General features: G+C 44.1%; 1 protein-coding gene across 1 annotated transcript; it reads left to right on the top strand.

The window, feature by feature from the left end:
- Positions 1–12,801: 12,801 nt before the first annotated feature.
- MB21D2 (Mab-21 domain containing 2) lies at positions 12,802–69,809 on the top strand (the record flags this gene model as incomplete). Its single annotated transcript, XM_080350074.1, has 2 exons — positions 12,802–13,657; positions 68,545–69,809. Exons 1-2 carry the CDS (start codon positions 13,447–13,449, stop codon positions 69,807–69,809), a joined length of 1,476 nt encoding a protein of 491 aa, XP_080206200.1. The 5' UTR covers positions 12,802–13,446.
- Positions 69,810–72,089: the final 2,280 nt, after the last annotated feature.

Below are 72,089 nucleotides of genomic sequence, written 5' to 3'. Positions count from 1 at the left end.
GACCTGGATCAGGGTGAAATCTTGGCACTTGGCCATCACTAGGAGCTAGCAGCTAGAACTGACAGATTAAATTATTTACTATTTCTAGAGCAACAGCTCCCAGCCTCCAGCATGCATTCTCCTGTATCAGAGAGTTTCGCTATGTTCTGTATCCATTTATGTTTATTTTCTGGCATCTAGTCTGTGTGCAGGACACAGACAGTACGGTGGACCTGTGGAAGCCTGGAAAAGAGCTCACAGAGGTATTTTTAGACACCTCCATTCTTCCTCACCCTCCTGGCCTGCCTATGAGATGGTCGAAATCACCCTAGAGAGGAGGTGTGTACAACCATATGCAGGCAAGGCACATGGACAAGGTACCAGCCTTGATGTCTTCCATGAATGGGATAGGCAATTTCCTTCTTAGTTTGCAACTTCTACCCTTTCTGCTGGCATTGCCTGCTGCCTTACTGTGTTTCACTGGTGGACAAGCTTATCCCTTCCCTTCCAAACCACACCACACGACTTTAGCTGCCACTGAAGGAGAACGGACATGGACCAACCCACTGCAGACCTGCATGGGGTCTGTGCCAGGCACTGGGAGGCTTTCCCATGCTAATGTCCCATGTCATCAGCTGAGAACTTCATCTAACAAGGGATTCTTTATGTTCTAGTGCCAGGAAGTAATGTGGAAAAACACAATTAAAACTAATACTTCTCTATGTTGTGCAAGCCAACCTGGAGGGACAACACTGTAATCTTTTTGGTGTTATTGTAACGTATTGTCCATAAGGAATAACAAATATCAACTTCAAATTAGCTGTGATACACACACTGAAAGCTAAGTGGAGTGAACGAGGAGAGACCAGAGATAAAACAGGCTGCTCTCCAGATATTATTCTGAAAATTAAAGTGAGTGGATGGAAGATATACATCACAAAAATACTCTATTATGCTTGGTGTACTAGAGCAGAACTTTCACCCTTTTAAACTCTCATTAAAATGCAGCCATTTTTGTTTCAAAGGATTAATACGTTGGCTCTAAAGAGAGAAGAAAAATGTGATTCATAGCGTGCTTGGAATTAGATATTGTTAATTGAAAATAACCCTAGGCACTTACAAAGTGATTTTCAGCTCAAAATCTTGTAACAAATTCTTTTTTTCTTTGGTGGATGAAATTCATTTAAGTAAAGGGACTGCTGAAAGACTTGTGTGCAGCAAAAATCTCACCAAAAAGTACAGTGAGAGCTCTTGTACGCTTAGACTGCGCACTAAGGCAAACATCACCTTAGGGCACAAGGCTTTTGAAAATGTCACATAGGAACAAAATACCTGTCCATAAAAATAGCAGGAAAAGATTTATGATAGTTTGACTACAGCTGAATGGATATTTGCACAGATAGCTAAAAGAAGCCTCCTGGAAACTTCAGAAAAAACACACTTGTGCAGTCATGGAAAAATATTTGTTGAGAAACTAAGACTTTATAGTCATGTGCAAACTCCTAATTGAAATGAACATAGTGAAGATATTGCGAGTGGTGGTTGTTGGCCATAGCAGACTTTCTGGTGCTCTGAATCCTCTAGTTTGGCAGCAGGACTCAGGGTATCATGAAGTCCAGTGTGGTCAACAGCCACAGCAAGGTTCCCCAAAGGACTTCTGCAAGAGCTCAAAGGTAGGCAGACTGTTAAGGGACTTGATGAATTAGGGTCAGTGGCACGCAACTCACCTTGCACAGCAAACAATGTTTCTGCTTGGCAAGTGGGGAAACAGGCACACACAACTATGGTGGCTTGCCTGTCACAGAACAATTTAGTTTGGAGCACAATGAAAAATCCTTGAGTCAGGTCCTTTTCCCCACCCTCCCGGTGCCAAATGAAGAAAGAACACCGCTCATGAGTTATAGTAATTTCATAAAGCATCAGACACAAACCATTGAAATTAATAAAAGCAGCAACATCAATTCAGAGTGCTCTGCTCTTCTTTGGTCTCTGGAGTATTACAGTGACATTCTGTAGTGGTGCTGTGAGGATTTACGATTTACTTGCCTGTACAGTACTGGCATTGACATGTTGGAGTGAAGATTTAGCTTCGTAAGCCATTTGTTTTTGAACTCATTGTGGCCTACTTTAAGTTTGCTGCTAAGTGGCTGGGATTTAGACTGAATGGGACAATGATGTAACCAAAATCACACTTTGGTACACAGAGGCAAAATAGGTCATTGGTATCAATGCTAGGTTAGGAAATTTTGCAATAAATGCGCCACCAGATGAAATAAATCACTCTGGAATAAAGATGAAGAGGGCACCACGCACTGAGAGGAAGGATCTGTTTGAAGTGGAGAATGCAGAAAGTTGTTTTTCACATGGCTAATTGATGCAATAATTCCAGCAGGAAGTCTTGTTACTGATGAGTATATCCAGCACCTCTGAAAGCCCCCTGGGAAGCGGAGATAATGAACATCTTTGATAAGGCATTTTTTGCAGGCTTCCACAGCCCTCCTAGCCCCTAACAACCTTCCTATACCATCAGCTGGCATCTGCCATTTACAGCTCCTGAAAACACGAATAGCTTCCTTTCACCCTGTATCTGGGAGGCAGATAATGAGACAGGGAGACATACAGAGACAAGAAACAATGAGGACAACTAAGTCCAACATACTGTATTCTGCATCCAGCTTTGGCCCTGGCATTTTCAAGGAAGAGCCAGCTACAGACTGCACGGGAAAGGCCAGTGATATTAAAGCTCTTGGCTCTGAAAAGACCTGGGGATGAGAAATGCCACACAGAAGAAGCTATAACTGTTGTCATTTGACTGTGGGCAGTTCCCTGTCAGCACCAAAGAGAGGTAGAGGATAAGGATGGAATGGATGAGGCTGGAGGAAAAATCACTAGGAACAGCAGAGGGGGCGCTACCTGGAGTGGGATTATGATAGGGATATGGACAAATCTCTTATACCAAAAACCCAGGGAAGTCAATGAAAGAGCTCTTACAGTTGTCAGCAAGGTCAGGATTTCACAGAGGTCTGACACGCAGCTCTATGTTGTCCAAAGTACAGGTCACAGGCTCATAAGGGGAGCCCAAACAAAGGACAGCAAAGGAGTGATTTTTGCCTTTAAGCTTTTCAATATGCCACCATGGCTTTTATGACCCCTTTTTCTCTCATATGTGTGACTTCTTCCCAAGGCTCTGCAGTGAGTTACCTGCAAAGGTCATTAGTACCTCTCCTGAAGCAGCAAATGTGGAGTCAAGGGGCAAAGAAACATTTGGGTTTCATGGGAACTCAACACATCATTCTAGAAACATCATCTCTGCTTCCTGGACAAGATTCAGGTAGGCACAGAGCTGAGCTGAGCTGGTCCTCACATGGCTTTCCAAGCACATGATGGCATAATCACTGACGATGTTTTAATTAGCACTCTGCAGCTCTCCAGATATGCCACAGTCCTCAGAGCTCTGAGTTCAGCACCACACTGAGGCTCCATGTGTTCATGGCTTGGGACCTGCTGCTGTGTGCAACCCTCCCCAAAGCACATGTGCCCTGCCAGCCCAGAGGGAAGAAGCACCAAAATCACTGAAGTTGTTTGGCTCTAGCAGAAGGTGGAGTTTGATGTCCTGTTATAAAAATCACAAAAAAAATAATGGAGCCTAATCCTTGGACCCCACTGTCTGCTAAAATTAAGTAAATTTCCCACAGAAACAAAAGGAAATTTTATCAGAATAAACCTCCAGAATTTACTGGATTTACTTTGCTTAAGTAACCAAGGAGAATTTAAACTGATCATTTATTTTCCTGTGTAAAAATCCTATGAACTGTAATAGAGGAGACCCTGAAAGGCTTTTATCTTAATTACTGCAGAAAATTACAGAGAATTAGATCCTTTCTAATGGTTTTCTAAACCATCCTTTGGGATTTGATAGCAGGAATATAATTTGCTATTGAATTGTATAGGCTAGTGAAAAAACAATGCCTATAGAAAAGTGTTCACTATCTATTAATGTCTATAGAGTTTCCCTATTAAAGGTTTCTAAAAGCCTTTTATTTACAAATACTTCCAGGGGGGCTCTATTATGCTGTACACCTCTGTTTTTAATGCACACTCATTAGAGTAAGAAAAGCAAAAATAGGCAGCAGAGACCAGTGATCTGGTTTCTGTGAAAAAACGACAGCATGAAATCACAGGGGACCATCCTCATAACCCCATGAAAATGCATCACATATAGCCGAGAAAGGCAGAAAAAAGCAAAGGTTTTGATCCTGCATGGAGTTCCTGCTGGCAGACCCTTGTTCCCACCTAAACTCTGCAGCTCTGGGGCGGCACAAGGAGCTTTACTTTGGATTACAGCTTCATAGACTGACACTGTAAATTGATAATGGACTTTGATCATACCCTGGAAGCTTGCACGCAAGAAACTGTGAGTGCATGTGTAATGCAGCAATAACTGATCAATTCCTTGTTTACTTCCTTTAGCTGAGCAGTCTGGTCTTTCAACGGCAATTACAGAGCCCTCTTGAGCAGACTGTGCTGTACACAGCCTGTTTCTTTCTCCCCTAGCACTTGTCACACCGACAGATGGGGGGTCCCTGGACCGTGCTCTGCACCCTCACTCCCACCTCACAGACATCAACACTGTCATGTAACTATAAGGAGAACCAGGTCTTAGTCATGCAGTCATCTGCTACAGATCCAGCCTCACAGTTAACATCATGGTTATCTCTAATGATGGCAACTGGTTGTCCAGTTTCTGATGTAAATCCTTGACTTCCCTCCCAGCTCTGGGGAGTCTCCTCTACAGCTATCACTTCTCCTGTTTGTTGGGGGTGCTCATGGCACTCACTCCTCCAGGTCATATCCTACTGTTACAGTCTCCTTAATGACCCTGGTGCCACAGGGGATGGGGACTCTAGTGAGGAGGCAGTTTGCAATGGCATTTCTTCAGCAAAGGAGTGACAGTGACAGGAGTGCTGTACCAAGGACTAAGTCCTGGTGCAAAGATATCTCCAGCGGCATCTGCCTTGCCTAATCTTCTGGGGAATTCTTGCATTCAGAGCACAGCGGGGTGCTGTCATGCACTTGGTTTATTAAGGGGTGATGCTCAGCTCTTCTTTCAAACTCCCTGGTCAACGGGCTTTAAGTAATGGCTATGCAACATCTGCATCGTGACTTTTCCATTTCTGATGGGCATTTCTGTTCCTTTTTCTGCCTAAGCTAATTGGCTTTGCTCTATTGCTATAGATCTCTGAAGGAAAAGACCTTGCTAAGTGTAGTTGTGTGCTTTTCGATGGATTTGTTATTCCACCACCTGATGGGGACATGCTGAACCGTGCCTGACACTAGTGCTCTCTGCCACAGTTCCCCCGAGTTTCAGCAGTACAGCGAAGGTTGCCAGATGCAAGTGTTTGCAGAGCTGAGAACAACAGAAGTCACGGTAAATGTCTAGGCTTCTATCCTCATTCACCTCTTGTAAGTTCACAGCAGGGAAAATAGAAGAAAGATAACAGCAGTGTCAGGATTTGCCTGTGTCTGCAAAAGAGCTGGGCAGGGAAGAGGAAACACAGTGACTTTGTGTGACTTTCTTCCCAGGTGACAACATGCCAAGCTTTCAGAACAGGAGTCACAGAGGGATTCTAGCACGAAAGAATGTTGTGGCTTTTTTGAGAAAAATTAGATTAGGAAAATGTCATAAAGGTCCTTCTGTGGCAGGTATCCCAACATTGCATGTGCATGCATTGAAAGTCCACATGACAAAAGGTGACTGATAATCCCAGACTAAAGGATGTTTTTCATTTCCCAGTGGCCCAGATATATTTTGAGTATTTGTATGCCACCTGCTAGCACAAAAATGTTATTCAACATTATTCAAAAATGTATTCACTTAACAGTACATACAGATCATTCCAGCAAGCAGAAAACAGGATGCCCAATACTGGAAGTAGAAAATACATTATTTTAGTTATTAGATTTATAAATTGAACTAAAGCTGGAAAAACCCACTCATGCACATTGTCAAGTCCTGGCTCACTAATATCTTTCTCTTTTGAAAATCACAATTCCCTTGATTTCCTATGACTTCCCCCCTCCCATTTCTTAAAAAATATATTTTGTTTGCAATTGTCTGTCTTGGCAGAAAAACAAACCCTTTGTTCAGGACACAAACTCTTAGTCCTCATTATAGACCACTAAAACATTTCATCTGACAGACTTGCAGTCTGTCACAAGCATTACAGGAGATTTTTTTTCATTATAGATTGTTGCTGCCTTTTGTTTATCCATCTCTGGTCTTCTCTTCCTCAGATATGAACCCATCTACCAGCCAGAGCTGTGCTGAATTCTGCTTCTCAGCAACAAAAAACAAAAACAAAACAAACAAAAAAAAGCTCTTAAAAATATGTTTGCATTGGCCAGGGGTTGTTCCTTTTGCCATCAGATGCAGAAAGGTTTTTAGTGAATTGAGGCAGTTAAATACACTACAGAGCTCCTGGATTTCATTTTATGCTGATGTATTTTTATAGAAAGACACTCAGAAAGCTCTTGGATCTTCATGTTAATGAAAGGAAAATTGATATAAAAGTCAGTGGTTTGACTATCAGTTACAGATGGGAATATTCTAACAGGAAACATAATGTGGGGGAAGGCAGAGGAAAGGGACTATTGGCTGTCAATACATGACCAAGGGACTCTGTTTTCTCTTTGTGTGGATGTTACCATAGGGAACTGAAGTATTTCCTGCAAACCTCCTTTCCCCCACTGCTTTATGATGACTTGTAAGAAGTGTATTCTCTAGGGACACATGAAAGGGTCTAGGGACTGGAGCCTTTCTTGTTTTCGAATTTGGAAAAATACCCATCTTCTACAACTACAACCACTATCTAGAGGTCTGGAGAACTCAGTCACCTGTGAACTCAGTGTGGGATTTTAAATAACAAATTATGCCAGGATGGGTACATTATGAGTCTCCAAAGAATTAGCAGGCATGTCTTAATCACAAGGACAGTTGTCATTTAACAGAGACTGCATGAAAAGTGCCACATTGAAATCTTCTCATGACCTGCAGAATGTGATGTGAGGTTTAAACTGCTGCTGACAGCCACCTTGAGCAGGGGTTGTAATTGGTTCTTCTCACCCTTGATCTATACGTCACTGCAGGCACAGACCCCCTGGTAACTTTTCTAAGCTCCTGAAGAGGAAGAAAGTTGCTGAGTGAGGTCTCTGAGGATACAGTGAAATTAAACAGAAATGCTAACGACCAGTTCTTCATTATGTTTATATCTGGTTTCCAGTACAATAGCGCCGTGATTCTCATTTGTGGCTTTTGATATTACTGTAATATAAGTAATTAGATAGAAAGGAACAATAGCAATGAGTGTCCTCAAGCCATACATAATGCATGTAGATGTATAAGGGAGTGTGTCTTGCTGTTTGTATTCTCCAATCTGCCCCACCAGAATTTATTTATTATATACAGAACCAAACCCAAACACCAAAGCTGCATCTTCTCCATGTATGGGGAATTTGCACATAGATCAGGGATTTCATGTTCTGGTCATATCCCTGTACCAGGGTATTAGTTCCAGTGCAGCACTACAATGCTCAGCACCGCTCAGATCTGAATCCAAATTTTACTACGTGAGATAACACCAATTTAAAAATAAAACTAATGACAGAAAATTAGCATAAGCCTGGGAAATGAGCAGCAGAAATATTTCCAAACATTGCTTATGGAAACCCTGAGACAACCCACTTACAGACTATGAAGTTCATCAGATCAACTTCAGTGGTGTCTGTGTACAATCTAATTACACTTAACAATGAGATAAACAGATCACCAATATATTTTCACAAAAAGAAAAAAAAAAAGATACGAAGGAAAGAATAATGAATGATCTAGCTGTGGTCTTTCAATAGTTAGTGTCTGAAGCTGATTGAGAATCAGCTTACTTCAAAAGCCTTGGTGGATGTACGAGTTAGATATATTTCTAGCTTGGGATATGCACTAAGCATCTGCTATTATTTTAGAAAATGTATGGGTACTTTCAAGCTGGCTATGACAGATGCAATGCCATTGTTTCAAAGGGTTTTAATGAGCACAGCTCCACTGCCATGTGGATGGTTCGATGCTGTGTTCTGCTGACAGCTTGTAGGAGATCACAACTCTTCACAGGAGGAGGCTCTTTTTTTCAAATCTGGAGGAAAACTTTAAGTCTGTCAAGGAGACTACACACTCCTTTTTAAAACTGTCTCAAGATTGTGGTGTGTGCTGGATGATATTGGTCTATCATAATTCCTTGCACACAGAAATTGTGCCTGTAAATCACCCAGAATTTTATTTATAGACACTAACTTAGACAAAGTCTCTGGTGACTGCAGGAGGAACAAGGGCAGGCAGAGCTTCTCATGGTCTCTGGGAAACACCTGGGACATACCAGGTGTTTGGAGAGGGACAGACTTGAGTATAATCCATGCTGCTTTGGCTAGCAAATTTTGCACCTGGTACCACACATGTCCTCATGTGGAAACAGCTCAGGTGGTGAAATTAATAGCATCGATGGGCCAGAGTGGGATGGGATTTCCTCAATAAATGAGGGAAGGCAAGAGGGAGCCCTGGATACAGAGCAGAAGCCAAGTTCCTTTCCAGCTCCAGATTTCGAAGTCTGGGAGTGCTCTGCTGTGGCTTTATGTTCACCACAGTTCCTTCAAGTCTTGTTTCTTTAAAGTAAACAACTTGAATAGCAGAGTCAGGGAGAGATCATGAGTCCAAACTTAATCTGAAAGACACTCTTTGTCTTGAATCTGCACTAAACTTAGTCTTTGTTGATCCCAGCCTTGTGGAGCATGAAGACTGCTACCTGTAAGTGCTGTTTTGAAGACATTTTTGGGATGTGTGAAACAGAGGCAAAGATTCTGGCATCAGAACGAGGGGAAGCCCTGATGCGGAGAAACACAAAGAGTGCTTTGGTGATGTCATGGCATGCTGTGACATTCCAGTCCTGTCTGGGAGTCCAGAACCAGACTAAGGACTGCTAGTGGAGAGAAAGACCTGAAGAGCAGTGAAGCAACTGAAGCAAATAAGGATATCACCAGGGCAGCCTAGTCCAAGTGAGCTCCTGATAAATGTGAAAACAGTTTTGGTGCTACTCTGGGCTCCTTCCTCCTGGGTCTGTTGCAGATCTAGGAATTAAGGCCACACAGAGAAAGTGTGCAAGGAGGAGAAAAGGGAAAAGAGGGAAATCTCTGCCTGGGTTCAGTTATTGGTGGGAAGAGCAGAGTTGAGTGCAGAGCCAGTGAAGGAGAGGTAGGAGGATGGGACAGCAGGATGCTTGGTCTGCCACTGTGCAAATCCCTCCTGTTCCGTAGGTCAGGGCCAGGTTTCTGCAGCACAAGGCACAAAGTGCCCTCTAACAATTGCAATTGCAGCCACCAGATTGGAAAAATAGGGCACTTCCGCTCAATAATTTTGTTCCTGATAAAGCCCCTTGCCACATAAAACCCTGAGCTACAGCTGCTTTAGTGCTTAGTACAGAAAGGGAAGATGTTTCTTGAGTCTACTTTTAGACTCAGAAAATCAGAGTACAATTTCTATGAAATGAGGGATGAATCTAGCTCAGTCTGCATCATACTCTAATTACCAGCTGCAGTGAAATGTCCTAAGATGGGTATCTGAGGATCTATTTTATATCTGGATCTTGTTCCAGTTAATTCCCTCCATGACTTTGCAGCACCTAAATGAGATGCACTAAGCACTGGGCCCTGGGTTGTGTGGTCTTGCTCCCTTGATATCCCAAGCCAGTTGTTCTTCATAACTACTGCAGAACAGTTTTGTCAGTCTTAAGATGGTGGTATTAATACTCACCTGTTATCCAGCAGTTTTTTGAGACAGCCTATTCAAGTGTGAAAAGCATTTTGAGGTCTCAGGTCATGCTACAGAAGTGAGAACAGTTATTTCTTCTCTTTCGCTTCATTTCTCTGCGGCCTGTTCTATTTCTAAATGCTGGGAGTGGCACTGGGCAGAAAAGAGGATATCTGTTCCACAGGAGAAAAAGAGGAAGATGCTTTGAAGGGAAGAGAAAACACATGGGAGAAAGGAAGAGTGTGTGTGAGAGAGAGGGCACAGATTCCAGTGCAGGTGAGAAACAGTTCAGTAGCCAGGGTGTTCAATTCCTACCCCAAATAAGGAGAGTCTCCTCATTATTCAGTCTTGAGCTCAGTTTGGTAGAGGCCATAGGTTCCTTCAAGGCTGCAAATAATGCCCACAAGAAGAGCTTTGAGGATGCTGCAGTATTTCCACAGAGTTCCATTTCAGAAAGAAAAAATATTCAGTAGAAAAAGTCCTGGCCAGCCATACTTGCCATCTCATTCTCATTTATTTGCTCAAGTAATCCCCCGTGCTTGATTTACGTAGGACTTGAATTAACTGTGTATTTATTCAGAGATCTTAAATTGCACTGATGTGATGAGGTAAAATTGCAAGCTGATGCAGTTTCAAGGGTATTAACAAGCATATGACAGTGCAACAGATTGCACTTGTCACTGAGGGACCCAAGCCCATTCAAAGGTTTCCAGAGAAGGTTGTAAAAAAGCTCCTTCTTTTGCAAGTGCAACTGCTTTTCATGAAGGAGAATTTCTCAGTGCTGGGGTGGGAGTTAAGGCACCTGTCAGAGACTCTTGAAGAAAATTTAAACCACTTGCTCGATGCTGCTCTTGGTGAACAATGTTCATTTGAGCTCAGACCATAAATGAAGCACAATCTTTGGGTCTGAACAATTTCTGAATAATGCATGGTGCCAGGAATATAACAAACTCCAGATGAGCAAGAAGTATGGAGCCCTTAACACCCTGATCTAACAGAATCTTTCTGCAGATATGAAGGAGAGTAAAACTTCAAGCAGAGGTGCCATTAAGAAAGGCAATCAAACTGAAATCTCTGTTGCTTCTGGCATTAGCTGTCTCTGAAGCACTTTATGTTTCCAATAGGTGTGTGGTGAATTCAGGCAATCAAAGCTAGCAATGAAGCTGTTACTGAATGTGTTTCAAACATTTCAAATGAAGAGAGGGGAAAAAGGATAATGGAAGTCTGTGATTGATGTGAGTGGAGAGTCAGTGTGACCATTTGGAGACTCATGGAAAGCCAGAATTTGAGACAAAATGCTCCTGAAGGAACTACTGGAAGTCCCAGTCTTGAAATATGATGCAGCAGATTAAGATATACTTAGGAAAGAAAGCTACTCAGTGCATGAAGCCTATGGAGAACCTCAGGTTGAAAAAGATGAGGCAAGAATGTTGGGGATGAACAATGTAGCTCATGTCAAAAGATCCAGCTACTTTAACAAGGGGTGCTAGTGGGGCACACATCATAGCTGCTAGCAATTTGCACCACACAGAACGGGAACAAGGATGCCCACACAACTAGAAATGGTTATGGCAGGGACACGGGTCTTACAGATGTTCAGAGATGGGCAGTGCGAAACAGAAGGTCTTGAAGTGGTGTAGAGTTCAGCTGTGGATGTGGTGTTATCACAAGAGGGAGCTGTCCGCCTGTACGAGATTGTCACCCCAGACGAAAACACACTGTGGGGAAACAGCAACAGGGCTCCCAAGCCCTGCGAGGGGCAGGAGGTGAGAGGTGATCACAGCAGGCCAGGGTGGGAGCCCACGGGCTGAGCCGGGTTAGCAGAACTAATTCTGCTGGGCAGGCCAGCAACACCGAACACTGCTGACTGCTCTTCTACAAGTCAGATCCTGTATTATGTTAACCTTATCAGTGAATTCTTTTTATTTGTAGGCTTTGCTGGGGAGGGAAATGAAGGAAAGGTGCTTGGTCAAAGTCAAACATGGTGCTGGTGAGAGGTTCATGTGACAATGCAGATGATCACCAATGTTCAGATGGAGAATGAAGCTGATGTGTATCAGAGTCGGCTGTGAACAGTATTATTGAACACAGCAGGGTCTGTGTACCCAGCAGAGGGCATGTGCATGCACACACACACATTCCTACTTTTACCTTTGGGACATCATTTCTTAGATAATGAGCATATCAGTGCCCTCAGAGGTTGTGTGAGTTGTTACAGGACAAAGCCAGAGGCATCACCCGTTCTCCTTTGAATAGGCTGCGGTTTCTGTCACAGGGTCCAAACCTACCTTTGATTTTCCATTCTAATTTCAGATAAGGTCCCACTGCAAGAGGTGCTGAACACCCATTTTTGATCAAGATTAGTGGTCCAGAGGTTTCATGCCACATTCCTGAGTTCAGGTCTAAACACTAGCATCTGTGTTTATTACACAGCAGAGAAACCAGCCTGTAGCCTCTTCACAGTGAGCTCAGTTCCATCTTCCTGTTTTTTTTCTCTAAATGTCTAATTTTGGTAGACATATTTTACCATAGTCTGGGACTGAGCTGAAAGCTTTGTTTCCTGCCAAAAATCTTGAGGGGATAATACATATCCAAGCAGTTGCATCAATGCCACAGTATCTGAAATGCCCTGTAAAAGGCTAACATGATGTATTTGTACACTCCCTGGGCAGGAAGACAGACAGTTCTTCCAGTGGATGCCCAAAGGTAAATAATAGATTGTGCTGTAACTGTTCAATGATGGGATAAGGCACAGAAGATCAGGCTAAAGGGAGAAAAACCCTGCAAATTGAAAAGTTATAAGGCATAAAAAATACAAACAGAAGAAAAGCATGTAGTCTTGACGGTGGGGGAATGGATGGAGATTAGAAGTCCCGGCTTCTTGCCACAGGCTGCTTGACCTCAGGCAAGTCTTCCGAGATCCCATTTCCCCACCCTACCCTTTGTCTATGTAGCTCCCAGGAGCTCCTAGGCGGGGTTGGTCTCAAGTGCAGCAGTGGGGATACTCTATCTTGGTCATCGCTTCTAAAACACACGATTAAAATTAATTCCTAAATATATAAAACAATCTTCAGGATGCCTTATGGAGCAAAAAAGGAATAAACGCAGAATGCCTCGGGAACATGTGGGAAGAGCAGAGTTCCCAGCCGGTTATTAATCCGCTTGCAGGACACGGCTTTTGCTGAAGTCTAAAATTAAATTAAAAAAAAAAAAAAATATCCCCAGCCAGAGGTCTGGCTGCAGCCTCCGCACCCGCCTGCCGTGACGCCGGCCCAGCACCGAGCCCCCCCGCCCCCCGCAGCCCCGGCAGCAGGCGGCCCCCGCCCCGCTCGGCTCCGGCCCGGCCCCCCAGCGCGGCGGGCGGCTCCGCGGTGCCGCGGGCGGGCGCGGCGCGGGCGGGGGCTCAGCCAGTGCGGCCGCTTGTTGATCGCGGCGGCCGGCGCCGCTCCGCGCCTCCCGGGCCCCGCTCCGCGCCGCGCAGGCAGCCCCGCGCCCGGGCTGGCCGCTGCGCTGCGGCGCCGCTGGCATTCTTCCTTTGCAACATTGCAAACCCCTCCTTTTTTTCTTTTCTTTTCCTTTCTCTCCCTTTCTTTCCCTTTTTTTTTTTTTTTTTTCTTTGCATGAAGATGGCGGCGCCTCTCGCCAGCAAGGCAGGGTCCGCCGGCACCACCAGCAAGCCTCCCTTCCCGGAGCTGGATTTCCGATCGGGAGCCAGGGTGGAGGAATTGAATAAACTCATCCAGGAATTCACCAAACACGACCAGAGGGAGTACGACGACCAGAGAGCCCTAGAAATCCACACGGCGAAGGACTTCATCTTCTCCATGCTGGGTAGGGCAAGGACCGTGTGGGGCGGGAGAAACGGCGGGGCCGGCCGGGGACCCCGGGGCAGGGCTGCGGTGCCGGCGGACCCTTTCCCCGCACCGGGCTGGGGCTTCTCGGCCACAGGGCAGGTCTCAGCCCCAGGAAACTATTTTTTCCTACCCTGTCCACCTCGCCTTCAGCAGCGATGTATTTATAAGCACAGAGGAAAGGCTGGGTCGCAGAGCTGGCCGGTACCCGAGAAACACGGCGAGCCCGGCCCTTTATTGTTTTTGCCCCCAACTATCAAGGTTGTAGGAGACGGGTATTTTTTTTTTTCTAGACCGCTTATTTTGGTTATTAGACTGGCTGGTTGCTTGTACAGGAGCATCCTCTGAACTGCGTTTCTTGCTTAGGTTGCAAAACTTGCTGCGAGCGGAGCAAGTCAGGTTGTGGTGGGGGAGTCCTCATTTGCGTGAAACTTTGAATCACGGGCAAGGGTCCTTAAACCAGGGTGGAAGGTGTTGGCACTTGCAGAAATCACCTGGGCTTTGGCATGACTAAGGCTTCTTAAGATTGCTAGTGGAATGACTAACAACTCTGATTCTCTAGGTAGTCAGTTCCTCATAAATATTTACCTTGTTTTGACTAAGAAATCACTCACACGAATGGGAGCCTTCGGGATACGAAAGGATGCTCTTTAACATGCAGGTTGGACCTTGGAAACAGTCATTCAGGTTTGATTCAATATCTCAAATATTTTTGCATATAAAATGAGAACATGAGTAAACAGCAGGTGTGGCCAGTGAATGGTTCTTTGGATCTCAGAGGTGCGCATACACACTCAAAGCTTATTTGGCACAAACCAAATGTGTGGTCTACATGTACACTGTAAATAACCTACACCGCTTTCCTCATTCAGAAACGCAGAGCTATCCTGTTGCAATAATATTTTCTGTATAGAGGGTAGTCACAATAATAGATCACTTCTTCTATAGCCATGTACACATGAACTCACTAAATGAGCATCTACCTGTCCAGCTGGTTATCTTGTAAGGTACCTGGAAAAGCATAATTGACTGCTGTGGGATTTGCACAGTTTTGTGTGTGTATTGCTTTTTCACCAAAGCCTTTACAGGATATAGCAGACTAAATTTAGCTTGAGAAGAAGGATAACAAGTTGAAAAGTCAGTAGCATGTATATTTATAGTTGCTGTTATAAATATTTTTGTTCCTTCCTGTTTAAAAAAAATGATGTGGTGAAGGCATGCTTGCATCAAAACCTGTAGGATTTTTGTTATTGAAAACCTGATCCTGCGGAAGTCATTCACTGTTATGATCCGATACATTTAAATAACTGGCTGAGGAAGCAGGGCTGGGTGGGATGAAGTGAAGAAGTGTGGAGAGAAAAAAGCCAGAGCAGCGGTTCTGGGTGTGTGGCTGGCAAGTACAGAAAGCTTTAAATGATCCTGCTTAAGCATTACTACTAACTAGTCTTTGCAGGGGACAGAGACCACAGCATTTCTTCCTGCCTCATGCGGGAGAAGGCAATAGAAGAAAGAAGGAAGAATGGGCTGTAGTGTGTTGTTGTACATTTGCAAATGCATCCTGCTGCCTTGCTGTTTGTGAAAACAGTGAGCCTCAGGCTGTTTAGAAATAAGGTAAATTAACGTGGCTGTCTTTGTTAGTATAATGGCTGGGAGATGGGTGTTCTTGGGTTTTAAATGTATAGACTAAAACAAAGGTTTAAACAAAAGCTATAATTCTGTTTAAGTCATACCTCACATTTTTCTGAATGGAAAAAAAAATAAGACGAGCCTTAAGGACCAAGCCCAGGACAGAAGTGGAGATGGGATGTCTAATTTGTCTTCATTAGACACAGAAGTTGTTTGTGGATCAGACCCTTCTTAGCCAGAGACGCTCTTAAATCTAAAAGGATTTAACTTATTAATAAATAGCTCTTTCCCCTGTGCCTGCTCCCTCCCATACGTACTGCTCTTATCTCATCGGGTGATGATAGGAAAATTAAACGTAGCTTTCCTGATTTAATTACATTGGTGTGTAATTCGTGGATGAATGATAGGCAAAGAGACTGTGGATTCTCAGATGTTTGTACTCTGCATGGCTTGCCCTCTAGGTCAGATCTTTATATTAACTCTTTTATGTCTGTGTTGTCTTGCCCTTGCTATTAGCAACTGAATTCTGGGAGATCGTAAGAGTTGGGCTGTGATAAAATTAGGGAGAGGTACTGCTTCTCCAAAATCTTGCCCCCCAAGCATTAGAATAGGACTGTAAATGACCTGCCTATCTGATGGAGGAAGTATTTTCTGAATGTGGGCAATTTCTGGGCATCCTGTTCATAGTCACAAAGACCATATGGTCTCACCAGCACCTTACACTGAAACAACCGATGTCTTTTGGTGCCTTTGCTGGATAACTTCTGGTACACTGAGCTGTGCCTGATCATTACTTGTCTTTTTGACAGAGGTGTTCTGAGTCTCAAAGGAAGGAAAGGTTGTATTAATCAAGAAAACATGTTGAGGAAAGACAGTCTGTGTTCTGGGCAGCAGGCTGGCTGGGAGTGACTGAGACCAAGTCTCTGCCTGCCAGTTGTGAAAGGAGCTAATTACTTACTCTCCCTGTGACTCAGTTTTGAGGGTGTTTTTTGTGCTTATAGAGTGATAAAGGAGTATTTTTATCAAGTGATGCTATTGCAGTCAATGATATTTTGATTTTTAAAGGGCTTGCTATTGCGACGAGAGGTGTGTAGCACTCATATTAAAAAACCTTTTAGGGACACCTGGCCTGGAGAGTGTTGTTTGTGCAGTACAAGTACCTCCAAGAAACTTCTTTAATGAACACAACCTGTCTCTTTCTGTTCAGCACCTAAATAAAAAGGTGTTGCAATGCGCAGATGTGCTAAGCTTAAAAAAGCCCATATATTATGCTCTTGGGAACTAGAACATTGCATATTAAACAGCCCCTTGAAATTTCTAGTGCTATTGCTGCCTCAAACCAGATCATGTTGTTAGGTAAACTGATTCCTGTGTTTTACTTTTTAACAAGAAGGGAAGAAAATAAAAGAGCAAGGAGGTATGAATAAATACAGATGATACAAAGCTGTTTCCTCTGCTCCAGACACACACTGGTGTTCTGTCATCTAGAGCAGTTTTCAAGCTCCTCAGGTTGGTATTTTGTTTCCCTTTTCTGTCATGAAATTCTTTTTCTTCTCTGTCGAGTCAGAAGAGTGATGCTCAGGCCATTTCATGGCATTCTCTTTTCTCTCATTGCCCTCGCTCCTGTCCTTAATCAGGGGAAGGACTGGTTAAGATTGATGCTAAAGTAGCCTTTTTTTTAATGCCCCTAGTGTATGTTTTTGTCACTTCAGTGCTTGCATCTCACTTCTGTGGGAGAGGACTGGAGCTGCCCACCAGGACAGGCCACAGAGGATTTGCAGCGAGCTGCTACTTAGAGCTGTTGACAAGACTTCTGGAGAGCTTGTATCAGCGCCTGATACAGGAGAGGTGGTGAGCCTGTTCTGAGAGCATTTCCTTTTTCCTTGGTGTTGGCCTGGGTGTGCAAACAAGTGTTTGTGATAGAGGCAAGTCTCATAGTGGAGACAGAGCTGGCATGAGCAAAAGGTTTCTGATGCCAGTACCAGCTTCCCAAATGGAATGAGTTGCCCTGCTGAGCCCCTGCATCTGTAGCAGGGCTTCCAGCTATTTCTTGGACTGACAGGCTCCTAAAATATGTGCAGTGGAGGTGCAGATTGCTGTGCTGAGACCACAGATGTCCTGACAACAGCTTGCTTTGATTAGCATCTTCTACAGGAGATGCATTTTATGGTCCTCCCCTGTACCTGAGGTCTGTATAGCAGAACAGCCTTGGTAGTGTGACTCCGTTGTGTGGGTTTGTGAAGCACTTTTTCTCCCTTTCCTCACCTCGCATAACTTGCTGATGAAACCTATTGTAGATGGGATTTCAGGCATTGTTGGAAGTGTTACCTGTTTGTCTGTGATACATCATGGATATTCTCCTGTTTCTGTTGTGGTGTCAAGCTGATGAAATAGCAACAGGATTGGAGTGATCTCTCTAGGGTTAAGTCTTTTGTGTGTGTGCACCTTTTCTCAAGAGAGGCCAATCATGATAGGAGCACACTGTACTCTGAGGCCTATGTTAATAAAGGCTCCCTGCTGGCATTCCCTGTGCTGCTGAATGCATAATGCACAGCTGTTAAAAACAACCTTACTGTATTGCAGATTTCATTTCTGGCTTCTGTTGGGTTTCCTCTTCCTGCAGGCTGCATATTTCTCTATTTGCATTTGAGGTTGTGGGGGTTTTGTGTTTTGGGGTTTTTTTCTCAAGGGATAGGGTGCTATGCTGGTAAAGTAACCCTATGCAAGGCACTGACTGGTTCCTTCTATTTGGTTATAACTACCAGAAGTCAAGCAATTTCACCTAACTGGGATTTCGTTCTGTGTAACCAGTTGAAAAGGATCGAAACCTCCTCTCTTTGTTCAAAGCTGTTGCTGCTCCATGTGTGCAATGAAAATAGCTTGGAAATCTTTCTCTCAGTTGGTTTTAAGATGCTGATACTTTGCTTGCTCAACTGCTGTTTTGAAACAGTAGGCTGTGATGCAAAGTATTTAGTGTAATAGCTAGGAACATGTCCTAAGGGCACAAATTCTCATGGCAGGCTTGTCAGACTGCCCGCTGCCTGTTCCTTCAGTCTGTGGAAATATTTGTAAAAGATTTGGGTGAATACTTGCCAAGCCCAATTATGCAATTATGTTTTAAGGGCAATTTTATAATTACAGTGGAGGATGGTAACCAGGAAACGCGAGTTGTTGCGTTTTTGACTTTTCTTTTTTTCTTCCACGTGACTTTGCACGAATGCTAAAACATTGGGAGCAATTCTAGTCAGGAACCAGTTGTTCAACTTTCTTATTGGCAGCTGGTTATTTTTCTAAGGGAAGCTAAATTAAAGGCAAACACAACATTGCTCAGGAAGGCTGGAGGACATGTTTTATTATAGCTTGTGTAATTTGTGAGACGGATGTGTACTCGGAGACCCAGAGCAGCCCATAGGCAGACTCCAGTCTAGAGGAGGCCCAGGATGTAGTGTAGTAGTCCTGCCTGGACTTCTCAAAGGGAATCTCTAAGCTGTGCAAGTTTTTTGGATATCTGGGATTGCCTTTCTTGATTTTAATTTTACAATTGCCAGGTTCCTGCTGGCTTTAACCATCTTCTGTACAGCTAAAATTTTTGCATCCTTTCCTGGGCCTTGACATTTACACTGATTGTGTGCATGTCCCAGTCCTTTTCCTGTGAAGATGGTTTTAATGGGCACATCTCTTAAACCCTTCCCTGTGTTCCCTCCTCTGTCCAGGTCAGACCCTAGCTCTTTGTACTCTTCAAAATGGGCTAAGTGAGAAGGTGTCAGGAAGAAATGTGGTTTATGCCAAGAGATTAGCTCTCGCCTCCAGTCATGGGGGCTTCAGTTGCCAGGGCTGCTTCAGCACGATGCTGTGAAGTGGTTGAGATGACAACTCTACCTCCAGGCATGTCTGTGTGAGACCCTGTAGTGGCAGCTGCAGGTAGTGGCTCTGGCATAGACCTTTCAACTCTCTTTGAGTCTAAGAAAAATGACCCACCATTGAGTCTATTACCCGTGGCTGGGTGATGTTAGTGTATGAAACTAACTTGAGAAGAAGCAAGATGTAGCTCATTTCCTATGAAAACAGAGGCTTAAGGATAGAATGCATTATGTACGGTGAGGTACCTCTTGAGCCAGGTTTTCCTGTAGTAACTTACAGCTGGGATAGGTTAAGTTCCATATCAAAAAGCAAATAATTAATTGTGCTCATTAGTAGCTTTCTCAGCTATTGTCTGAACAAGGAGATAAAATTCCTTGAAGAAGCAGTCCATTTGTCTGGGCAACGTACTATATTACATTCAGACATTCTTTAGTTTGTCTGTCTTTGTAGTATAAAACAAGCAGTAGCATAGATGGAGTTCTGAGGAAGCAAGGAAAGGTATCTGCCCTGCTTTTTGACTGGGAGAAGCAGAGGACCCATCATGAGAGCTAAAGCAAGAGGCAACTTTGAATGTTGTACTCACAGAACTTTCCATTATTGAGAGGAGTGTGCCTGCATGGGAGCAAGCAACGAGAGAGCTGAAAAATGACCTTCAGTTGGGTGTCTCAAGTTATCTGCACAAGTATTGTTCTGATCACTAGTAGCATATGTGAGTTCAGGAGACTGAACTGTAGCTTTTTTGGAACTTGCAACCACACTTCATAAGTTTCCCATCCTAACTGTGGATTTTGTATCCAGTGAAGGCTTATGATTTCTGTTAGCACAAACCTGTCTTACTGTCTGACTAGCAAAAATATGAGGGTTGGCTTCTTTTTTTGCTAATGCAACTGGAAGGCAGCTTATGAGACATTCAAAATAAATCTTTCAGCAGTAGCTGATGTTCCAATTGACAGTAGCTGCTATGGATTTTGCTCTCTTTAATAGAGACCTCCACTGTTTGCTTTCATTTCTGCCATTCTGTTGCATTCCTGTTTACTGCAAATAGCAATTGTCGTGGACTGAGTGGATTAATCTGCACCTTATTACTTGAGCCAACTTGACAGGTCCTTGAATCGTGTACTTCTGCATTACGTAAACTTTCTGCAGTTCTTTCAAAGCACCGTTTCAGTGACTTTATGGTTATAAGGGAATCAACATGTGCTGTAGCATTCAGATTGAGGAAGACAGACCTTTCTCCCTAAAATATTGGTCTTTTGAGCTTTTAAGAAACACTTGATGCTAAGGAAGTTACAGCAATCCTGTTAATGCATTATATTTCCTCTGTCAAACAGCATGATTTTAATCTAATTTAAAACATTTAATTAGAAGGTTGTTAATGCATTTTGTTACGAGCATGCTGGTGTTGAAAGTACAATTTGCATACCACTGAGTGGGGGAGATTAATTACTTTCAGGTTCATTATATCTGTGTATTTGAAACAGCAGCGGTAGCTACTTCCACCCACTCATGTTTAGGGCTGTGGGCAGAAGTTTGCACAGTACTGGATGGCTTTGGCTTGTAGAATTAAGAGGTGGATGTCATCCGTTTCACCCTACTCTGTAGGTAAAACACTGAGTCAGGACACCCTAGACCTATGTTCTATTCTGAGCTGCCCCCAAATTTACACAGAGCTGCACAAGTTTCTGAATATGATGATCTGTAGTGGGATGCTGGTACTGCCAGAAGCCTTCCTTGTCTCCTGTGCTTCAGCAGTCTGTGAGAGGTGGGATGGTACCAGCATAGGGGAATATGGTGGTGGTGCTGTTTTCATGGTAGGATTGTTTAATACAGCAACCCTCGGAGACTGAATCTGGAAAAGGGAGTCTGGTTTTGAGAGTCTAGCCTCGAAAAGTATTTAGATAGTAAAGGCAAATAGTTGCTGTGTCACTGGGTGTCAGTCTAGTGGTGTTGAGATCCAAGCACAGTTCAGCCTCTGAGAGAGAGATTATAACCTGACCTAGTTAGGCAGTTCTAGCAAGTAATCTTATTTTATACTGAAGGGATCCCAAAGTAAAATTGGAACAAAGTTGTTTAAATATTGCTTCCTGGCCACAGTGTGCATGCTGATATAATTTGGCAGAGTCAGGCAATGACAAGCAGTAGAAGGCAGCAGTTTGGGACAGAAAGCAAAAGAAAAATACAAAACATGGCCAAAAGTAGAAATCCTGCTGGGATAGCCATAAGGAATTGGCACAGAGTATGTATTTTTTTTGTCCAATGACACCTTTCTAAGGCCATGTTTTAGATTAAACCTGGAGGTTTATGTGTGGGATGTTGTTTGTCTGCGTAGGTCTTCTCTACTGTGGCTTGTAGTGAGACTGTGTGGAATTTCTTCCACTCACTGACACAGTAGGAGTTCATAAAACATTTCGTCCAGAACTGCTGAGCAGCCAGGGAACTTTTGCAGCTGAATGTAGAAATAACAAAGTCAGTTCTTGCTTTACTGTTAGGCCATGTGCTTTTCCTGTTCTAAAACATCTTATCCCAACTGTCCTGTTCATGTTGTTGGGTCTTTTGACACTGCTGCATACCTCTCAAGGAAGTACGTTTTTATTCAGTGATACATAGATGACCTTGTTTAGGAAATCAGGTGCTGAGGTTGGGAGGAAGGACTTGTATTAAGCAGCTATCAAAAATGCTAAGACAAACACTGTAGTTAGCTTCTGCACTTTTCCCTTTAGCACTTCTACTCTTTGCATTTTAATGGATCTCTTGAAGAGCTGTTGATGCTTTGAGTGACTCCTCTTGGAAATGAATCTCACGCTAATAGCTCTGGCTGGGCCTGATCCATAGGCAGATGCTTGAAGATATTTCATGTTTGTTTTGTACCTCACTAATTAATGTATAACTTAGTGGTAGAACAGCAGGACAGCTGCGTTTGGTGACACTTCATGACATAATGATTTAATCCTTTGTGACACATTCCTGCTGAGTGTCAAAGCTGATAACTCTAATCTCTGTCCCTAGCTCAGTGCGACAGGAACCTGTTTTCGAGGACATTCTGTAGGAACTTGCAAGCTCTTGTAGGTACTTTGTGACCAATTTGTGTAAACTTTTTTTTGTACATTGCCACTCTTGAATGTGATTGTACGACATTGGCTGGTGCACTGAGGAATCTAGAGTTGAGTGCAAACAAAGGAGCTAACTGACTGCATTCAAATGAAATAAGGCTTGTCCTGGGAGGAGGGAGAAAATACCCTAATCTCCTTCTAAAAAACCCTTCTTCTTTTCTAGCATTAAGGGCGATGTGGTTATATTGATTCAGTGGTGCCTAAACCCACTGCTCTTTGTTATTGTGCATGATTCTGAAGCCTGCATACGGATGCAGATCTGTACACAGAGATAGCTGTGCAGCTGCTCTCCAGTGGTTATTCCTTGTGATACAACCAGCAGAGCTTGCTTCTGTTCCAGCATGGACAGTGAATTGCTGTTTATTTTAAACTTTTGGTTGAATGGTGTTCATAAAACGATTTGCAGCTCTGCAAGTAGAGGTGGGAATGTCACTGTAACAACACTTCAGGGGCTCTGTTGCCTTCTGTCTTTGAAATTTGCCTTTTCAGAGTTGCATACAGTGTGCTGAATGGCAGATCAGGTATTGATATTGGCCCCTTGATACTAGGCCTTCAAAGCCTGAGTTACTGAAATGTCTGTATTTCATAGACAGTAGGGCAATCGTATGCTATGCAATCAGGAAAATAAGAGGAATGCAAGTCTCTCTGCAAGTGCAGCACGTCTCTGAACAAGCTGCACCTTCTGAATTAAATGCCTAGATTTTTTTTCAGTGTGCAAGCTGTAATGCACATCCAAGTGCAGTATTGAGAAAAAGGAGCTATTAAAATTTGATTTGGCATCTGTCAGAGGCTTGTTTTATGTGCTAAGTTGTCTGTAAAAGCTTGATCCTGTACCTCCAATTTTTTTTTGTGAATGTGCAAAGCATGCTGTTGAGGCAGCAGTGTTATATTGAAAATAACTACTTTGACACAGGCTTGTAATATCAAAGAATGGCTATGTCTGTGCAATTATTTTAATTATCCTGGGAGGAATTCATATGTTCTATGCAGGCACTTAGCAAAACTGTTTGCACATTATCAGAGCTGCAGAGTTAAGTTGCAAGTTAGTCTGTAAAATCAAAGTTTAAAAAAAGTGATTTTGATCCTCTTAAACCTAAATTATGGTTCTGGAAACAAAAGGCACTCCTGAGTTACTTTAAAAACTGGATAATCCCTCTCACTCTTGGACTCAGGCTGCAGACAGGAAGCTTAGGATCATATTTGTATCAAAGCTGCTTCTTAACAATGCAGGTAAAGAAATCGGTGTTTAAAAATCTGCTCTTATGCTGAGACCAGTCTTGTAAGGCATCGCTTGTGTTTATGAATCACTCTGTTGTGCTAGTATATGTCTGTCCCAACGTTTTTAACTAACCCTTTCTTTACCTTGAAATGTGTATGTGTGTTTATGTTAGTCTATTTTCTGTTTTACTTTTCCCCAAACAAATAACACAGGTGGAAAATATTTGCTGTTCAAGGGCAGTGATGACTGAGTGCAGGAGAGTGCTGCTGAGAAGTGATACAACTGAGGTTTGCAGGTGGGGGGCTCATCGCCTCCCAGCAGAGCTCTTCCACTAGGACAGGCTTCACCAAGCCAAGGCCAGTCCTGCTCAGCAAGGACTGTAGGAGTCCTACAGAAAAGGTTTCTGTCTGAGGGAGACAGGAGTGGGGGAGACAAATGAACAAAATCCCCAGACCCACAGCATGTTGATAGACCTCCTGTTGTTCTTAATTCGCGTCTGTAAATGGCACTAGTTTCCGCTGTTGTGCACCAAGACAATAATAAATAACAATCCTTAGTGTTTATATACCACTTCACAATCTTCTGAGCGTTCAACACATGTTAACTAATTCAGCTGAGATGCAAATACTCTGTGTGCAAAGCTACTCTTCTTGCTGCCCAAGGGAACCTTTTATTACAGTGGGTACAAGGCTTTCTTTTTCCCCTTAACTGGAGTTGTTGGCAGGAATGTTCTATACAGGGACAGTGTCTTTCTCCCTGAAGTTTTTAAGCCTTTGAGTGTACCCCTGTTTGCATAGGAATTGGACTACTCCCAAGTCATATGTGATGCTATTTAGAAAAATATGCAGGAGTCTTGCCTGTATGTTCTGTGCTGCAAATATGCAGACCCACAGTTAACAGATTTGTGGTTTCAGAAGCTATTGAGTTAGCAAAGATGTTGACACATTAAGAGCATCTTAAAGTGCTTGCATAAGGCCTGGGGAGAACACCGTCTCCAGTGGACCTCAGGGCTCGGGAGGGGAATAAACATCTGTCAGTTCTAACTATGCTGGATCATCAGACCATGTGCTGAAGAGAACTGAGGATGCTTGGTGGATGGCTTTGCTCCGTGTTTCTATAGATTCAGCACCTGCTAGAGCACTGATCTGTCTTTTGGGGCAGGAGAAATCCCAACAGAAGACCTATTGCCAGGTAAGAGAGGTATTTTGAGGGCAATTAAGACATTATGTTCTATTGTTCACAATCCTGAATCGCAAACATGGAGTAATACATGCATTGGCAGAAATCAAATTTGTCTGGCTTTTCACTCACTGTCTGCCTTGACATTTTGTGTATGTGTGTAGAGCTGGTGAGGAGGAGTTTGATACATCTCTGTCAGTATCTTTGAGCTGGGCAGGGTTGGTTCTACTTTTATTTGCAAGAATAGCATCTCTTTTTAGTATCCTATTAGGGTGACTAGAAGATAAACATTTTTATTTTTATTTTTTTTTTAATCATCATATAATACCCTGGTTTGAATGGTTTACCTTGGAAATAACTATTTGATTGTCTTTGTAAACTGATGCCTGGTGCTGTGCCACTGCACGCATGCTTTGTAGTTATAAACCTCTTTCTAATCTGTGAGGTTTAGTTATAGCGAGGTGATAGCTCTTCTGGATCGCCTCTTTGTTCAACCTTTTGGTAACTTTCTTTTTCAGAAGTGATGCCTGCAGGTTTGACCTGAAACTGATTCTGAAAGAACAGCATAGATTATAATTTTCGTATAAATGGTTGTATGAATAGGAACACGATTAGCCTCTGAGGGACCTAATTACGCAGGGAGGTAGCAGTGCATTTTGAGATCAAAATTCTCATCTTGCTACAGCTTTCCCTTCAGCTGGCACTGCATGGAGAAGAACAGCATGTTTCTTGCAGGTGATGATTTCTCTTTCAGTGGCTTTGATATCCTCATTTTCTGTTTGAAGTTAATGTGCAGATTGCTAGGTGGTGTCACTCAAAGTGACTGACTGAGCTGCTCTTGTATGTGAAGATGTCTCCAAGACAACTAATTTCCTGGTCAAACAGCACATCGGCTTGTGCCATAAGACATTTTAAGGGAACTAGCCAGCTGAAGGAGCAAGATATTTTATCAGTTTATTATTAGCACTGTAGCTGGCAAACTCAGCTCAGAGTCTACGGCTGAAAATGTTCCTGTTAAACACCACAAATGAATAGCTTAAAAAAAGGATTGTGTGATTTGACTAGCAAACTGATTTGTCAGAGAACTTCTAGCAAATAATAGGAATTATTCTCTACCTTCACAGTTCATTTTTTCCGATTGCTGCGTGTGTTCCTGTACTGGAAGCACAGGGAATTTAGAGGCCTTCTTTCACTCTTTTATTGTGTTGTTTTATGTCCAGACTTCCCTGCTACATTTCAACTCCTCTTTTTTAGGGGTAGTGTGCCTTATTTTTTCCTAAAATATACCCCCAAATCAAATGTTTGTTTCCATTTTTCTTCTGCTCCAAAACTCGAGAAGGTTTAGTGGCTCCTTCCTGTTGTGAAGTTAGGACTAAATAAGCTTAAAGCATTGAATTTTTTTCCTTGTTTAGTCCCCTCCTCCCAGTCCCCTTTGTCTCTAGCAGTGCCGTGTTACTTGACAGGTGTAGAGCACTTACAAGTATTTTTCTTCTGCATTTCCAGTTTTTTACTTGTCTTTATAAAATACTCTGTGTTTCAGGGGCCTCAATCCAAACCAAAATCAAAAATATCTACATTTTTTCCTGCCTTCATTGCAAGGCTTGGCTGTACTGCCTAGCTGAACAAACCCCACCTTTGTGTTCGCTTTGGAATAAGAAACAAGCAGGCTTGTTGATTCCTGCTGCATTAACACTCTCCTCCTCCCTCACACTGATGTGGTGGTTATTGGGAGGTTAAGGGGAAACTACTGTTTTCACAAGACCTCCCAGGAGGCTGCTCAGTGTGGGTCTCCTGCACTCGTGCCCCAGAAACCTTACAGCACCTACTCAGGCTGTAACACCTGGAGGAACACAGGCACAAACTGCTTTGTGCAATAGTGGGTAGAGAGACGACATTAAAGGTGCAACGCTGAGAACACTTGGAAGATTTTCAAATGAAAGCCCAGGAGAGACAACGAGCTGTATCCATGCCCTAAACTGTGTCCCTTGGCACATCCGAATCTGAACTCAAAGCTAATAACCCCAAAGTCTGTAAGCCGCCTTCCCTGAGCACGCCGGCATGCCTTGGGGAATTTTAGGAATGTGGATTTCAGCACGGTGTGGGGTTGCTGCTGCTCACCCTCTGTTCAACCAAGAGCTTTGGAAACTGTAGTGGGGTTGGTATTGCCATGATAAAGCCCTATTGTGGTTGTTTGCAGATTTCTTTAACTAAAGATTTATTTTCCTGGGTAAGGTTCCAGTAGAACAGCAGGAGCCAACATCAAAGAGCAGCAGAGAGGCCTCTTCCCATGCCTGGCACAGCACAGCTTCAGCCCTCTCCCTGCACCATCCCCTCTCCCAGTCCTTTTGATTTTAAGGCATTAAAACGTTAGTGACTGGGCTGCCAAAGAGGTGGCAGTTACTGGTGTATTGCCCCAAATTACAGGGGCAATTGATCTAAAGAGGCAAGAGGAGGAAGTCTGTGGGAGGATGGGGCTGGTATCACTGGTGCAAACCTCTCTCTTTTGATGTCCTCTCCATGTAAGAGCAACCCCAGCTTTAGCCTCCAGCTACTTGAATTGTTCCTGTTGGTGGATGTGGGAGGTCTGCTGTTGACTCACATGGGAGGTATGTGGGAACTCAGCTGGTCATATGGGCCCTATCGCCTGCTTGGCTTTGTCTACAGCTCTGTCCTGTGTGTCTTTGCTGTGTATATGTCTTGCACAGCAAGGCAGCCTGAGTCTGTGGGTTTGTTTTCTAGCAGGTGTGGTAAGGAGTGAAGGAATGCACTCCCTAGTCCCTGTCTCTGCTTCTGGTGGACAGTAAAAGGTCCTTCTGTTTGCTTTGAAAACCTGCTGACAAAGGCAGGCAATGCAGTTTGTGCCCTCAGCATGGCAGAACAGCATCTCTGAAAGATCCCAACAGTGCATCTTGGAGTCCCATCCAAATCTTACACATGCAGGTGTTCAGTGCCACATTTGATAACTAGGCAGTGATTCAAGGTATTTGAGATGCTAAGTGCAGTATAAGAAGCAACCTGGACTCAAATGAAAACCCGGTGTGATTCTGGAGGAAAATGCAGGGTTACTTTTAGGATTGTTGCTGTCTTGTTCTGCACCAAGGAGGGTAATGCCCTGGTTTTGCTCTATGGGTCAGCATTGTTCTGCCTTACTCTTTGTTGATTGGTTCCATCTATTTTAACTGGCAAATATTGATTGCTTGAGTACCTCCTTTCCTGAGTCTGTGTGTTCTCATCTAGGTGCTGGACAAAACTGTGATTTGAGACAATGCAGGGCTTGTGTTCTCTACAAAATACACTTAAAATCGTTCCTGGTTGCCTTGCAGCAAATCTATTTCTGTGCTGCTGATGGCCTGGCTTGCAAGCTGAAAATGTCTGGATAGGATTTATTATACTCTGACCATTAAATTTTAAACTACTTTTAATGGTAGATGTTAAATCATTACTGTCCCAGTTCCAAGAACTGTGCAAAATTTCTGAGTTCTTAGGAAGGCTTTTCCCCTGCCAGCAGCCTGTGGCAAACTTTGGTTTCTGAGAAGGGCGAGAAGTTACAGGGCTGTTCACAGGACAAGAAAGCAGTGGTTTGGTGAGGGATCTGTATGCTGGCCGATGTCCAGGCATCTCTCTGGCTCTAGGGAGCAGAGCCAGGCAGACCTGGTACGACTGTGGTGTGAACTGGAGATGTTTGTATTGGTGTCTGGGTGCAGACACTCTGCTGGGACACAGTGACTGAGTGGCTCTGCTCTTGGCTTCGTTCCTCTCTGATTAAAGCATCTCTGAAGCAGTAAGAAAACTGAAATTCAGTGTTTCAGCACTGAGCTGCTTACAGCAAGCTATTTTATTTTTGTCCATGTCTAATAAATACTCAACTGTTCAGTGTTGTCACTTGATGTGGCTTTGTCCCTTGCTACTGGGAGCCTCTGTGTAGATTTCCCTTGAGACTGGCAAAACATAGCCATGAAGTCCTGTGACTCAGTGTACGATGTAGGCTGCTTCCTCAAGTGTGACATGAGATGTGCAGTCTTATGGCTGAGGCTGTTATCTGTCACCTTTGCCTGGAGAGCACTAAAAGCACTAAAACAGAATCTAATGTTTCTCAAGCCACTTAATAGTCCTAAAGCCCTTTTCAGCTACTTGCAAAGACAGCTGTGGCAGGTGGGCAGGAGATGACTTCCTTGCCAAGGAGACTGAGGTGGCTTGTTCTGTGTTGCATGTGTTTAGTGGGGAAGCAGAGAGCTACCCAGGGCTCCCCATTCTCCAGCCTGTGCTTTTCACACTGCTCCATCTTCCTCACAGCAACATAGCACAGGGCTTTCCTTTTCATCAGCAAGAATACTATTAAGTGTGTTTTGCTTTCTTTATCCCATAGTTGGACATCATACAAAATCATCGTCCAGCACTAGGCTGGTGGGAAATGTTTGAGATGAGCATAACAAAAAAGGCCGCAAAATTTTACTGTATGCTGCAGCAGAGTTTTCCAGAGCTTATGCTTGGCTGGAACAGGATATCCCTGGTCCTCAATGTTATGTTCATAGCAGTGTTTACAATTATGGCAGCTGGAAGCAAAGCTCTGGACCAGAGTAGCCACAGGCTCAAAACCATCTTGTGTTTGTTAATTTTCCTCTTCTGGAAGGTCTGTGCTCTCCAACTCTGGAATTATTTCACTTTGCTTACAGTGAGAGAGACAGGCTGTCATCAATAGAGACTAGTGATACTGGACCAGGGCTTTAAGCAAAACCACTTTCCACAAGAATTCTTTCACAGAGTGGATAAATGGAGACTTTTTCTCCGCTTATTCTCACACCTGTAAAGTTTGAACAGACCATTTTAATGGTGCTGCCGTATGGCTTCTTCCCATATTAGAAAGGAAGGTGCTGAATATGGATATCCCAGTGTGCGTGCGTATGTCTGCCTGGACCCGTCCCATCAATTAAATAGGAGCTGGCGTCATATTTGAAGGTCAGCTGTTTTATAACCTAATATTACAATTTTTTTTTCCTCTGGGTTTATTATCTCCTTCCAACCTGCAGCTCGGCACCATCTGGTGCAGGCACACAAGGGAGAAAGATTAGAGGAAAGTAAAGCAGCTTTGTTCGCTTCCCCCATTGCTTCCGATGCACAGAGGAGTCAGCAGTCTCTTACAGTATTGAATTTTAAGTGGTGGGAAGGGCTGGATCCTGTTAGCTGCTCAAGGGAGAGAGAAATAGTCTATGCTTACCAGCGATCTGTCAGGAAGTGTCTCATGATTCCTAAGGGACTTGCTGTGGCTACAGAGTGCACTTTGCTGCATTTTATTTCATATTTAAACAGTCGTGGTCTTTTATGATCTGTTTTTTTTTCCCAGTATCCATATTTTCCTTACCTGTAAAATTGCCAGAAGCACTCCTAAATGAGAGGTACACACGGTGCTAACCTAGACTGCAGTCTGCTTTGCTACCGAAGTGGTGTGAACACTGAAGTGCATTCACAACTGACGGAGCCACCAGACTGACCTACCACAAGCATGTTCTGCCCCACAGGGAGAACTTCATCTTCCCTGGTGGCATCTGTCTGCACAGACCAAGGAGATGTGTATTTCCTTGTCCAGCCTCAGCCTGTGGTGAAAACGCGCCACTTGTTTCCATTTCACAGGCAGGGTTGGGTTTGCACTCAAGCTTCACCCTTTGTCCCATCCTCCCTCCCTCTTTTCCTCCATCCGTCCATCCATCCAAGTAATTTTGATCACTCTCTGTTCAACTCCATGATGATTGTTTTCTGTAAAAACAAAGTTCTTTTCTTTGCAATAATAAAATTATAATAATTAGGAATGGTTGTCTCCTAGGCCAGCAGGAGCAAACTAATATGTTTTGCTTCAATGTTGCAAAGTTCACATGGGGCTATTTTGAAACAAAATGTCTCTAGTCACAAATAACTGTTGTATTTAGCTGTTTGGAGAGGAGGGCTGATTGGTGCACACTGGTTAGATACAAATATACAAGCTGAGTTATGAAAACAACAGCAGGCTGTGGTTCATAGTGCTATACCATAAGGCATATAATGTGCATATAGAATGTTTTTTCGTTCACCTTTTCTTTGATGCTGTGTAGCATTCTTATAAACTGTGTTTTTGTCAGGTCAAGTATGCTTTGTACAAATTCCTAGTTCTTGGAGAGAGGGTAAGCTTGGAGGCTTTTGGGGAGGTTTATTTTTAGTTTTACTTTCTTAAGAGCAAATAAAATTAGTTCTAGCCCTTCTATTACATAAAGAAGGTGCTTCCTAGGGAAGATCTGTAGTAAATGGAGCAATGGTTCCTGCATTTCTTGTCAGGTTGGTAGGTTTATAAAGTGCACTTTTCCAAGTAGGGACACAAACTGAAGCCTCCGCATGTCACAGCAAAGAGTTCAGAAGGCACACAACAGAGGGCCTAACCAAGTCACCATGATCTTCTTAATGTGAAACTTTGTTGCCTTGAACTGAGCTTGAAAATGGTGCTATAGAGTCTCATTTGCAGCTTAACTATGAAACCGGTTGTGGTATGTCCTGTTAATAGCCTAGAAAGGTGTTTGCTCACCCCCATTTTGTTTTTAGGACTGTTCTTGAAGTAATTTTTATTACTCTGTCCACTGCAGTTTACAGCTCATGTTGTTTCCTGTCCATGCTTCCTCAGTTTTCTCTATAACTTGGCACTATATAAGTAAAAAAACCCAAACTTTCTTTGTGCTAACTTGCCACAAGGGAAGATCAGATCTAGCAGAGACTGAAATGGTGGTTGAGGAGGGGGAAGGAAAGCAAATGGAAGGTTTGACTCTTTTTTTTTTTTTTGCAATCTTGCTTAGATGTTTTTAGTGCCCAAGAGAAACAGAAGGGGGAATTTTTTATCATTCAGGTCATGATGTGGCCTTTGCAACCTAAAATACTCTTAGACGCATCACTTTTGTACTTCTGGTGCTCTGTCTGAAAAGATCTCTCACTTCCCATTGCAAGGACAGGATAAGACAGCGGTGCTTGGCTTCAGGCATTGCGAAATCCCCTTATCAGCCTGTTCTCACTTTATTTTTCTTCTAACTCTTGTCTTCCTTGGTATTGAAAGAATGCAGCCAAGGTTGATGAGGGCAAAACTGAAGTTATGGTCAGTCTCTACTTAACTCTTTGCAGCTTTTCTTTAAGGACATGAGTGAGCAAAACTATTAAATCTCTTTATATTTTCTTTGTTTTTCTTTCTGTCCCAATGCAACAAGGAGTTTTAATCTGCCTTCTGAGGAGCTGAGAGCTCAGTCACTAATCCGAAATGGGGTATTTTGCCTGGTGGTACTGAGCACTCCGCAAGGAGCTCAGGTTCCTTCATCTTCATCTTTTCTTGTAGACACTAAATGATGCATATGCCTTGTGATTACCACAGGTGAGATTGTACATGCCAGATTTCCAAATGTCAGGCTCCAGAAAAGAGGCAACATGGTAGCTGGCTTTGCTACCCAAGATTTCTGCCCCAGAAGAATATTCTCTTGACACACATCTTCATGTAGCTCCTGCTGCTTCAGCCGTGAGCGGCACCCACACTGTTGGGTGAGGTCTTAGCAGGGACTGAACCAGCAGTAGTCTTTCATCTGATGCACATCCAGCAAAGCCATCCCACAAGTATCAGGCTAATGGTTAGCAGTAATACTTAAAGTAGCATTTCATGTAGAAACAAAGGCTTTTGGGTTATATTGCTGGTACCTCTAGGAGTTCTTGGCTGGGCGCAGAGCCCTGTAGTACTCAAGTCTGTGCAAAGGTTATTGGAGAACTGTGATCTTTGCTTTGAAGATGTTTTTGGGATATAAGTAGCAGACGCAGTTTGAATAGTCCTTTCCTTCTGCCACTTTGTTACCTTCCATTTTCATTGGGTTGTTTTAGCCATTGACTGGACTGTTCCAGTTGCTTGGGTTTTTTTGATTGCTTCTCTTTGCATCTCAGCAAAAATCCATGCTGATCGTCCTTCAGGTTTGTCTTATTTGTTTCTGGAAGTTCCCTTGCTGAGGAGGTTGGCAGGGGTTTGCTCACGGTCTCTAGCAATAATTGAGCTGGTTTAGTGAGTTATAGAGAATAAACTGGATTGATTTCCCTTTTGCAGCCTGGACTAGAAAAGCTGATTCCCTTGGTTTGCTGTGCACTCAAGGCCACCAGCCAAGCTGCTATCAATTTTACCTTCTCCTCCTGTGAAATTGCTAAAGAAAAGATGGTTTCCAGATCATGTGTGTGGAACAGACGTGGCTTGTATTACTAGATGATTCAGCTAAAACTGGTGCCAAAACATCCTCCAGAACTCTTGGCTGGCTGTTGAGTTGAGAAAAGTAATAACTTGCTAGAAGTGCTGGGCTGGCTCTGCCGTCTGTGTCTGTAACTGCAGCCACGTTGGGTACAGTTCCCTTTGATTTAGATGGAGGAAATTCTGTTTTCACAAATAGGAATGTGATTAGCTCACCTATTTTTCCCTTTGCAGTCACACTTGGCAGTCTCCCAGAAAGCCACTGGAATGAACTTTTTTTGAGACTAGATATATACACAAATATATACACAGACTCATGTCAGAGATGGGACTGGGTGGCTATCTGAATGTCTAGCACTGTAAATACACATTTGTTTGTTTAAAACTTGCTTATATGTAGACTGAGGAGTGCAGAGAATGAGCAGAAATGCCTGATCAAATTCAGTCAACATGTCTTAACAGTGCGGCTCTTTGGACTTTATTGCTGATGTTGTAAATCTGAGCACTTTAACCCTAAATCAGGTTAAACTTTTATACATGGGTGAAGTCCAAGTGAAGTGTCCTGCTGCCAGTGCCTGGGGAATCCAGCCCAAAGAGCAGAAACTGGCTGTTTTGTAACCCATAATAGGGAATTATTAAGCTCTACTGATGAACAGCTGAACCAAACGTATTTTTCACTGCACAGGGGGCATTTATGGTGAATACAGAGTAGCAAGCCTTGGCACTGGAGAATGTGGAGTCTACAGTGTTGTGTCTATGACTGTCAGAAATCACATTTATGCAAAATGATTGCAGGATACCAGCTGCCTCCAGCAGCCAGAACATTGAGTGCTAGTAACCTCACTCATGGGTGCATCCAAAGGAAGAAATGTTTACAGGTGGCGGTGGGGATTGTCTCTCCTCCCAGTTCCCAAAAAAGCTTAAGCTCAGTCAGTCTTGTACTGAAATCTATACTATATTCTGCCTTAATAAAGAGAACTAACTATAGGAAGAGCTGTGGTCTGTTTGTGCGATTGCTGAGTCAGGAGGGGGTGGAGATGAGAAGCGCAGAGTTGTCATTCCGTTCCCATGGGAAAGCTGTTCCTACCTTGGCACAACAGTTCCACTCAGTCTCTGTCCCCTGGGAGCTCTTGCTGGTTTAGCAGCCCTACCTGCCTTCTGTTAGAAATTGGGTCATCTCCTGTTGCTGCTTGGTTCTGGACTGTAGTTTGTAAACCAAATCTGTGCCAGTGAGCAGAGGAGCCAAAAAAGCAGTCTCTACTCAATGTCCTTAGCATATCTCCTGGTAATTTGGGAGACGTCAAGTGTGGCATGCTTGGGCTGCTGCATACCATACCATGTCACCTTGGTGGTGATCCTTTGAACAGCAAGTGATGCTCCCCATGCTCTGTTCCTTTACAGTCCAGCTGCCTGGGGAGTGGACAGTGTTTGCACAGTCTGGATTGCCTCTTTCTATGTAATTTTTAAATAAGGCAAGTGGGGTCCCAGCTGTGCATCTGGTTTCTTTTGTGTTTGATGTTGTGTCTTCTGTTCTCTACCAGCCACTGAAGATTTTCATGGAGCTTGAAGTTCAGGGGCTGGAACTTTGAAAGCAGGAGGCTTGATGTCATTTCAGGTTAGTAAGGGCAGGCTCTGTCAGCAAAATCTTGACAAGTTGCTAGTAGCTTTGCCAGGAAGACTCTTTCTTACCTTTCCGTGAGCCTGAGCGGCATCAAGTGGCAAATGGACTGGGCTCATACTGCAGGGTTTCAATGGCAACGCTTTGCTAATTATGAATTGCATCTCTTCCGCCTTTTGGCAATGCTGACAGAAGAGCTGGGTTAATAGCACTTTTGTGTTGCTACGAAATTCTCTTTAATGATAGAGTACTTTGTGGTCCCTTGAAATTCTCTTAGAACTGCATGCATGCTTTGATGCTAAACAGTGAAATGCTGGATATTGCAGACTGAGGTGTGTGTTGGTAGGTTAAAAAAACACCCAGTAAACACAAACCCAAGCCCAGGTGGATGCAAAGATGAAGCAAAATGTCTTTGCTAAGCTTTTGTTTATTTTTGCTACAAAGATTTTAAATGGAAGTGTGGGTGCTGATGGGATAAAGAGGCTGTTTTGTATATTCAAAGTTGAAAAGTTTTTGGTAGCTTGCACTCTGAGTAACTTGCTGCAGTATCAGGTCTTTGCAGTTCCCTCCCTAGCTCTGTGATCACTAAATAGTGCAGAGGATACAGTAGGCTAAAAACATAATTTTGAGCACATTAATTTCTCTCTGCCCCGCCTCTTCCTGTGAGCAAAAGGAGGGGGAAGGCACAATGAAGACATCTGTTCCTTTGAACCCACTCACAGACTTGCTTGGTAATAAAACTGGAGGAGAGAAGGAGAACCTATTGCTGCTGTTCAAGTGGTTGCTAATCGCTGATTGTTGAGTGCTGAGGGGGTGAGCTTTTATCATGTTGACCTTCTTAGGGGATGTTGAAAAGAAGCTGGCACTGACCTCTGCCAGGATTTAAATCCAGGAGACTCTGGGTCCCTTTGTGTCCCTTTCAAAGAGAAGGCAAATCTCCGTGGTAGCCACCTCTCTCCTCTGCCTCAGGGTGGTTGCCTCTGCTGTACTGACCCAGATGCTGTACTCCCCTCTCCTGGATGAACCCTGCACTGCCCGTATACCACCACAGTCTGGGATGCAGCAAACTAAACAGGAGCCCTGTAGAAAGAGCAAAATTATCTTGTCCTCTGGACTCAAAGCATGCTCACCTCCCATCCATATTTTGCTCTTGTTAGTGCTTAAAATCTTGTGGCCATAAGCACAGAGCTGTGGGGTCCTCCCCATCCCCCTGCTCCTCCTGCCTAATCTCATTGTGCTGCTTAGTCACAGTGAAGACCACTCTAATGGGTTTAAGTGCCCTGCTCCTGGCTGTGCGTGTTGTGCTTTATGTTTAGCCTGGGATGGTTGATATAAGAGATCAGGTTGCACACATCTACTGCTTCAGAGTCCTTCTGTTGTGTCAGCAGCTGCATGCATGAATATTAGGTTTCCCCTCTTAAGTATCATATCTGAAAACAAAAGCTCTGTAGTAATCAGCATGTTAAAAAATGCCAAGGGTATGATACATTGATCTCAAACTAATAAAATGTGGCCGACAACACTTTTATGAGCTCAGCCACAGAATGCAGGAGCAGATGGTTCCTTTAAGAGTTTTCCCAGGCCCTTAGAAGTGTCTTAAGGCATAAACCAATGGCTGCAGCACCCACTGGCACCAGTAAAGTTGATGTGGGACGTTCTTAAGTTGTGGATTTTGAGTCTCCTGTGTATCCTTCCATGACTTTCTTCCTAGCTGTCAGAAAAATAGCCATCTGGGAGACAGTATAAAGTCTAAACCTGGGATGTCTGTTCAGAGTGGGAATGGTTCTGCCTTAACCAAAGGTAACAAGCAGGCAGGTGCTAGAGAGATGATGACCTGGTGCAGTGATGTGAGAACTGGGAGCTGGGAGCCTGCTGGTAGGTATTTGCAGAGCTGACTGGGCTGGATGGGAAAAGTCTCTTATGGGTGTGATGGGCACAGAGGTATCTCTGTGTTAGTGAATGGGATGGAAACCAGGGCTGAGCTGAGCAGAGGCATTCAAGAGGAGAGAAACGTTCCAGGGTACTGAGTGAAATGGCTGATGTCTTCTTTTTTGAATGCATGCCTAGTGATTATGGCTCTCAGCACAGCTGGGAGCTGCAGATACATAGTCCTTGGCAAAAAATCGCATATAGCCTTATAGAACCAGTCACAAATCTCTCTGGCCTTTCAGTTTCTCCCCCAAGGCTCAAGTTTGATGAACCCACACAGTGAAAGACAAATCGGGACTTTGTTATTGTAGGTGACACTGAAGCATGATGATTTGATTTAAAGTGATGGGATTCTCTAATTTGTGGCTATAAACTATAGGGACAGACATATTATGTTACAGAGGTGAGAAAGGAATATAGGAGTCCTCAAACACCTCTCTAAACTATAATGGGTGACATAATGTTAAGGGAAGAGTCGGCACCACAATATCACAGCACACATGGTATGGCCCATGGAGCTGAGCAAGCTGGCAGGCCTAGGATGCTGCAGTGGTCTGGAAAAAACAATTTGAATGCCAAACACTGACAGCAGAGAGGCAAGTGAGGCTGGTAAAGCAATAGGCAAGAAAAGAGGCTGGAACTGAATCGATCTTATGAGCTAATCATGGGTTTGTTTCAGAACTAATAATTTGAAATATTAAGCAATGGAGAATGCTAAGGTGTTAAACACAGTGTTCCTAGTAGGCACAATTGCACCACACTTCAGGGACCCTCTGACTGCAGGACTGGGAACAAACAAACATACAAAACCCCAAAACAACCAATCAAAACAAATAAAAACCAAACCAAAACAAACAAAACCAAACCAACCAACCAAAAACAAAACAGAAGGACCCTGTGTTTCTGCACCCAGTGTTTTTATCCTCTTCTGTCTTTTATGGCATGGAGCACCTCAGGTGCTAGGAAGAGCCTTTGGAGACAGATTCGCCCTTAGCAAGAGAAATTGGAGGGAAAACCCAGCATATCACTAAGCTCCAGATGAGGCAACAAGTGCCTCTAAACAACAGAAGACTGCACGATGCCAGCACAAAAGGGTCTGACGTGTGCCAAGAGCTCATCAATGGAGAGGAACACAAAGCCAAGGATGTAATTGATGGGAGGCAGCCCTCAAAAATGTCATGTGTGTCCTGGTCTGTGGGTGAAGTGAGCATGATGGGAGATGATGTGGGAGAATGATGCTGCAAGGAAACCCCGTGAGGTCAGAGATGGAGCTACTCTGTCATTAAATATGCCATGATACTAGAAGCTGATCTGATTATGCAGATGGCTATTCTAGCAGTATCTTTGCTTAGTTTGAGTGCAAAGCTATAAGCAGAGACAAGCAGGAAGGAAGGAACTGAAGGTCAAAGTTCCTTTATAATCAATGCCTTAAGGTGCTTGAAGGGGAGTGGCAGATCTCTCAGAAAGAGGTTGCAGCACATTCCCTTGGCTGGTTAGTTTTAACAGAGATAGAAAATAGAACATAGCAAAGAATACAGGTTAGATAAAAAGGGATGCTCTGTCTACCCAGATTGCTTATCTGGAGTAAATGTGAACATGAAAATGCAAAGCTTAGCCAATTTGACACCTCTATCAGGGCTCTAGATGGGAGCAGACCTTACAACTGCATTTAGAGGAGGTTACAACACTGTCTAGCAGAGGTTATGGTACTGCCTAATTACCTCCATGGAAAAGAGGTTTTTAGACTGCAAGGTAGCTTGAATAAATCATTTCTTTAGCTAAAGCAGCTTTTTTGGCAACGCAAACATTTTGCAACATGATTGTACAGCATGCTGTATCATATCATAGAGGCACAGGAAGAGCCAACATGAATTTTGTTAGCAGATAATGTGGGGATCTTTAGGTTGACAGGAACACCAGGAATACAACTTGTACTGAGTTCATCCTGGAACAAGCTGGGCTTGTTCTTTCTTTCCTCTATCCACGTCTAGGCAGTTGTTGGTCAGTAGTTAAGATTTGTATGCAATACTAGTAAGTATGGACTCCACTCCGTGCTGGGACTTAGAGGACACTTGAAAGGAAAGGCTGGAAAACAGAGCTTGTGAAGTATTGTTCTTCTCTGTCCTTGTCTTGAATTGGTAGCCTTGGGCCTGAAATGTCCTGGATACAAAAATTGCTTCTAATAACCCACAATGCTGTTTGGTTTATGGAAATGAAATCCCTGTGCAACACCACTCTCTTCATCCTGGCTTTCAAGGCAGAGCTTGGTGCAGAACCCTGTGGAGCTGCTGGGAAGAACAAATGAAGGGTTGCAATGATGTCTTAGAAGCCACTGCCTGGCCCTGCTGTAGCCCAGCAGGCTCAAGGCAGGGATCTGAAACCATTAGCTGAGGCTCGGTGTGCTCTCAGGTGTGAGTTTTGCTCTTCACATTAGGCAGTGTGTGATGGGCAGAGGGACATCTCAGAACCCTGCTTGCTATCTGGCTAACTCTGTGCACAGGAGAGATTATTTCTAATTTCAGAGTTGCATGGAGTCTAGAGTTGTTTCTGGAATTGCCTCCCTGTGCTTGGTCTGAGCTGTTCAAGGGAAGTGCTACTGCACAGGTAAACTCAGTCAGGAGCCAGGGAAATAGACCCTGAGAAATAGACCTTAAATCTATGATTCTGCTTCAACAAAGAAGAAAAAAATATGTGCTATGAGTGTCCTGTTAGGGGAGGTGCCCTGCTTTGGTCTTGCATCCTTTCCTGAAGCAACCAAATAGCTGGTCTTAGAGGCAAGGTGGTGGACTCATATGCAGTTGCTTCTGTTCTGAGGTGTTTGTAGTTCTAATCTGACTGATGCAGAGCTATCTGTAGGGTGGGATGGACAGGGGAAATATTTTTTGCTAACAAATCCCCATATCTTCCCTTTCATCCTGACAGCATGCTTCTATTACAGCTCTTCTTACTAATCTCCCATATATCAGCTTTGATTTAGCAGTGCACAAACCAGACAGACTAAGTTTGTCAGTTCTTTCCCCTGTAGCAGGATTTATTAGCCAGCGGTGCTAGAAGGGATGTGTGTGCTCTGGTGCCTTCCTCTCTTTGCCCTGTTCTCTGTTACGCAATGGGATTTGTCTGGACTAATAATACTGATATCAGTTACAGAAGCACTCTGCCTAGACCTGCCATTGGCTGGTAGAGAAGTTTTGGTTTTTTGTGGTGTATTATTATTATTATTATTTATTATTAATCATCATCATAAGGCCTGGGCCAGAATATAATTTCTGCACCTTCTGAAATAGCCATAGAGCAGCCCAAACTGTTGAGATAATGCTCTAGGAAAGATGCAGCTTAAAATAGTGAACTCCTGACCTGTGGCATTTGCTACTGCATTTTAAGAGGAGTCTCCTCTTTGTGCTAACCCTGAAGTTTCTACTCCTTGTCACCATCAGGCTGCAGTAGATGAATTGATCCAGGATTGTTTTTCAACTGTTGTTGAATGCTGACTGTTGCTTTGCCACGATCTCTCTCCCACCCCTGTCATTTTTGCCTTTTCCATGGCATCTTGTCACACATGCATCCCAGACGGAACCTGCTTGTGTGAGGCATCATCCTAATGAGTGCTGGGGCTCTGAAGTTCTCTTTGCACACAAGTAGGGCAGCTGCTTCAGTGTGGGTGAGAGAGGAAAGGCAGACGCAAGTATCATGAGCAATGAGGGTGTTTAAAAATAAATGGCACAGCAGTTCAGTTGTGCAGACAGATCAGCTGTGTTGCTTTTTTTCACCTGTGTGAGCTTCTCTGATGTGCCTGCCATTGTATTTTGCAGCTTGATACCTTCTCCTTCCTCCTTTGTTTGCTGAGCCATTGTCTCTGCCATTTCAACCACAAGGATCTCTATGTTAAAGAGATATATGTTAAAGAGATTAATACATCGGTTTTCTGGCATTTTATACTGCCCTCACTCATGGCAGGGGAGTATGAAGTATATTATCCAATCTCCTTTTCAGCCTCTCTTTATCAAGGGGCCTGGATATGAAACTCAAGCGTGTTGCTACTGGGAAAGTGATGCTGTTTAGTGTTTCGCTAGTGTCTGAATGGGTGGCTTGTATACCACAGGTCCTTCTCTCTGGGACCAGCCAGATGTGCTCTGTAGCAGAATGTGGGGCAGAGGCTGTCTTAAGGATTTTAATCCAAAACATGTAATTCACAAAGCCTGTCTTGCTGGAGTGAATGTTATGACCAAACATGAACTGCTCTTAGTTTATGGGCTTGATTGGTTGTGTGTGTTTCTACGTTCTCCTCCACTAATTGCTTTTCATGAAGTTTACCTGATATTTCTTGGTAGACAGGAATATCGTCAGCATTCATTAGGTGCTTTGCATCTATGTTGAAATGGCTTCTTCCTAGCAGGAGTTCAAACTTTGGTGTCCATCCTGCAAAACTTCAGGGTGGAAAGAGACTTGCCATGTTGGAAATGCTGTTCTGTGACCTGTTACCTGCTGCAGTTGGACACCTGGCCTGGACTGCGAGGCGAAGATGTCCTGACTGTTCAGTGCCAGCTTTTTTCCTCCTACCAAACTCTTCACACAGCACATTGATATTGCAGGGTTCCTGTTCCAGTTTTCTTTCAACACATGCGCCTCTCTCTTCCCCAGCCCTCATGCTGCTCCTGTCACCGTAGCACCCACCATGGGGCTTTGGGTGATACTTTCAAGCGCACACTGGGTCAGCCTCTTCACTTCCAACAGCAGGTGAGACAGATGGCTGGGTTGATTTTTAAGGTCATATATATGTGTTAGGTTACCTTACTGTGTTTCTGTGACTTCAGGGAGCCTGTGTGCTCAAAAATACTACAACACTAGTCTAAGTGCTATAAAAACTTGCAACTTAAAGCTGTTTCATTAAGAACTGTTGCATTCCTTGAGCACTGCTTGTATGTTTCAGCTAAACTCCCTTCTCAAAACATCACATTAAAATGTGGGTCTTTTCTCAAAAGCTGCATGCACAGCCTTCCTGGCATATGCAAAAGAGGTGCTATTGGTTTTACCTTAGCTTTATTCCCTAGTTAGTCACAAGTTCATGTATTTATTCATATTTATTTATTATTTGCAATGCCCAGCTATGTAACCTCATTGCTTACCCCATTCTGTAATCAGTTGTAGCTGTCCAGTGTGAAAGAAAATAAGCAAATAGTACAGTTTGTGTTACAAATTTTAGCATGTTTGTGTGTCTCAGCACCGACTGTGTAGCTGTTCTGCACCTTCATGTCTCATCAGAACTCACAGCGTAAATGTTTTATAGGATCCAATCCAGTTCCCATTTAATGGAAAAAAATCTTATTGGTTTCAGTGATGTATGGATCAGACTTCTAATCCTATGAAGGAATGTAGCTGTATTCTTCTGTGGATTTTAGCATGATTGAATGCTGAATGCCATAATGACTGCTGCAATATTAGCCTGCATATTTTCCATCAGAGTGTGAAATCATCTTGATGTTTGGAACTGCTCAGATATTTTTCTAAACCATTGCTTATCTCTGCATGGGAGCACTGTGCTGTAATAGCCTTAGGACTGATTGAATATTGCATGCTACTGAACTGTGAGTTCACCCTTAATCCAGGGGATTCCTACAGTCTTTTTAAAAACTAGGATAGGGATAGGGGAGCAGGATGTGAGAAAGATTTTACAAGGAATTTGTATTGAACCGTTGCAGACAAACAGTTAGGTATTACAGGTCTGTTACTGTGGTTTTCTGTCTGAACTGACTGATGTCTTACTTTCAAGCCATTCTGTAGTTTTCTGTCATGTTTTCAGTCTTTGTAGCATTATTGAAAGACATCTAAATGCTACCAAGAAGTTTTCGGTGACTTATATATATGTGGGGGTCTCTGGCAATGTTTCAATAGAATATTTAAATAATTTTGGCAGGTTTTATGGAGTTCTGCATATACACAGAGATTTAGAAAGGAGTTTAAAAATAATTTTTGTGTGTTGCTAACACCACCTGTACCGAGACACAAAGTAGAATCCTATACGGTGGGTTTTCTTTCTTTATGCTGTCAGGTTTAACTTACTGCACTGGATTAATCCTGAAGAGTTTATCAGAAACCAGCTGCTTTCTCTGCTTCTGCGTTGAGCCTGTTTCCTTCATTTAGTGCCAAAATAGTGGCTGCAGATACTAACGTCACAATTACTGTAAAGAACAATCTTCTTAATAAAACCAAGAACATGCAACTTCCCCTTCCCTTTCCTCTGGATACAGTGCTTTTTTTTTCTGTTTGTAAAAGCTGGTTAACTTTTAACCTCAATTATTTTGCCTTGGAAGTGACAGCTCTCACTACTGATGTGCCATTTATCTGAAACAGCTTTGCAAATCATTTCGTTTACATGGCAGAGTGGATGCATGTCTCTTCAGGGTGATGGAGGGCACAAGACACAGTATGCTGGCTGCTTTGTTTTGGTTCCTGTTTCAGAAGGATTTTTTGCTGTAGTGTTGCATTTCTGCAGACCAGTTGTCAGCCTTTTTGTATCCTTTTGCATGGCAGTGGCAGAGCCAAATGCCACTGAGTCAGAATCAGTTGCAATGGCTGAATGGAGCAGCCAAAGCCCTTGGTTGAAAGTTTGGTACCCTGAAGTCCTAGTGACCTTGTGCAGCGCTACAACAATTGTTTTTCAGAAAGCGACCTGCCTTTGACTTTTTCCTATGGTATAAAAGAGTTCATTTCACGGGATCATCCCAGTACAATGATAGCGTCAGGACAAGATGTGTCAATAGTGTCTTCCCAGGCCTTCCTGGCAGATGAGAGCAGACCTTCCTTAAGCCATTCGTGCTTTTTCTGGCTTCTGTTGCTCTGAGGGACCCATTTATGCAGCAATGGCAATGAACTATAGAGCCTGCTGTCCATCCTGTGTGTGGATTTGTAAATAGCATCTTCCAGGCCACCGATGGTGACAGCTTGGGGAGAATCATCTTGGCACAAGGAGTGCAGAAGTGCTTCACTCGCATTTGGTGCCAGATGTCTGCTTATTTCTGGCTAATGGAGTAATGCCAGCTCTGGGGCGGGTGTGGAAAAAGGGATTTGGGCAGTTAAAAGCAGGATGGGAAAGTGGCATCAGGCCTGGCTGCTCCTCAATGTCTTACAGGATCTTCTTACAACAGAAGCCTTATGGGGCTGAGTGTCCTGCTGCAACAAACATGGGCAGCCCTGTGATCTGTCCCAACTCACTCTTAACTACTCTTCTTTTTTAATATCCAGGTGAAATATGTGAGGGTCTGGCCTCACACGTGCTTGGCATGAACAGAGACAGAAACTTGCCTCTGAGCACGGGAAAGACGATTTTCCTGGGAAGGCTGGCCTTGAGCACAATTGCAGCAAGTCAGATATGGATCACAGGGTCAGGATAACGATTAGTCTTACCCTTCCCCCTAGTTGTAATTAGCTGTGATGTCACCCTCTGTTCTGACTTCTCGCTCACATTAATTACAGAGCTGCAAATTTTGTGCCTTTCCCTTTTAATCGCTCTCTGGGAAACTCAGTCTTTATGCCCTCTGTTTAATGTCTGCCAGCAAACTCCCTCATCACATGCTACAGGGCTTAACCCCTGGCTTGTAGCACCACCTGGAAATAGGCTGTTGGGGGCTTGCTTGGTACCTTTCTGAGAGTGAGCACTTATATACTAGGAATATTCGCTCTTCTTCTCTTGACCTTGTGTCCTTCCATCCCATTTCATTTTCAATTCAGTCCTGAGGAGCAAGAGATGTTTAAAACCCACAATGATGTTACCCTTCCCTTTAAGGGAATTCTGTCCTCTCTAGGAAATGCAATTTCTCTAGCTAATATGAGCTATAGCCTTAATACTAGTAACTGAGGAGTTGGTGTAGGAGCTGCTAGATAAGCCTGTTTCTGTTCAAAGTATCCTCTCTGCTGGTGGGATGGGGTTTGGGAAGTCTGAACTGGAGCAGTTCTACATAGCTGGAGTGGCCTGGGATCTGTCCTAGTCCTGCAAAGACAAAACTGCCCTCTCTTTGGACTGCACCACTGATGCACTCTGCCAGTGCAGCTTAAACCTTGCTTCAGGGGCTGTGTCTTGAACCCAGCCAGTAGTGGCTTTTGGGACATCTCTGTCACCCATGGACCCTCTAGAGCTCTGTGCAGCCTCTAATCATTGGGGTCAAATGGGGACGTTAAGACAGCACTGGTAGAGGGATGCAGGAAGGAGGTAAGAAGGATTGCACTAAGACTTGTTAGAGGAGAGAAGGACTCGGGCCGTTGAGGGCAAGTGAGATGATGAGGTGCCAGGAACATCAGCACGAGCTGGCTGGATTTATAACGAGTTCAGAGAGGACAGTCCTGGTTAAGTGCAGAGGCTTCAGAGCTGGTCCATCAAGCCCTGAGCCAGGCTGGTGCTGGGAGAAGGAAAGGAGCCTGTCTCCTCTGTTGGGGTGCTCCTCTTAGCATGCAGAGCTGCCTGTATCCCTGAGCAGGCTACACCAGACAGCTTCTGTGCTATACATAGAAACTGACGCGGGATGTGAGGAATCAAGGATCTGCACTAATACTCCTCCATTTAGAGAAGATCATAAAAATACAGTTCAGCTCCTATTCCAAGGAATCTAAACCCAGAGCATCTGTAGTGGTATTTGAAGGGTTTATTTTGATATTGCTGGATGACATTTGCCCCGATCTTCATACTTGTTTTGCAGCCATTTATCTTCCTGGATGACTTCTCAGCCTTATCCATTTTGCTCTGTACAGACCTCAGCAAGGTGGCCTCGTGTCTCCTTCAGTCAAGCATCTCTCAGTCAATCCTCCTTTTGTTTTGGGTGTCTCTCCCCTTTGAAGTGAGGTGCGTCTATCACAATGGATCCATCAGTAACATGAGGGGGAACATATCCCATAATCAGGAACATTCTGTCTAGAGAGAAGTGTTTATTATACACAACTTGTTAGCGACTGTCAATCAACCAGACTCCCTTTGTTACTCCATAATGCATCATTAATGATGGCTGCTGCTGTGCATTTAATTTCATTGCACACAAGGGCCTTGTCTCTGTCTCCCCATCCCCTTCCTCCTCTTTATAGTCACAAGCACAGAAGAAATTAATAAATTGATCCAGGGAAAGAAAGCTACAGGCTTGCTATAGGCTATGTTCGGTGTCCTTGCTTTCACTGAGTTGTACCTTACTCTTGGAGAAATCTCTTGGATGTCAGTAGAGCTATTTTGGGATTACTACTTGCTTTGCATCATGAGGAAGGGGATTGTTATCTGCCCGCACACAGACACGAGCATGGATAACTGACTATGTAAAGAAGGGCCAGAGGTATCTCATGAAAGGGATTCGTTGAGTTCCACGGATGCGTATGCCGCATCCTTTTCAGCTCTTCATTTCTACCCCTGCCCCTCTGGATCTTTGAGCCCTGAGAACATGCTGATACTTTGCTAATTGTCATTTTGCTCATTCAGCCCAAGTAATTAACTTAAAAGAAGAAAAACATTCAACTCCTCCAGGGCTTATGCAAGGTGACTGGGAGAAACAAGTTTACTGGAAGCTATAAATTGACTAAGAAAGTCACTGCCTCCCTTGGAATTTTTTAGGAAACCACAAATAGTAAAAAAAACCCAACCCTGAAAATCCCCAGCTAAGACTGATGCGAGAAAGGGCGAGTCGTAGTGCATTTTGTTTGTTAAATAAACCTAACTATGTGGGTTGGGATTGGCGTGTTGGAAGCCCTGAAGCTGATTTTTCCCCTCCTGTCAAATTTTGCAGCCTTAGTCTGCAGCTGAAATTCAGCATGCCAGTAATGGCTCGGATAACTCTGCCTTCTGGCTGGAGTCTGCTAATTGGTTTCGGTTGGTCTCCCTGTTTCATTTCTTTCTGTTTGAGCATCCCTAGGGCTTTTTTTGAGCAGAGAGGGCCAAGCACTGGTGTGAGCTATGGATACCAAACTCTCTGGTTTTCTTGTGCTTTCCAGGATTAGATATTACTCGTATTGCCTGGGTCCTTTCCTGCTCTGTAGAGGATCCAATCCTGTTTTGTGGTCCTGAACCAGGTGCTGGGTGTCTGTCCCAGCATCAAATCTTGCATATGTCCTTATGTGATGCTGCCTGGTCATATTATATGTCACTTAGATGCAAAAGACACTGATGTTTGTTCATGTGGGAACAGTGGTTTGTGTGGTCACTCCAGCATGGAAGCAAGGGGTGGTTTGCATTGAGGGTAAGACACCCTCATAAATACATTTCTGCTCCATTCTCCTGCATTTTTCCAAAGGAGGTCCCCTCCTTGTCCTGATACCTGTTTTGCAGAAATTCCTGTAGCTACTTCCCATCAGTCCTGAGGACACCGCATAGCAATTGGAGGAGAAGGAAATTCCGTCAACTTCAGATGGGCATCTTTAATTCTTTCTCCCCACATCCTTGGCTCCAGGCCATACTCTTTTGGGATTTCCCCCTGGCAAACAGCTTTGGCAGAGTGCTCCAGGCTGAGTTCCAGCTTGTTCGCCTTTGTCCCGCGTGTGTTGGGGCAGCCAAGCCTGGCTGTGGGTTTCCGGTATTGCTGGATGGGATCCCACTCCTGTCCATCCGCATGGGCATGACCTCTCCCTTGTGTAGAAGCAAGGGAAAGGGAAGCTATGCACGTGTCCTCCACTGGTTTACAAGAGGGAAAAGCTTTCTTCTACTGCTCACAGCCAACAGTTTGGCCTTGCGGTCAAGAGACCATCCTGTTCTGGAAGGCAAAGGCCTGATTTAAACACCTGATAAGCAGGGCTGTTGCAAAAACCTTTGATCATTTTTCATCTGAAGGGAGTAACTCACAAAACTGCTTTGCCTTCATTTTCCATTGTAAAGGGAAAATAACAATATCTGACTTTTGTGTGTGTGTGTGTGGAACAGAGCACTTGAGATTTTTTTAAAATATTTTGCATATATTCTATTTGTTGTGCCTGTACCCAACTACCTGAAATATTTTTAGATTCTTTCTCTTGTGAATAATTTCAGAGGTTTTATTGCCTTTGTTCCAACTCAAAAGGAAGTAAAATTTCAGAATGTTTAAATCCTAGCCATAATGGATTTCTGTCTTTTGTACTGCTCTGTGGATTTATTCAATATTTAACAAACATAGAATTTAGCACAGAGGAGGACAAATTTTACCTTTTTCTATTTTTTTTTTTTTAACCCACTATTTCACTGGAGTAACATTTTGGGAATTGCTTTCTCTACTCTCTGGTGACTTTCTCCCTCCACCAAGCCCTAATTCTGGGGCCTCTAGTGGCCCACCAATGGAGCAAATGGTCTTTCGGTGCTGGGCTGTGAACCCATTTTCCCAGGATAAGAACATGCCACTTGGGTTAAGGGAGTCACCATGGTGCTGAGGGCACAAAGTAGCTCTCAGTGTGATTGATAACGTGTAGAGTTTATACAATTGGGCAGAGATCCTAAATGCACATAACTGGGAGGAAAGTGTGTAGCTGTAGTGGCCTGTCTTTCCTAAAAGAAAAAGAAATTGTTGGCTTAAATTTGTATTGTAGTCTTTGGCTTGACCCTGTAGGCTGAATTCAGCCCTCGGATTTCTTTAAAAGTATCTAGTAAAAAGGATTTACCAGTTTACCTGTTAATACTTCCTTCTCCTTTAGTGGAAGGTTTTTTAGAGACATTGCCATGTGATAAACTGGTGCTGAATTTCATCTACAAGACAAACTGTGTGAAAGCTTTACTGTCCAGGTCTTTGTGATAGTAGGAGATGGAGTGAATGGTATGAGAATGAAATTCTCAACCTCATATTCTGAGTTCTTTGCTGAATATTGTTCCTATACATCCAGTGATTTTTTTTAGGCTTGCTTTATCTGGAGGATAGAGCTATAAACCTTGGTGCTTCCCCCCTCCATGGCTAGTGTTGAGCAAATAATTAATTATGGAGTCTTAAATCACTGCTTGAAGCCGTAACATCAGATCATCATTCCTTTTAAATGTCTCTGGCATGGGCTCACTGTCTCTCATTTTCATGTCTCACCAGTTGCTATTTTTATGTGTTTTGTGTGGAAGAGGCTGCACGAAATATAGCTACGTGTTGTATTATAGTAGGTGCTTGCGAACTTCAAAATGGCTCCTACTCCATTGTGTGCCTTAAAACCTGAATTCCCAACTCAGCTTTTTCCCCATGCCAGGAAATGTCTCCTACCTTTGAATCTCCTCTCAAGAGATGAAAGATTAGATTTATGCTGTCAGGAGCTGTCATTTCAGGCAATTAGAAATAGATCAGCTGACGCTTGGTAGTTCTGCAAATACCTTGCTTTCCTGCAACTGCTTCATTTCTAGCTGGTTTTGAAGATTACGTGCAGGGTGACTCTTCCTGGTTACCCACATGAACTCTTTTATTTCTGGCTGCTGTTCTCTGGCTGCTTTTTCATTTGTTGGTGAAGTTTTTGATAGCTAGTAATGCTACTGTGAGGTAGCTTTATTTAAAGTGTAAGAGGGGTGGAAATGGCAAATTTCTCCCTCCTAGTTAACCCAGTCTCTGAGGAAGGAAACAGAAAATAAGGTTGGTATTGCTGAAGGTGGAGGCAAATAAAAAAGCAGTTTCTATTGCCCTAGAATTGTGTCTTCTACTACGACTGGGAGGAAATATGTGGCAAGAGCTAGAGAATTGCACTGACAGAGTGAAACTCTTTGCATGCCCTTCGGCTACATCTTTCATTAGGAAGCGCCTGCCAACCTTCTGCTGAGCGCTGATCCTGACCCACCTGTCCGGTCTTGTGCTCTCTCCAAATAGGTGTTTCTGCTTTCATCTATTGCTAGGTCAAATATCACAGTATCACAGTATGTTTGGGATTGGAAGGGACCTCAAAAGATCATCTAGTCCAATCCCCCTGCTGGAGCAGGAACGCCTAGGTGAGGTCTCACAGGAACATGTCCAGGTGGGTTTTGAATGTCTCCAGAGAAGGAGACTCCACAACCCCCCTGGGCAGCCTGTTCCAGTGTCTGTCACCCTCACTGAGAAGAAGTTTTTTCTTAAATTTAAGTGGAACCTCTTGTGTTCCAGCTTGATCCCATTACCCCTTGTCCTATCATTGTTTGCCACTGAGAAGAGCCTGGCTCCATCCTCGTAGCACTCACCCTTTATGTATTTATAAGCATTAATAAGGTCACCCCTCAGTCTCCTCTTCTCCAAACTAAAGAGACCCAGCTCCCTCAGCCTTTCTTCATAAGGGAGATGCTCCACTCCCTTAATCATCTTTGTTGCCACCTGAAATATGCAGTTCCCAGAGGAGACACAGTGCTTGTTAATGAAAGGCTAGGATCTGTTTCTTGGCATTTTAGGTTGAATTTGGGTTATCAAATCAGCGTGGGAGAGTGAGGGGAAGGCTGAGACATGGAACTAGGAGGAGCACAGCCCTTTTTGGTGACCTGCATTGCCTCCAGAGCATCCTGTATGTATGTGAAATTATGAACTCTGGGACTAGATTATGCTGCCAACTGAATTTTGGCTTTCTCCTCTATCTCTGAGCCTGTATTTTAACTGAAGCAGAGCTAGCAGGCAGTTAACCTGAGTGCTCTCTACCTTGGATATGTGCTACCCTAGATAATAACAGTTTCTACCAAACTGTTGTTTGAAAGAGGTCTCCTTGACAACTAAGTTTTTTGGCAGTGATATATTATAGATGGAAGCTAAACAGAGAGCCTGGAAGGTAACCAAATGCCAGGAGCTGGCCTGTCTGCTATGTCAGACATCTGCAATGGCAAAGGCAGAGGAGGGACTGCCCACATCCAGAAATAGGCAGGCAGCAAGGCTTTTGGCTCCCTGCATGCACGTGGATGTGTTTAAGGAAAAATTAGTGATCTCAGGGAACGTCATATTCAAAACTGTTTTGTCACAGGTTCTGAGGCCCTGGGGGAGCCTTTTGTGAGAGGGTCTAGGGGGTGGAAGACTCTGGGCTCTGGGGCTGAGCAACTGTGTCCCTGATGCATCAGCTGAGTGCTGGAAAAGGCCAGGACTCGGACAGATGGAGGAAGGGAGATGGGAGGCGGGGGAGCCTGGCATTGTGCCAGCCTGTGGAATGGGGTGGGCAGATCACAGAGCTGGAGTGAGGTCAGAGGAGGATAATCCTCAAGCAATGATAAAGGCTGCAGCTGTTGGCGTTACAGCGTGGCACTGCAGAAGTTTGCTGCTGCTGTGCTGTGGGTATCAGCAGAAGTCTGCCAGACTTCAGAGCTGAGTGAAGTGGGATGCTGACCAGCTTGTCCCCTTACTTTGGTCAGAGTCCCAGGGACATTCTGGGACAATCAGCTGAATGTAGACAAGCCTTGGGCAGAGCCTTGCCCTGCGTGGAGTGGGGTTGTAAGACCTGTGACAGTCGCTGGCAGGGAAGGCAGTGGTGGCTGGAGCTGGCATTTGGATATGCTGGTGTGTGTTGCCTTAGAATAACTGCTGAGCTCAACATGCATTTTTGTCCCCCTTTGCACCAAGTCACTGCACTCTACTCCGTCTCAGTGGTTCTTTCCAGATGCGCCAGTGTGGCAAGAGGGGCGCTCTGTTGGGAATGATCGACTCACGCTGAGCAGGGAAGCAAGTGAGGGGCCGAGCACTAGAGCTAGTGAGCCAGCAAGGGCTCCCCAGGCCCCTGGAAGCCACTTGTTACTGTCCCTGGCAGAGGCACCCAAATTGTGCTGCACTGCAGAATTTGTCAGGCAGCTGGTGGTCCCTGTCATAGAGCCTCATAGAGCTCCTGCTCTCTGTGGCATTTTTAACTCCTCCAGTATGAGTCTGTGTTGATGCTGTTTTGCTTTGAGACTGCAGAGAGTTTGGCTGGGTGGAAGATGTGTGAAGGGACATTAGAAAATCCAGCAGAGTTCCTGGTGTGAGAGTGGCCACCTATAATACCACAGCGAGGCAGGGACCATTAGGTGCTGGGAAAACATGCACTGCATCCCTGCCCTCACCAACTCTAGACCTGCAGACAGATCCATTTTTGGAGTGTTTTCCCAGGATATCACTATCCTAAGCAGCAATACATGGTATCATTTACCCCTTTTCTAGCAGTGCCACCTCTCTACCTCCCTATATGAGGCCCAGTGGGCTTTACTCTGCCATTGTTTTACCTGGTAAATTTGTGGAGCGAGGTGATGCCAGCCATCCAAGGGGAACTTCAGAGGGAAGAGCAGTGGGCTGGTTTGCTAAACGTGAGGCACTCAGAAGCTATGAGTTAGACACTAAAAATAAAAACTCCTGGTGTATTTTTATTTCTGTTCTGTTTTCTTCAGCTTTTTAAGTCTTCCTGAGCCTCATCTCCTTCAGAGTACTTTTGGTTATTTGCAGCTGTGATGGATAGGAATTACTCACTTTTTTTTTTTCCAAAAATAGAAGCTGAGACTTTAGCTCTGTCTTAGAACACCAGAAACTGGAGTCTTCAACAAGAAGACAGATGCAGAAGACAAGCAACCATTGGCAATATGGCCAAATGCTGTGTATCGAAAACTTACCAAGCAACTTCCAGCACATCTTTGCTTAGCGCTAGGACCTGAACACAATACAACCACTTGCCTATGGTTCAGGATTTAGAGGCTTTGGGAGGCATAGGTCTGTATGTGTCTGTTAGATTAGTAGATGGAGATGGTGAATAAGAACAGACCTTTTCTGTGTCACAGCAATGACGGTTTGTAACAAAACATACAAGTCATTACTGTCCCACTGACAGGGGCTGTTGGTAGCTACTGTCTCAACCACGCAGACAGGTCTCTGTTTTTTTCTCTCTGTTCACCGGGAAGTTTAAAATCTGGCTCAAACTCTGCAAGCAAGAGCTGTCTAAGACCAGCCCCAGCGATTCTTGTTCTCATTCCACGGCTTGGGATGTGCTGGAGCAGGCAGATCGAATAGTTATGAAGGGTGTGAATAAGCCCTGGGAGAAAGCAAGCGGGCAGCTTGTTTTATGTTTGCTTCCCCGTGTTTGTGTGAGTCACGGAGCTGGAGATGGTCCTGCTTTCACCTTGCAGAGAGCAGAAGTAAGTGTTTAAGAGCCCCACGCTAATTTGCTGAAAATAGCTGAAAGCCAGGCTCTTCAGTTACTCACAAGAGATTGCAACTTCTCTATCTATTGATTCTTTTTCTCCTCCCTTCAATTTAACAGCATTTAAAAGACAGTAAAACAGAGGAAGGGCATTCATGCGGCCGTCAGTGGGATGCTGTGTGAAGACAGACATTTGAAACAACATAGAAGAGATTAAAGTTGTCTTCCCCTAATAGGGGAGCAAAGAGTCTGGCTCTCCACCATCACACACCAGCTCTGCCCTGAGCAGTCAGGGGCCAAGGTGGTTTACACTTGAGCTGGTGCAGGTCTCTAGTGGTTGTGGCATGCCTCTGCCATTCTCCAGTGCAGGGGGCGAAATACCAGTCAAGTGCCTTGCAATGGTGCCAACTCATAATTGCATTTTTTGCTTCTGTTTTTAATCAAGAACGATGTTAAATGTTATGCTCTCATTAAAGGTCCAGCTTCCGGAGCCAGTAAATGATACTGTGAGAATCCCAGCTTTGTTTCTGAGCAGGAGAAGGAAGTCTAGAGAGGCAGTCTGGCAGCTTGCAGCCTAGGGGCAAAGGTAGCAGTGAACCCTGTGTTCCTTCCATGTTTCCATGGGCCAAGTCCCATGGAGCACGGATGGGAGGATGGGAGTCCCATGTGAGCTCCTGTGACAGATGTGAACACAAGGATTGGCAGAGCAGCTCTCATCTAGCTGGCATGTTGGGAAAAGCAGGAAGAATGCTTCTCCTTGCAAGGGATTGCGTGGTGGCCACATGTTCAGGTCAGCTCAGCTCAGCAGAGGCGAGAGAGGCTGCTGTCACTTAAACCATTGGTGTGGGGAATGCAGCTGTGGTCTGGGGACTCACTAAACTGGGCCTGTTTAGGTGCTGAGCATCTCAAGCATGCAAGAGAGCCAGCCATCTCCCAGCATTCATCCTTTGTGCAGTCAAGGCACTTGCTCTTTAGCAACCCAGGCTCCCCTGAAGCCTAATTCCTGCATTTTGTCCCTGCCTTAAGCAGTCTTTACTTAACTTGTTTCCATATTTGTTTCTTCTGTTACATATACTCTGCCCTCTGGCCTCTGAGCTGAAATACTGTGGGCTTTCAAAAGCATGACTGAATTGCAGAGTATGTGGCTCCTCTCTGCTATGTGCTCAGCTTATCTTACCCTTGGTAGAGTGAGCAGTGAAGTCAGCTCACTAGTGAAGTCAGCTAGTGAGTGCTGCTGTTCAGTGCTTAAAACCCATGCACATCTTCTGAACTGCCACAATTTTGCTTTAAACCCAAACTGCTCTCTGTCAGATTCAACAATTGTTCCTCAGGGAATCTGCAAGCTTTGTGGCCATGTGAGGGCTCTGTTTGGCATGTTCATTTCTTCTTGTTCCTCTGCTATTTTACGTATGTTTGTCTGTCCTCAGGACCCTTATCGTTCCTGCTACCCTGACTTCCCCAAACAAGAAGATTTCCTCCTGCGGTCTGTAAACTACTCCTCAACCCAGGCCCTTTGCAACAAGTGATCTGCCCCTCGTGCTGTCTGACTGCTGGGGCTGGGCAGACATGCCCTGCACACCAGCCCTTTCCTTTTAACTGGGGTGGAATGGGAAAATGGATATGAAGATTTGGGGTTATCTATCCACCTCCTTGTTTTCCACTCTCCTGACTGAGGATGGGTTTGAGAGGGAGCAAGGACATGACAGGACACCCTGCATCCTGCCCTGGAGCACCAGTGAACCTGTGCCTTATGGAGTGCTGTCCAGGGGTTATGTTCCAATACCTGGAAACCAGTTGTGGAGCTTGAAATGGGCTCACTGGTGGGTTGCTTCTGGTTATGTTTGTCCTCAGCCAGCAAGAGAGGTACCCAACAGCATCTCCTGTGATAGAGCATCTGAGCTGTGTTTCTAGGGTGGGGAGTGTTCTGGTAATGAGAAATATGTGTTAGTGTCATCCACTTAGATTTTTGCTGGCTCACACCTAAGGTGTGGGCTTGACAACAGCTATTTAAATGCAGCTTCAGAAGTGTTTGTAGGAGATACCCAGTGTCCCCTGAGAGCTGGTTGCTGTTGCTTGGCACAGTGCTATAGTGTGTGCAGCAGCAGCGTTACTAACACATTGCTTGCAGTAGTTAGTTTGCTATTTCTGTAAACGCAAAGGATACTTGGTTTTGTTCCTTTGATGCTCCCTCATCTCAGATGTGTTATGCATTGCCAATATTCATAACCATCTGTGTTAAAGCACACACATCTAAGGCTGCATTAAGTGCACCCACTAACCACTCTGGACTTGTTCCTTTGCTTGCCCATCACTCAGCTGACATGCAGTTTGGTGGATCTCAGTACTACTGGTGGAGTCAAGCTGTAACCTCCTTGCTTGTGCTACAGCACATTGCTCACAGCAGAAGGTCTGTGTCTTGAACCTCTGAGGAATCACACTGACAAAATAGGAATAAAATCTCTTTGAGTAAGAAGCAAGTTTTGGCTTCCACGTCTCTGCTATTTAGGTCCATTTAAAATCCATTTAGTTCAAAAGTTTTATAGACTGGAATAAAACATGCAAATACCACTTTACAAGAACAGTGTTGCTTTTTCCTTAATACTTCCTTCCTCCCGCAACTCCAATTTGCAGGTAGGCTCTCCATTTATTGCCCTGTAACAGCTCCAAAATCCCATACATATAGCATGGATACATGTGCATTCCTACATGACCCCCTTTGCATTTAATTTCTAATGCTCCTAGATTACTTTTGTTGTGTTTGCCTGTTCTGAGGATGAAAATAAGAAAGGGAAACTGATTAGCTAGGTGTTGATTTCACCTTTTCTGAATCACTAGGGGGCTCTGTCCTTAAACCAAAGTACCTGCTTCCATTGAACGCAGGAGCTGCCCCTCTGCCTGTGTGCAGGTGTGCGCTTGCTCTAAGTTTGCCTCCTTTTCAATGAAGAAATAGAAAATCTAAATTTTGAATGAAATTTGCTCGCAGTGATTCATTCAGAGCACTGCTGTTGTCATAACCTATTGAAATGCATTAGCAGTAAGTTCAAAACAGTGCTTCTATAAACAGCAATTGTTCTGCTTTGAAGCCATGATGCACACTGCCTGCTCAGTTATGCTGCTGTGGAAAGTGGCATAAATACTCAAAGAGAAATGACACAAAAGAAGCCCTGTACAGATGGCTCGGATAAAATGCTGGCCTTTCCCTTCAGTCATCACAAGCTGGAAATCTGGCATTAAATAGGATTTGTAGACAAGTTTGGTGTCTGTGTTCTGGCTTATCCCCTCTTAATTTTACTTCTTGCTCCCACCCTGTGTGCTGGATACTATCAGAGACGTACACTAGATGAAAATTATGTACCAAAACTGGTTTGATAGAAGATAGCCTGGTACTGGAGGTCTATTTCCTCTCATAGCAATAACTGTGTCAGAGCTGGCTTCCCCTTCACTGTAAACCCTAGCAGGTGGTGGGGAAAGATGTTTGCCTGCCTGCATGTGGCTTCTTCCCTTGCCCATACTGCCGTGCGAAAACTCTGATCGCCTTTTGTTTTGAATGCTGCTTTTTCTCTCCGCTCGCAAATCCCGCAGGTCTGGGCTGCAGAGCTCAGCAGACACGCTGATGCTTTTGTGCCATCTACTGACAGAAAGGATGATTGCACGTACCAGTTTTGGTTGGAGGTTTTTTTCACAGTTTTTGTGAGGATCTCATACACAGAAGGACAATAAATATGCCCGCAGCAAGGGGGAATGTTTCCTGTCTTCTTGCTAAGGTGGCTGGATAACTGGCTGAAAGTTTGAAATAAGATTTGAAACTCAAAGTTATGATCTAAAGAATGAGCAGCAAAGCAGAATGTCCTAAACTCAGGAAAACAAAGAGATGTTTTAGTAGCATCCTGATTTCACAAGCCATCTTCCTGGGAAGGGGTAAAATGGTGCTTTTTGCTCAAACACAAAGTTCTGTGAAATATTTCTTGCTTGCTTTCTGGGTACTCAGAATATAATTTGGGGCAGGGATATGTGGTTTAGCAACCAATTCTACTTTATAGGGTCCTTCGAGTGCTGCCCTATCTATAGGCAGAGAATGACAGTGACACACCAAAGCACAAGCAAATGTTTCCTCTTCGGCAATCAACATACTTTTGGTTTCATCTGGGCTATGCCTGTGGGTAAAGGCTGCCTGCTGTCTGAGCTTGGCTCGGGGGTGTCCCAAACCCCATTCAGCATGACACCTCCCACGCCAATGGGGAAGAAAATCTGAGATGTCTTTGATGGTGACACTCCTTCTGGTGGGTTGTTTTGTGAGTCAGGGAGAGCAGAGTAGTGTGTCTTCAGGTAGAAGACCACCCTGGGGCCACAAGTCTGACCAGCCATACAAGGTAGGTCTACATAGGCACAAGCAGAACAACCCCAGGCAGAAGGGCTCAGTATACAACTTGTGTTTTGTTGCTGATTGGCTTCTGCTACAAATCAGTATTTATCTGTCCTTGCCAGCCCCTTCCCCAGGTGCAGCCAGGAACAAATAAGTAGAATTGTGCTCAGATGTCTTCCGGGCATGAGCTGTTCCTCAGCTTTGTCTGACTTCAGGGACAAACACCCTTGTTAAATGGCCAGCTCACACCCTTGTATTCCCGCTTCCAACTTGTTAAATTAATTCTATAGACTGTGTTAGCAAATTTAAGGAGATCTATAATATTTGTTTGTTTATTAATTGGAGACCAGGGGGGCAGCTATCAGTGGGAGACTTATGAGGACAGTGTTAGTCATTGCTTTCTGTATAGCAGGACTGTATTCAAACAATATCCATTCCTGTTGTGCTGGGAAGTGTTTTCATGCAAGGGATGGTAGCAAGCCCTGCAGGATATGAGCATCCACTGGGAAAGTTCACAGTGTTTCCACAGAAACATCTATAAAATATAGGTGAGATTTCTAATTACTGAATTCATTCGAAAGGCCTGTATTCTCCATGTATCTGCCTCTTCTAAGCCTAACGTCTTTATTAGCACTTGTGAACAAAGCCTTTTAGTATTTTTCATTATTGCTACAGATATATTAGGGAATTTGTAGGATTAAAATTCCACGTTATGCACTGTGTAAGACAATAAAGAACATAGTTTTATTTTTGAGTGAAATTTCAAATACAATGGAACTGCTAGGACAAAATCTACCAGTTTACTGGTAGGACTTCATGACTGAGGATCTGCATTCCTTGCCTCATCTTGCTAGTCCAATCCATGCTTATCTGCAAGGACAGAGAAAAATGGTATTGTGGTTCTGGTACTAGGTGTCTCAGCCATATTTGGCCCGTTTTGGCTTCCCCCAGTGCTTGGATATAGGATCTGTCAAAGGGCCCAGGTCAGACTTATATGGATGGAGTCCAATGAACTCTGGGGGCTGAAGAGAGGGATTAGCTTCATGTCTTCTTCTCTGCCAGATGTCTCAGAAAGACTTCTGAAGACACCTGCTTTCCTTCTGTACTCAGAGAATGGGTCTCTCTTGTGTCCAGTGCTCTTTTGGTGCTTGCCTGGTTTCCTACATGCATCCTTAATTCCTCCTTTTTCTGACCTGTCTCGTGGTATAAAGATAAATAGACTTAGTCATCGGTAGATAGAAGAGAATGAAAGTGATTGAAGGGGATGCCATTCTGGTCATATCATTGAGCCCAGGAGCCAAGTTTGGTGAATTTTAAGTGAAAATCAAGACCATTAGATTGAATTACAGCTGTGGTTTTCCATCAAGCCTCTGATGGCCGTTTGTTGCCATGTATACTCCACATGTACGTTTTAGCTTTGCTGGAACATTTAGTGGAAAATTTTTGAGTCAAGGACAAATCTGCTGCTCTGCAGTGAGGCAGAGCTGTTATTAAAGAATGAGCAGGCACTGAGGATGGGCAGTGTGGTTCAGGCCCAGTTCATAAGGAGTAGTACTGATGTGACTTGTCTTTGTAGAAAACAACTGTGCTACAGGAGCAGAAAACAAGCTGGTAGATAAGCAGCTGGGGAGAGAATTTCCAGTGTGTTGGAAAACTGTAAGCAGGAGTCCTGGCAGAACAGCTCAAAGTGCATTTACAATGGGAGCTCTTGTGTTATTTACAGGATGTGAGGGTGTGGTGGCATTCCTCTGGGCATAGCCCCCTGGCTGGCACCTGGACATAAAGCCGTGTAGCAACTTAACCCTTTCAGGATAGGCAAACAGAAACCAGACAGTGACTGAGAACAGAAAAACACCCCGGAGGAGCCCAAAGTGCTTTTGCAACCTTGGAATCTAGTTCTGCCCGACACATACACGTGCCCCTCTGGATGACTTGGAGGAGAATGTGTTCCCAGGTCTGGAAGGAATGGCTTTGCTCATCGCTGGAGAGATGCCATGTGTCTTCTCTGAGAGGCACCTGGTGCTGACAAGTCAGATTGAGATGAGAGTTTGAGCGAGGCTGGGGATGTTTTTTCTCCTGTGCAGCTTTCGAAACCTTCCCCTATCTTACTTCCACTATTCTTTTCCAGCATCGTCCATGCCCTTTTTAAAGTTGTGTGTTTGGTGTTGGCTTCTTCGTGAGGAACACCCTGAAGGTGAAATTAAATTTTAGAGAGGACTCCATTACACAGTGGGCTAATTTAGCAGGCAGGGCTGCTGAGGTATTTCTTAGAGTTCTATGAAGACATCCATACAGAAGTCACCTTTTCATGCAACATGCAGTATTGACCACCTCATTTCACACCAAACGTAGCAATTCTAGGGCCCACGCAAGTGCTGAGAAGGACAATCAGGTATATGAAGTTTAAATAAATTGTCCTTTTCAACATAGAAGAAAGATGGCTGACTAAGCCATGTAAAATCTTGAGTGACCTGTGGAGTGGAAGGTGCCATGTTTAGACGAGTTTCTTAATTTCCTAGCAAGCCAGCAAAAGGAAATACTTTTTGACACAACATGTACTTTGCGAAACATGGTGCTGCAAGGCACTGCCTATACCAAAAATATAAAGTATTTAGAAAGCAATGAGAGACATTCCCAGCAGATAAGTCCATCATTGCTGTTAAAGACAAAGCTGCAAATACTGCCTCTGGTTTGGGAAATCCCAAAGCCAGACATTGCTTGAAGGTTGCAGACAGGAAGTCATCATGCTGTACTTTCCTTGCTCTTGTGCTCTTCCCCTGGAATCAGTCAGCAGCAGTTGCCTGAGATGGGACATCAGGATAGATGGACTTGTTGGGCACCTCGCCAAGGTTGTTATGCTCTTGTAAAGAGCACAGTAACAGTGAAGGGATGAGGAAAACAAGGGCAGAACAGCCTCTCCTGCAAGGAGCTGCGTATTTGCTCTCACGAAGCTCAGCCTGGTTTGTGCACACTGTTGTTACCTTGTTAAGCAGAACCAACAGTGGAGTCCTGGGTGAATCTCCCTCAATGTAACATCTTGCTGGATACTCAGCAGTGCTCCCTAAGGGTGTGAGCAGACATGGCCCATCTAGACCCTGTGTAGCCCTTTCCAAATGTGTGTGCTCAGTTCAAGGTGGAACTGATAAAGCAATCTGTCCTCTGGCAGATTTTATCTCTGGGATTGCATTTCCAGAATAAATGACATCTTGTGTCATTTCCAAAGGGAATTTTATGTGTTATGCACACTTAAAAATATGGATGCCATATGGACCCAGTGTACAGTGTTAAGCAGGGTGTAGTGGCAAGCTGTTCTTACAAGCCCACTTTCTGCCCTTTCCTACTTCAGTTCTCGTGTCAGCTGCTTTCAGACCTGATCATAGATATTCTTCAGACCTTAAAGCACCGCCTTGATTTGCACTATATATTCTTTGTACGCTGTCAGCCACTCATCTTACTTTGGTTAATGTGACTCTGGAGTAAGCCTGTTGGATACGCAGGCTGCCAGGCTGGAGCCCCGACATCAGTTTGGAGGGTGACTCTTACAAGTCCTCACTATCCAAAGCAGAGTTGCACAGCAATGCAGGGGCTCCCTCTGAAAGTTCAGTTCAAGCTCTGGAAGCAGTCACCCCTACTATTGTGGTCTCTGAGACCTGAGTATTTTAGCCAAACAGGTCACTATAGTACCACCACTGCTGGTTTCAGTGCCAGGATGAGTTTGGGTGTTTGTCACAGCACTGACTTTTGCTGTACAGGCTTTTTTCCCCTTGCACCCTGAAATACCCCTCTCCATTGGCATACAGGATTTCAGCTAGCTGGGTGGTTTCCACCAGGGCACATGGGAACTGGAAAAAAACTGGGACGCTACTCTTAAGATTGTTTTTAAAGAAGACTTTGGAGAAAGAAGCTGATTTGTTTTACGAGGGCGTGCTGTGTTCCTGCAGTGTGTTCTGTCACCGTGTCACAAGATTTCTAAAAGGAGCAGAATCAGTAGGACACTGGTGTATCAGTCTGCAAAGAGCAGCTTCCTTCACTCACCTCCCATATTTGACTAAACTAGTATCACACAGTTCAGTCTCTGCACTCCCTTCCCACCCCCTGCCTGCTTCCGCCAGCAGTCCTCGCAAAATGTGCTTTGTAACTAAAGACTCTCCCAAAGAGCTGACTTTTCAGTTCTTTTGCGTAACAAAAACTTGTTCTGCTCATAAATAGATTTACAATTACCAAGAGAAACAGAAGAATCAGTGCTACCCAGCTGCATCAGAGCTGGCCTCCCATCCTGTCTTAAAGGAGCCCCTGGAATTCAACACATATCACTCAGGCATTGCTGGGAGACCTCTGTGGGGATCTTTCATTTGAACAATGTTCCTCTTCTTCAGGGTCTGCTGTTTGCAGCAGAATTGTCAAGGAACTGCAGAGTGCCTGTCTAGTGTGTTTATGGAAAATGACAAAAGCTTTTTGGTTTTTTGACTAGCTTGGGGGTTTATGTATTTTAGCAGACAAGGGTAAGAATTGCCTGGCCCAAGTGGAGTATCCTGTGATTTAGCACGTGCTTACAAATTGGTTCTCAGCTAATAACATCTGGTGTGTGGTTAGTGCTGTCTGAGCAATTCCAAGCACTTTCTGGGCATCCGGGAGGTCAAACTTCCTTAGCTTTTGGGGCTTACAGGAGGATAAAGATTTTTATACAGGAGAGAAAAGAAACATGGTTAAGGTTATGCATCGCATAGAACTGGAGGGAAGAATCAAGACCCCTGACTATGCTGAGTCCTGTTGAAGAATTAAGCAGTAGAAAGGAGGGAGGCAGTGGTACATGTGGTTGATCCCTATATTTCCCTATGGAAGGAAGATCCCTTCTATATATCTTCTCCCTAGGCTGCCAGGGGGCATGAGGGGGACATACACCCAGCATAATGTTTTTTTGGCCACCCTGGTGAGATGAACGGGTACTACACCTGCCTTTGACAGCAGGTATGTCAGCTCCCTGCAAACCTAGGTGGGCACAGCTTGTCTTAGACACTGGGCTCAGGCTCTGCACCCCTGCAAAGCTTGGGTAGTTTCCCAGTGACACATTTCTGCATGTCCCAGAAAACACGTCTGGAGTTGGGGCATGCAGTGCCACAGAGCAAGCCTCCCTACAAGGGCTCTGTGCTGCTTCTTGCTGGAAGTGCTGAACCAATGAAGGCAAATCAGATCCGTTGAATTAAAAGCAATTCCCATCATTTCTGGTCTCCTCAGAGACACAATTTCTTTCTGGCACGCCTCTGGAGAGTTTCCCTTTGTGGAAGTTCACTTATTCTAGGGCCTTGGATGTGTCCATGGAGGAATTTAAACATAAAGACGTACTGATGTCTGTGGGGACTTACACTGATCTCTTTTATGAAGGAGATGTACCTGTGTTTTTTCCTAGGTGCTGGGAGTGCTATAGCAGCAGTATGATGATCCCTTTCTTTCAATATGATTATTAAAGATGTTACTTAAGACAATAGTTAGGTCTGTATAAGACTGGCTGCAGGTAACATGAGACTTCTGCTAGAGCACAAGCTAGTGATTTGGAGAGGGCACATTTTAAATGCAAGGTCAGCCAATGATCAGTGCCAAAACACCACATAATTGCTTTTGATTGACAAAAATAGGCATCCAAACCTCTTGTTTTGTGGGGATTAAGTTACTTGCAAAGAAAGAAGGAACAAGGGGAAGAAGACATCAATGAGAATGCCAGCTCAGGTGTTGGATTTCTCTAGAGAAAATCTCAATTTTAATTCTGTAGGCTTTCTCCTGGTGTGTGAGGGAGAGAGAGGAGGGAGGACAGGACGCTTCTAATTTTGTCCAGTTCTCCTTTCTCTCCCATCTGTCCATGTGCACATGTTGAAGTGTGTAAAGCATCCGAGTGTCCCAGTTCTTCTGATCATTCACAGACAGCACCTTGTCCCTAGACTGAACCCACAGTGCTTTGGCTCTTTGAGCGGGGTTGGAGGGGGTTCTCTGGCATCTTCTGAACTCCAGTATGGGGCCAAAGGGCAGGTACAAGGCATGTTTATTCTGTGCTGCAGCTATTTTTAACAGCTGATTTTACACAGACTTGTGCTGCTTTTCAAATCAGATTAGATGGCAGAATCAAGAGGTGAGCAGAGAAGCTCGGTAACAAGAAGCTGCAGCCAACATCACTTTTCCATGCTGAATTGCACTGCACAGCTGTCTGCGGGCTGCAGCCAGCCCCTTACCATTAACCCGGGGTCTTTTCCTTCTGGAGAAAGGGCCAGCTCCTGGCTGCGTACCCCACAGATAAGCTTGTCTCTATCATTTACATATCTGGGGATCATCATGTCCTGAAGTCTTCAGCAGCCTGGCCATGGTATCCTTAAGGTTTAGTAGCCTCTTGCTTGTGTTGTATGTGTGTTGATGTATAGAATATACTTGTGATGTATAAAATACATTTGTGATTTTAAGAAGTTAAAGATGACCTGTGAGGGACCATACTAGCTTCTTAGCCAGCTTGCAAACCCTTCCTGGCACAGCAAGCCTTCAAGAACAGGGATGTTACAGTAACTCGTGGTCCCAGCAGCTTACAGGAGCAGCACAGAGCTAGTGCCTGGGTCTGGCTTGGCTCCTGGAAGATCTCCTATGCTATGCTTCTGCATGCAAGGTTCTGCAAGTCCTCCTTTGTGGAGCCTTTCTGAGCACCCCACTGCTCCTTTGACCTCTCTTTGGTTCACGTGCAGTAGAACTGTCCCTTAATGCAGTGCCTGCCCTGAATATCACCTCATTCAGCTTGACCAGGCTAGACAAACAGAATGACATTTTTCTTTCCTCATATTTTCTTTTGGTGGCAGTGGTTGCATATCTAAGGCATCAGGAAGGAAGTCTTCAAGAAGGAACCCCAAATTAGGAAATGGAAATGTTAGAAATAAGTTTTTGTGTAATTTTTTCTTGTGGTCAGTTTCTTCAAAGATGAGTCTGTAGGTTTCTCCTTATTTTCACAAAGCTGGTCATGAAATAGCAGCAGATGCCAGCATGCATTGCAATGGTCATGAAATCAGTTCATCTGAAATTCAGTAATGGATGCAGAGCATCTATGCATTGTTCGCCTTTTTTAGTGGGGAAAATTGTCTCTGTGTCATGTGCATCAGAGTCCAAGTTCATTCAAGAATGTATCACAAATGTAGGTGTTATGTAAAAGTAAAACCTCTTTTCTTTGTCTTTATTCTCCTTGTAGGACGGGGCTTAGAGTAGAAATAAACCCTATTTTCCTGCCACTTTAGCAGCAATGATGGAATGAAATTCTGTCTCTAGAACTCATTTGCTCACCTGTGTTACTCTGATCTGTTTAGTAAAATAACCAGCAGGCTTCGCCTACAGGTGCTGCTCCTAATTCTCGCTTTCCCTGCTTTTCTCATGCCTGTAAGCATACTTACGTGTTAAGATGTCAAGTTTTACAGCTTACAAAGGTCTTAAACTAGTTAAACAGCTAGGAAAACAGAACTTCTTTAAGGTACTTTAGAAAGAAATGGTAACTGAACACTAATCTCTTACTTAGCAAAATACCAGCTTTGCCAAACAACCTTTTCAAAAGAACATGTCACACAAGATATGACTGCAAAGTGTGTGTTTTGCCTGGTAGCAGCAAGAGACTTCTTAAATATCAATGAACATACTTTAATGCCATGAGTGCTGGTTGTCCTTCAGCTAAAATATTTTTTTGTGTGTGTTTGACCCTACACGTTCTGGGTTCGGTCTTTACAAACAACTCCACGGGCCGCCTACAGACTTCACAAGGTGAAACCCCTGTTCCCTCCTCCTCCCAAATGGCCCTGGTACTAAGGTGAAGAGAACTCAAATGGCCCACTGGTGCTTTTATCTTAAGTACTTGGGTCAAGTACCAGTCTTGATATTTTTCTTCTTTGTATTTGCACTTACTTGCTTACTGGACTGGAGTGCCTGCTTCTCTTGTACATACACTTGGGTCTCTCAGCTTGTGTTTGGGCTGTTGAAACTTGGGATGAAATCTTTGTGCCAGAGTCGTGTATGCCACACCATGTTGGCTAATGGGATTCTCTGAAATTTCTTTACATTTAAAATAGATTTATAACTAAAGGGGACAGTTTAAACATGGTACAACCCTTGAAGCCCTAGCCATATCAGCTATTTATAGAACATTCTATGCCTATTCTAAATATATTTTCCTCAAGGGGGCCTCATCTCAACCCCTTGCTCCACAGCTTAAATTGAATCAGCAATGCTGCTATGATCTGTTAGCAAAAATTCCTTCTCTAGCTTTGTGGCAGAGCTGCCGATGTTGATGGTCCAGGCCTTGAAGGGGAAATTGTGTACTTAAACTCTGCAGCCAGCCAGATAGAGAGATTACTCATGATACTTTGGATCATTTCCTGTAGCCATTGCCTGATTTATTTTTTTTTACATATTCCTCCCCCGCTGGTAGGTCTGGAGTTCTAGAGAGGGGAAAACAAGTGTCTTATTGGCAGTGTATGGCACCTTTCCCTTCCAGGAGTCTTCAGCCTTGCAAACTAGGCTTAAATGGTGAGCACATGAAGCATTTTCTTTCTAGAGGAAGTGTAAAGAGTGTTCTGTGCGCAGAAAGCGTTTCCTATTGCAAGGATGTTTGAAAATGGTGTAATATTGTTACAATATTGGCATATTGTAACCCCTTTGGCAGTAGAGCAGGCTTTGTGCTGTGCAAGCTTTGCTATGTGTTAGTGTGGGCAGGAGTGATGTAAAATGATGTAGAACTAACATGGCAGGAGTGGTTCCTGTTCTCATATGGCTTTGGAGGTTGATCTTATGTGTTCACTGTTGTTTTTCAGGCAGATGAGCATGGAGCATTTAGAAAGCAGGGCTTGAGTCCCACTTGCTGTTGATTGAATGTGGTCAAACTGTCAATTCTACCTACTGTTCCAACATAAGGACAGGGGATTTCTTCAGGCCAAGGAGAGCAACTCATCCCCCAGTAGCTTCCATAGTGGAAAATCTCTACCTTTTAGAAAAATCATATGATTTACTTTTTCAGTCAAAGGCTCTGGCTGTACTGTAGGAGAGAAGTTTTGGTGCAAAGGGCACACTGCAGAACTTCACAGGACATTTTTCATCCTTTTAAGTTAGAAAAATATTTAGGAAAATGCATCCTTTATTGAATTCTATAGGTTTGAACAGTTATGACTGTATGATGGTTACATTCTGTCTGCCTCTTTCAGGAACATCTGCAGGTCTGCATGGCAGATGCTGCAGATCACAGTTCTGAGTGGAAAATTTGGGTAAGTGTAGAGGCAGAATGGGCCATCAGGACCCTACATGTCCTGAGTAGCAGTGCTGCCCCACGGTAAGGATTGGTACTGACTTGTATGCTCAGTAAAAGCAACTGCTCCCTGTCCCTATGATTTGATTGACTCAGATTCTACTCAATGGGTCTTGGACTCAACTTAAAACTGGAGTGTAAAGCACCAAGGCTGTTCAACGACAGCATTTGGAAGCAGTGTGTCAGTGCTGTCTCTAGAAGCCACATCAATTTGAGTACCCGTTAGAAATCTCTTTCTGGGTGCATTGAGGGAGTGACTGCTGCTTACTTGGCCTCATGGATAGAGAAGCCTGTGCAAGGTTTTGCCACTCCATAGCTCAGAGTAAAGTACCTCACTGTGTATCTAATCCTCAGAAAATGTCTTTGAGGTTGACAGAAGCTTTTCTTGGTTATTATCCTTTAAGGATGAATGGGGAAGCACGTGTTAAGATCACAGACTGGGATTAGCTCAGGATTTAGCAGGAAAAGTTTCTTAGCATTCTTCCAGAGCTCTTTCCTTCTCTTGCAGCCTCTGGAGCTGCATGAAATGGAAAAGGTAGTGGCCATTCCTGCCTGGCAGGAAAATCATCCCAGCTCAGTGCAACAAAATGGACTGGGTCCAGTGCTCTTGGAAGCAAGAAACCAGGTAAAGTATATTTAACAAGGCATTTCACATGGGGGATTGTACAGTTACTCTGACTATTGCCCCAAGACACATTCCCCATAATGCACAGGCCTCTTCATTCAATCTCCTTGGCTCTTCCAAGGAATCAATGTCAGCATAGCTTCAGAATTCACTCTGGTCATGGCTTACCTGTGTGCATGCAGATAGCATTTCCTTGCCCTTGTCCTAGCATGCAGGAAAGGACAGGAGAGTCTCTCTAATAGTGCTATAGGGCCACTCAGGCTGGTGAGCACTCGATGCCTTGGGGACCTCGTACTGCTGCTGCTGCACTCTGCCTGGGAGATCCACACAGTTCAGGCAGTGTCTGTGATCCCTTGGGGATGTGTTAACTCAGGAAAGGCCCTGCGGTACCTGGGGCTGTGCCAGAATGGGTGCTTGGACTATGGCGCTGATCATTTGTGTTAGCATTTCGGTAAAGAAACACTCCTAATGTATCTGTCTGTGGTTCCTGCTCTGACAGTGTGATTGGCAGCTCTCTGGTTCACCTTGTCATGCCGCTGGCTGCTTATTCCCACTGATGTCTCTCTACGACTGGCTCCCTCATAATGGAAGGTCTCCATTTGACCACTCTTGCTATAAGCAAGTTATAGTGCTTTTGGAAAGGTGCAGTTAGTAACATATGCCAACAAAAAACTAGTACACTTGTGCTTGTAAGAAATAATGATATATCTCTTTTGCAGTGCTTATAAGAGATTCAGCTTCTCCATTCAGAGTCATTGGTCTTAGTTCCCTTGTGGCCAGGTTGTGTTGTCTGAACTGAGGCTGGGAAGGAATCTCAAGAGCATTTAACCACAAGATGAACACCAGGCGTGAAACAGCCCAGATAGCAGAAGCAGATGACAGAGCAATTGAAGTGCAGAGCTCAATTTTAAGCCTAATTTGAACACTGAATGAGGTGTTAATACCTTGGGTACTGTGTGGAGTCTCAGTCTGCTGTTCATGTTCTGCGAACAGAGTATAGTGGTAAATATAGAATGCACAGTGAAAAACTGGCTTCATGCAGCTGCTGCAGCCAGTACAGGGTGAAGGGAAGTGTCTGATTTTGGTGATGGAAGTAGGAATCTGTCTTCATGTGTGTGCTCTGGGGAGCTGATCTGATATTTTACGGCATGATACTGTCATTATAGCTTGAAGAACCAATTTCAGAGCTGGCTTCTATAATTGCCTGATAGTTTAACCTGTCTCCATTCCCCCATAAGAGGAGGACATATTGCCTTCGTACACATTGCCTTGTTCATTAGTAGGTGTAAAGCAAATTATAAAGTCAAACTTGCTTGAACTAACATCTGTAGCTATTCATTCATTCATCCACAAACCAACCCTCTGGTGCCGGTCCAGCTTTTTTCTTATACCAGCAAGAAAATAAGAACAGTGAGTCAATTAATATTCCCTTTTCTTTTTGAAGTGTTGGATACCATGGAAGTGAGTGAAAATATAGTTAAAAAGTAGTTTAGAAGGTGTTTAAGAAGTTAAATTTAGTCCTGGAAGTAGCTTTGCTGCATTTTACCAGAGGCTTTGCCTTTTTCCATTGCTCCCAGTATGATATTTAGGATGGACTTCACCCATTCCCAGGAGTACAGGAAAGGAACTGCCCGGAGTCAGGTGGGACTAAAGGTTGGCTGAGTGCTGGGCCTTGATGGATATTTGTGTTACATGAACAGTGATGGATACCTCTGGTTGCTCTTTTTCCTGCTGGGCATGGGATGGGTTTTAATCCTGGTTAACTCCTGTATCCCAGATCAGTTTGCCTTCTCTTGAAAGGTCTTCTTTCTTTCTTTTGCAGGCATGGTTCAGAAACTTGACCAGAAGCTGCCTGTAGCCAACGAGTACCTGCTGCTTTCAGGTGGTGTGCGGGAAGGTGTGGTGGACATTGATCTTGATGAGCTGAATGTTTATGCACGAGGCACAGACTATGATATGGACTTCACCCTGCTTGTGCCCGCACTGAAGCTGCATGACCGCAACCAACCAGTAACGCTGGACATGCGCCACTCAGCTTTGTGCCACTCCTGGCTGAGCCTGCGTCTGTTTGATGAAGGAACTATCAGCAAATGGAAGGACTGTTGCACCATCGTGGACCATATCAATGGAGCTACCAATTATTTCTTCTCTCCAACGAAAGTCGCAGACTGGTTCTATGACTCCATTAGCATTGTGCTGTCTGAGATCCAGAAAAAGCCTCAACGAGGGATGCCAAAGGTGGAGAAGGTAGAAAAGAATGGGACTATCATATCCATCATTTTGGGAGTGGGCAGCAGCCGCATGCTGTACGACATTGTCCCAGTGGTGTCCTTCAAAGGTTGGCCAGCTGTGGCCCAGAGCTGGCTGATGGAGAACCACTTCTGGGATGGGAAGATCACAGAGGAGGAAGTCATAAGTGGGTTTTACTTAGTGCCTGCCTGTTCCTACAAGGGGAAGAAGGACAATGAATGGAGGCTGTCATTTGCCAGAAGTGAAGTGCAGTTGAAAAAGTGCATCTCCAGCAGCCTCATGCAAGCCTATCAGGCCTGCAAAGCTATCATCATCAAACTGCTGTCCCGCCCCAAAGCCATTAGTCCATATCACTTAAGGAGCATGATGCTGTGGGCTTGCGACAGGCTACCAGCCAGCTACTTGGCCCAGGAGGATTATGCAGCCCATTTCCTCCTCGGTCTCATTGATGATCTTCAGCACTGCTTGGTCAACAAGATGTGCCCTAACTATTTCATCCCCCAGTGCAACATGCTGGAGCATCTCTCTGAAGAAACTGTCATGCTACATGCGCGGAAGCTGTCCTCAGTCCGCTCAGACCCTGCTGAACACCTTCGAACTGCCATCGAACATGTCAAAGCAGCCAACCGGCTAACACTAGAGCTCCAACGACGGGGCAGCACCACCAGCATCCCCTCCCCGCAGTCAGATGGAGGGGACACCAACCAGCCTGATGACCGGTTAGCCAAAAAGTTGCAACAGCTAGTGACTGAGAACCCTGGGAAGTCCATCTCAGTCTTCATTAACCCAGATGATGTCACAAGACCCCACTTCAGAATTGATGATAAATTTTTCTGAGCTTTCATCAGTGTTTCTTGGGATTTCTTTTTCTTTTGTTCTGTTTTTAAAAACTCCTGCACTGTGCAGGTTTTTTCTTTTAGTTTTCCTTGGTGACTTAGTCTCTTGTTTTTTACATATCCAGTATAGATTGGATCTGTTGAGAAACAATCTGAATAAATTATAATTCCTGGTTCTGCAGGACGGTGCAGATTTAGAAACAGTATATTACTATTTCATATGCTGCTTTAAGTTTTTCCACCCACCCAGCCCCATTGTCTATGAGTAGTTTCTAAAGGCAAATATGCGCCGTAAACACACATGCCACAGTATAATGTATTTTTTTTTTCAAGCTTCCATTATTTATGTACATTGTTGCACCTGGGGAAGGGAAAACTCACCTTCCGTTGCTTCAGCAATTCAATTCTTTTTCCATGAGCTTCCATCACCCTAAAGAAACGAGGAGAGACTCCGGGTTGGAAAGCACTATTGGTAAATTGACGAGGCCAAATCTACTGGGCTGAAGCCCAGTTCATCTGTTCTTCACACTTCTCACACTAAGGGAGAAAGTTGACTTCAAAGATGATGACGTAGCTTTTGGGGGAAAAGTTGTTTCTGTTTTGATCTACTTTTTGAATGTAATTGTTCTTAACTGGACCTTGTGCAGTCCAGAGGGTTGTTTCTGCTGCTTTTCCATGCAGAATAAGGTTATGGAATGTTAGTTTTAGTGTGTGTAATTATTCAAAGCCTTATTTAAATTCTATTAAAGAACATACCATTATAAATGTTAATTGCACTAATGAAATCTCTGCCATTACCTCAGTCCCACTGTTTGTGTTTCTTTCATGAATTAGCATCTGTTATTAGGTCTTAGGATTGCAGATTGCTTGAGGCCCCTTGGGTCTTACGGTTTCAGGTGATTTCTTGATTGTCTGTTGTAAAAGGCTCTTCCTTGTTAGCCCTGCTACGTGTGAGAAGTCAGATTTTTTGCATTGACATATTTCTTTGGATGCGTATTGTGTGTTGCAGTGCATATTGCATTAATATGTATTGCATGTGGTTGAAACAGGTTCACCATTAGATAAGGATGTAATGCTAAAGCAGTGGTATGTGCAAAGTGAATCAGCCAGACCTCGAGCAAAGGAGCTGCCTTGCTTCTCTAATGCATGTATTAGGCCTGATCCTGTATGGCAGTTACCATTCCCTTGGCTCCTGTGGACTTTCTGACTTACCCTGGGACATGCGAGATCTTACTTTGGTATCACATTTTCAGAAGTTGTGTTTGTATGTAAACTTGTGGTGCAACAGTAGCCTTGAAAAACACATACGCTTTCCTTTTGTGTGTAGGATAAGATGTATGGTAACAAGGGTTAGTCTGAGCCAAAAATAATTCTAAGAGTTCAAGGATAGATTGAATTTTTTGTGGCTGGCTGGCCAGTGACTGATATTTAGGCCTTAAATCAGCAATTTGGGCTTACCGATTATCCCAGAGAAGCTGTTCTGATCCAAACTTGATGCATGTTTTAAAATGTGATTATTAGAGCAGGTTGAAGTATTTTTTAAATATTTGACAGACAAATGTGGCGCATATCTAGTAAAATCTAACAGATAAAAATTGTGTATGAGAAATGTGTCACTTTTTTAGCCCAGCCTTTCTGGTAAAGAAACCAGGCTGGTGGAGCAACACAACAGCAGCTTTGGAAACTGCTTTATTAGATGGCAGGGAGGTTTCAATACTTGACCAAGTGCCCAAGTCATGTCTTAAAACAAAACTGTGGCTCCTCCATCTCTTGGGCATATTTGAAAACTTCACCCCGTTGCTGTAGCCAAGGTGTTCACAATTACCTGAATTTACTGGTACACACTCACATGAACCTGAAGAAGCTCTCAGAAGTTGCTGACTAGATGGAGTGGATGAGGATTTAACTTTAAAACACAAGTGGTTAGTGATCATGAGCCCTGGTGCAGCTGCAATTATGGTCCGGGGAAGGACATGTGTTGACTTCAGGGGAAGCAGAACTGTGTCCTACCAGTGTGGCTCTGGCCAAAGATGAGTCTCCATTTAAACCTATGTAACCTGCCAGGGGAGGTGGGAGAACCAACTGGAAATCCTCTGCAGAAGTGCTTGGAAAATGCAGATTCATTGAAATGGTCTTTTCCCCAGTCTTGGGACTTCTGTCTGTTGGAAAAAGAGTCTGGCCTCCAGGATGAAGTTTCCCATCACCACACGAGAGGAATCTGCTCAGCACAAAGCAGCAGTAGCGTGGCAGACAGAGTCCTAGTGTCCGTGCCGATGCTCCT

The sequence above is a fragment of the Nesoenas mayeri genome, assembly GCF_963082525.1.
Source record: "Nesoenas mayeri genome assembly, chromosome: 9".
NCBI classification, from domain to species: Eukaryota; Metazoa; Chordata; class Aves; order Columbiformes; family Columbidae; genus Nesoenas; species Nesoenas mayeri.
This window is presented reverse-complemented; position numbering and strand designations above follow the sequence as displayed.